The 72,089-nt window shown below is 34.8% G+C and overlaps 6 protein-coding genes and 2 pseudogenes across 8 annotated transcripts in view; all 8 read left to right on the top strand.

The window, feature by feature from the left end:
- The first annotated feature begins 9,269 nt into the window (after positions 1-9,269).
- Positions 9,270-12,573, top strand: LOC145074257 (glutamate receptor 1.2-like). Its single transcript, XM_079020665.1, has 5 exons — positions 9,270-9,624; positions 9,713-10,977; positions 11,085-11,388; positions 11,511-11,878; positions 12,080-12,573. The coding sequence occupies exons 1-5, from the start codon at positions 9,312-9,314 to the stop codon at positions 12,422-12,424; spliced, it is 2,595 nt and encodes an 864-aa protein (XP_078876791.1). The 5' UTR covers positions 9,270-9,311; the 3' UTR covers positions 12,425-12,573.
- A 3,185-nt stretch (positions 12,574-15,758) lies between these two features.
- On the top strand, positions 15,759-17,562 carry LOC145075377 (glutamate receptor 1.4-like; annotated as a pseudogene).
- Positions 17,563-26,552: 8,990 nt separating this feature from the next.
- Positions 26,553-27,298, top strand: LOC145075378 (uncharacterized). Its single transcript, XM_079021645.1, has 2 exons — positions 26,553-26,666; positions 26,789-27,298. The coding sequence occupies exons 1-2, from the start codon at positions 26,553-26,555 to the stop codon at positions 27,296-27,298; spliced, it is 624 nt and encodes a 207-aa protein (XP_078877771.1).
- A 354-nt stretch (positions 27,299-27,652) lies between these two features.
- Positions 27,653-28,191, top strand: LOC145075379 (uncharacterized). Its single transcript, XM_079021646.1, has 2 exons — positions 27,653-28,069; positions 28,186-28,191. The coding sequence occupies exons 1-2, from the start codon at positions 27,653-27,655 to the stop codon at positions 28,189-28,191; spliced, it is 423 nt and encodes a 140-aa protein (XP_078877772.1).
- Positions 28,192-29,917: 1,726 nt separating this feature from the next.
- Positions 29,918-33,239, top strand: LOC145076652 (glutamate receptor 1.2-like). 2 transcript variants are annotated; one of them, XM_079022462.1, is made up of 5 exons: positions 29,918-30,047; positions 30,219-30,298; positions 30,386-31,963; positions 32,078-32,445; positions 32,543-33,239. In XM_079022462.1, the coding sequence occupies exons 1-5, from the start codon at positions 30,034-30,036 to the stop codon at positions 32,885-32,887; spliced, it is 2,385 nt and encodes a 794-aa protein (XP_078878588.1). In that variant the 5' UTR covers positions 29,918-30,033; the 3' UTR covers positions 32,888-33,239. The 2 variants fall into 2 exon arrangements, with proteins under 2 accessions (XP_078878588.1, XP_078878587.1); XM_079022461.1 differs by having other exon boundaries at positions 29,954-30,298.
- Positions 33,240-49,265: 16,026 nt separating this feature from the next.
- On the top strand, positions 49,266-51,923 carry LOC145075380 (glutamate receptor 1.3-like). Its single transcript, XM_079021647.1, has 4 exons — positions 49,266-49,410; positions 49,514-51,088; positions 51,158-51,528; positions 51,615-51,923. Exons 1-4 carry the CDS (start codon positions 49,266-49,268, stop codon positions 51,921-51,923), a joined length of 2,400 nt encoding a protein of 799 aa, XP_078877773.1.
- Positions 51,924-59,935: 8,012 nt separating this feature from the next.
- LOC145075384 (glutamate receptor 1.3 pseudogene) lies at positions 59,936-61,718 on the top strand (annotated as a pseudogene). The gene is made up of 3 exons (XR_013692421.1): positions 59,936-60,689; positions 60,848-61,218; positions 61,314-61,718. The product of XR_013692421.1 is annotated as a glutamate receptor 1.3 pseudogene (transcript).
- Positions 61,719-70,735: 9,017 nt separating this feature from the next.
- LOC145075385 (uncharacterized) overlaps positions 70,736-72,089 on the top strand; it is a 5,992-nt gene continuing 4,638 nt past the window's right edge. The window contains exons 1-2 of the mRNA XM_079021649.1: positions 70,736-71,906; positions 72,002-72,089. The exon at positions 72,002-72,089 is cut by the window's right edge and continues 2,824 nt beyond it. Coding sequence (XP_078877775.1) covers positions 70,736-71,906; positions 72,002-72,089 — 1,259 coding nt within the window. The remainder of the gene's footprint in view (positions 71,907-72,001) is intronic.

Below are 72,089 nucleotides of genomic sequence, written 5' to 3' on the forward strand. Positions count from 1 at the left end.
CTTAAGGAGATTGATGAGACCACTGCAACTCCTCAGGAGATCGCTGACTTTCAGGCACATGAAAGGGATGCTACAAAAGTGGCTTGCATCATGATGGCCACGATGACAGCGGAACTCCAAAAGTCTTATGAGGATTTCTACCCTTATGAAATGCACCAAGATTTGATGGAAAGATACCATCAAAGAGCACGACAAGAGAGGTATGAAATCATCTGCTCCATGATAACAACCATGATGAAGGACGGGGAATCCGTCACGAGCCACATGCAGAAAATGCAAAGGTATGTGGATCGTTTGCTGAAGCTCAATGTGAACTTCCCTGAGGATCTTGCAATAGATATCATTTTGCACTCCTTACCATCGTGCTATGATCAATTCCGCATGACATATCACATGAATAAGGAAGAGGTCACACTCAGCAAACTTCAGGGACTTCTCAAGACCGCAGAAACAGGTCTTAAGGGGAAGTCGGTTGTTAACACTCCTGCTCAAAACTCTACTCCGGTTTTGGCAATCGGGAAAAGTCGAGGGAAGAAGAGAAAGAGCTCTTCTAAGGGTACCAAGGCTCGGACCCTTGATGGCTCTTCTTCAAGTGGAACCAAGAAAGGTTTCATCACTCCTTCTTCTGACCCAAAAGAGGTTGAATGCTTCTATTGCCATGAAAAATCACATTGGAAGCGGAACTGCCCAAAATACCAGCAAGATGTGAAGGATGGGAAAGTTAAACCCAACCATGCAGGTATTTACACTATCATTTCTAATAACTCACCCCATTCTAAATCTTGGGTCCTTGATACCGGTTGTGGTATTCATATTTGTTGTGACTTGCAGGGACTAAGAAGAAGTGAGAATGTGGAGCAAGGAAGAATAAACTTGATCATGGGGAATAGGAAAGCTTTACCTGTTACCAAGATTGGAGTTTAATTTAGATTTGAATAAATGTTGTTACTCGCCAGGAATGGCAAGAAATATTATTTCCTTTCATGCTTTGTACAAACAAGGGTTTACCTTTTCATTTAATAATGAAGTTGGTTCTATTGATGCTTTCTTTAATAATGTTCTTTATTTTAAAGCATTACCTTGTGATGGTGTGTATGAAGCTGTATCTGTTGTAGATAACTTAGGAAATAATGTTTTGTGTATTGATTCTATTAATAATAGTAAATTGGACAAAGCATCATTATGGCATTGTCGTCTTGGACATATAAGCAAGAAACGCATAGGCCAACTCCAAAAGGATGGAGTCTTGGAGTCATTTGACCTAAAGTCAGATGATAGTTGCGAATCATGCTTACTTGGAAAAATGACAAAGTCACCCTTCACAGGTTCGTGTGAGAGGGGTGAAGGTTTGTTGGACCTTGTACACACGGATGTGTGTAGACCATTCAAACATGCCACAAGGGATGCTAATCGTTATTATTTGACTTTTACTGATGATTATAGTAGATATGGATATGTCTACTTGATCAAGCATAAGTCAGAGACTTTCGAAAGGTTTAAGGAATTTAAACAGGAAGTCGAGAATCAATTGGGCAGGAACATTAAGATGCTTCGATCCGATCGTGGTGGTGAGTATCTTAGTTCAGAGTTCCTTGACTATCTAAGGGAATGTGGGATAGTCTCACAATTGACACCTCCCAGGACACCACAGTTGAATGGTGTGGCTGAGAGGCGTAATCGAACCTTGTTAGATATGGTTCGTTCCATGATGAGTCGAGCTTCTCTACCAATCTCATTCTGGGGGTATGCCTTAGAGACTGCCGCCCATATCCTTAATCTAGTCCCTACAAAGAAAGTTGCCAAAACTCCTCACGAGATGTGGACTGGTAAAGTACCCAAACTAGACCACATCAAGATTTGGGGTTGTGAGGCTTTCGTGAGACGCGAGACTCATGATAAGCTCGAACCCCGAAGCGAGAGGTGTATTTTCATCGGCTACCCACAACAGTCCTTTGGTTACCTCTTCTACAGACCTAGTGAAAATGTGGTCTTTGTAGCTAGGAGGGCTTTCTTTAGAGAAAGAGAGTTCATAAGCCAAGGAAACAGTGGGAGGCAAGTTGATCTTGAAGAAATTCAAGAGTCAAGCGGTGAAGGAACTTCAAACCCTAGCACTCAACTTACTGAGGAAACTCCTGTTGAGCCAATTGACAAGTTTGTACCTCTGAGGCGTTCCACAAGGGTTAGGAATGCTCCTGAGCATTACTATGGATTCCATATTACTGCAGAAGGAGATACACTTATCAGTGATGAGACACTGATAGGTCTGGATGAACCTAACAGTTACGCGGAAGCCATGGCAGGCCCTGAGTCAGCCAAGTGGAAAGAGGCAATGGACAGTGAAATACAGTCCATGTATGACAATCAAGTTTGGAACTTGGTTGAGAATGTACCAGGTCGTAAGACAGTAGGGTGCAAATGGGTCTTCAAGAAGAAGACCGACATGGATGGAAATGTACACACATATAACGCTAGACTGGTTGCAAAGGGTTTCTCTCAAATTCCTGGAGTGGACTATGATGAGACCTTTTCTCCAGTAGCCAAGATTAAGTCTATTCGGGTTCTGTTGGCCATAGCTGCATTTCATGACTATGAAATATGGCAAATGGATGTCAAAACCGCGTTCCTTAATGGAAAGTTGGCTGAAGATGTTTACATGAGTTAGCCAGAGGGTTTTGTCAGCAACGAGTACCCTAATAGAGTGTGTAAGCTTGAGAAATCCATTTATGGATTGAAGCAAGCACCTCGCAGATGGAATCTTTGCTTTGATGAAAAGGTCAAAGAATTTGGCTTTTCTAGGAGTGAAGATGAGTCTTGCGTGTATGTCAAGGCTAGTGGGAGTATAGTTAGCTTTTTGGTGTTGTATGTGGATGACATACTACTCATAGGAAATGACATCCCAACTCTGCAGGAAGTTAAGTCCTGGCTTGGGAAGTGTTTCTCTATGAAGGACCTAGGAGAAGCTACCTATATTCTAGGGATAAGGATCTTGAGAGATCGGAGTAAAAGACTAATTGGACTTAGTCAGAGTACCTACTTGGATAAGGTGCTGAAGAGATTCAGCATGCAGGAGTCCAAGAAAGGAGAGTTACCCATCCAGAGTAACACCAGATTGAGTAAGACACAAAGCCCTAGCACTGAGGCTGAGATAGCAGAAATGAGTCGAACACCTTATGCTTCGGCTGTAGGATCGATCATGTATGCTATGATGTGTACTCGACCCGATGTAGCTTTTGCCTTGAGCATGGTTAGCAGGTATCAGGCGAACCCTGGAAAGGCACACTGGACTGCGGTAAAGAATATCCTTAAGTACCTACGGAGGACTAAGGACTGGGTCCTTACCCTCGGTGGGAGTGATGACTTGAGAGTTGTAGGGTATAGTGATGCTAGCTTCCAGACTGATAGGGATAATTTCCGCTCTCAGTCGGGCTGGGTCTTTACCCTAAATGGAAGAGCAATTTCTTGGAAGAGTTCCAAGCTAGAGACAGTGGCTGATTCAACTTGTGAATCAGAGTATATTGCAGCTAGCGAGGTGGCAAAGGAGGCGATATGGCTGAAGAACTTCATTGGAGACCTTGGAGTTGTACCAGCTATCAAAGAGCCAATGGAGATTTTCTGTGATAGTGAAAGTGCTGATGCCTTAGCCAAGGAACCAAGGGATCACGGGAGATCCAGACACATCGACAAAAAATACCATTTTATCAGACATCGGATAGAAGAAGGACTCCTCGTGACGAAGAGGGTATCATCGGATGAGAACCCAGCAGATCCCCTCACGAAGGGACTGACTCGGGTTAAGCATCTCCAGCATGCTCAGAGCATAGGGCTGAAGGATGATATTAGATTTAGTAGTTAGATAACCCAGAAATTTGTAAAGTGTAATTGACATTAGCTGATGAATAAAAGGTGTTTTATTTATGAGTAAAGTGTTGCTATCTCTTGTCGATCGTTTACTATATTTCTTTTGCATGTTTTGACTTCCAGAATAATTTTGTTTGGTATAACATATTATTCAAACCTCCACAGTCGGTCATATGTCGGAAGTAGGTATGAATCAAGACTGTCATGATGGGTTGTAGAGGTCTAAGGTGTTGGACAAGGCTACAGCAATCATGAGTGCTCATAAGTTCTGAGTATTGGACTCAACCCACGCTCACTGGAATCACTTCATGGAATTCTATCTCGAGTGATCGTGAGACGGTAATATCATATAAGTCTTCAAACATAGAGATATGATTTGTTACTTACAAGTTGGTAATGCATTGATTGTACGAAAACGCATTGGTAACTCGATGTTATAAAACGTGCTTTTGTGTGTAATTCAATGAGTGGTAGAACAAACATATGAGTCGAAGTTTATCTGTTCCTTCTTGGATTAGAAGCTGATATCTGGGCCCCTCGATGATTTTGTTTTGACCTATGTACCGGGCTCGGTCAGAACTAAGTTGATATGTTCAATTAAGTTCTTTGTCAAAAAAATCGGAAATCGAGAAACAAACTGCTGGACAATAAGTAAGACATTGTTCCATGTATTTGTCCGGCTGATATCTAGAACGGAGGATTATATGATCCCTTATCTTAAATGGCGTACCATCATCTTCTCAGTTCCGAGAGACCTTGAAAGAGCTACGATTGCCGGTCGGTTCCTGAAGTACTAGAGATATAGTTATTAGACTTATCCAAGTGGGAGACTGTTGGATAAGGTGTCTAAGTCCATAACTATTTCGGGTGTGTACTTGACCCGACCCGGCATGGTCCATTTGGGTTGCATGGCACCATGCAATTGGATAGACTAAATGAGAGAAATAACACTTGGAGATTATTAATATATTATAAGTTCTAATATATTAATAATATTATTTGATTAGTTTAATCAAAGAATTAATTAAGTGATCAAAGGATAACTAATTAAATATATGGGTTGATTATGTAAATCATTCATATCTTGTATAGTGGGCTAAGAGGATCCATGGATTATCAAGTTGGGTTCTACCCATAGGATGCTCCATGGATGCTCCATGGGAGTTACAAACCCATGGGTCATGGAAATGAAGAGTCATGACACATTAGGGTTTACATGGTGTAACCCTAGATGTGTCAACACTATATAAGGATCCCATTCTCCACCAAAATCGGCTAGACATAAGAAACTAGAGGGCTTGGCCGATTTTAAGAAGTGTGTATTATCTTAAAGGTCTTTCCAAGAGCATTTGGTGTTGTGTGAAGCATTTGAGGCATCACACTTGGGGTGCTAGGCTCACAAGGTTTCAAGGAACATAAGCAACAACAAGGTAAGTTATTCTATCTTTCATTCAAGTTAAAATTGTTCCCCATGTATGCTAGATAGGAATATAACGTTGGAAATTCAACTTTGCATGATAATTAGACAAACATAGATCCAAGGTTATTAGGGTTGCATGTACACTTAGGAAGTGTTAGAATGCTCAAAACCCATCAGTTAAACCATCAAATTCTTTCCATAACGAATCAAGTTTATTATAGTAATCTGAAAGAGAAGAGCCATTTTGTTTTAAGTTGTTAATCTGCTGATGAATATTAAATATTATGGAACCATCAGCTTTGTTATAAGTTTCAAACAATTCATTCCAAATATCCTCAGCTTTATCAGAATAGCATAAATTGACTCAGATATTGACCCTAAAATCCAATTGCAAACAACGGCATTGACACGTTCCCATTTAGAGGACTTAGATGACTTAGTGTTATTAAGAATAAGTGTACCATCTACAAACCCTAGCTTATTTCGAACCTTAAGCCCTCTTGTCATAGCACTACGCCATAGGCGATAGTTCTCATTACCAGTATGTTTAATAGTAATGATAGAAGTTACAGCATTATCAGAGGGGTGAATATACAATGGATCATCGAAATCAATTGGGGTACCTGGGGTAGTAGAATCTTTTTCTTTGGTAGACCCACTACCCTCAGGTATATCAGCCATTATAGATCAAATGAAATAACAAGAACACACAAAAGAAATAACAAGAAAACACAAAGGAACAAGAGTGTTGACTTAATGTCCAGAAGGTCACCACAGTGTGTTGGGGCCCAAGACAGTCAATCACCAAGTTCAACCAAGATCAAGAACTAAAAACAGCACAAAAAAATAGAGACAAAACAATCAACTGATGTACACAAGACACCAGAATATCTCACAACCACAGTCAGGATTTAGATAAAAGAAAGGAACAAGAAACCTCACAGTGCACTAATCCGAATTGTTTACAAGATCGACTCCCTAAATCCGTTCTCTTCGAGGGTTTATCAGTGATGAAATCTGACCCCAAGAGAGTTATTTCAGATAAGGGATTAATCGATCTTGCTTCAACGTTTTGACACAGATCGTCGAAGAACTTCCAATCCAGACCGATCCTTACGAACCTGCACAATCGAAACAACAACTAGCAGTACCAGGATCTTGATGACCAGTTTCAACAATCAATCGGGTATTACGAAGAAACCCTTAACCAAATAGAACACAAAAAACGAGTTCAAAAAAGTGAGTAATGATGAATACCTTTTACTGATCGGTTGATAAGAGCTTCAAAAAGACGATCGGAATGACAAGATCAAAAACCTTCAACCTTACTCTCTGATACCATGTTAAAAAATGACAAACAAATCATTCCCAGCATCTTCATTCCTTATATCATTTTATGACAAAGAAACAGAAGGTTTTCATATACATACAACTGAAAACTCACTACAAATAACCTAATCTACTCTCAACTATGAACACTCAACCTAATCTATTCATCTTCTTTATACAATTTGTTTATTACAAACTGATTACACCGAGAACAAAAGAAAGAGAACTCGATTCGAATGAGAGAGACAAAACTTCTCCAAAACCCTAATGTTCAGATCTAAAATCAGATGAATGACTCTATCTCTCTCATCCAGAAATATCTCCTCTCTTTTATACTCCGGTTTTACCCGGATATAAGAAAGATCCAACAATAGGATCCGCGTGTGTACCTGTACACCATATTTCATACAACTCCCTGCAAGTTTCAACTTATAGCAAAATAATACCTTACATATAAATATTTGATTGACACACATTAATATTTCAACATTACTATAATAATTCAAATTATCTATTGATTGGTATTTTATTGATCATGTTTCCTATTTTTTGGTGTAAATAGTTAGGGTTAGAAATTGTGGATCAGTGGTTGTAGTAACTTGCTCTAAGTTGGCTTAATTTCATTTGTATGTAGCCATGAAGAATCATAGTAAAGTTGATTATCTCTCCAAATTCTTCTCAAAACCTTTATATGGGTAGTTTTTCATAGCTCAAACGCACTCATGATGGGTATTGGGTACAGTAGTTCTCAAGGTGCAACCGACAAAGATGATATTGCAGGAAGTCATACTCAATTTTCCAACATTAAATGAGAGGGAGAGGTTGAAGACAAGGATGTAGCAATTGACAGTGCCAAATGTTCTTACAAGTCATAACATGTTCATTATGCAAACAAATGCGTAAAAACGACAATGAGAAAATGCCTACTATGAGCAAAATATTAGATACTAATGAGTAATGATAATGAAGATACCAATCACTCGGGTCAAAAGTTTCACATAATCTTTCATAAATTGTGCCAAGTTTTTTAATCTAGTCCAAAGCTTATTAATTTTTAACTAGTTTATAACCCGTGAGAACCACGGTTATAAAATTAATTAAACTTTTATATTAAAAATCAAAATTATTAATCAATTATTTTAAATAAATTATTACTTAACATATATTTTTTAGTTATATAAAGTTATAATCGTTGATTTAAATAAATACATGAAGTTATATCATATGATAATCTGTATTAGTTTTATTTTATTTTTTATTCTAATGTTATTAATTCAATATAATTAAAGTGAAAAAAATTGAAATTTGAAATTTAAAATTTAATGTAATTAGGGTGGTAAATTTAAAATTTGAAATTTGAAATGGATAATTAATATGTTGACAAATCCTTATTCTAACAAATAAATAGTTTTAATCTTTTTTTGTCAAGTGTCACTCTAATACAACTCTTCATTAGACAACAACTCATTTCAAAATTTAATTTTACATTTACTAATTATATGTTAAATTCGAAGTTATAATAACTTTAAAATTTTGATATATCTTTTAATTAATAACTTATTTACAATGTTTTATTTAAAATAATTGATTAATAATTATAAATTTTTATTATGAAAGTTTAATTAATTTTATAACCCGTGGTTCCATGGGTTATAAACTAGCGGCAAAATAAGGGACATATAATTTTAATGAGGAGTTCTAATATAATGCCACTTGTCAATAGGATATTAAACTTATTCATTTATTAGAATAGAAAGATTTGAAATTAAAATTCTTAATTATTCAACATTTTTAATATTCAATCCAATTAACATAAAGAAAAGGATAAAAATAAATTTTAGCCTAGGAAAGGGTCTTATAAAGCCCGATAAAAGTTATGATAGGTCCAGTCCGGTTTAAGCAGATCGAAGGCCCTGTTCATAAAAATCATTTTTGTGTACCTACAGATTTGTGGGTTCATGGGAAAGCCACAATACATATAAGACCTTAAAAATCGATAATATTCTTTTTTCATTCAATAATTTATTATTGTTTTGTGCTTTTAGTTTGTGCGACTCCCTTTTTGGTCCCAGCAAATGATCTTGTCCCACGTCGGCACGAGTATCAAATGAAAGAAGTTTTATAAGAATATTCGACAGAACGAAAGTCATGACCTTACTTGAACTCTGTATTCTTGATTCTTAAGAAGTCAGAAACCCATGTGCTCTTAACAGAGCATGTAACCCGAGTGTGATTAACAGAGTTTCTCATAGTTCCGGATATTATCAACCGTAATGTTTGGTCAGTTTTGCATCTATACTTTATTTAATATACAATTAAAAAAAACGTTAGAAATTAATATACAATTAAAAAAAAAAAAAACGTTAGAAAGATCTATAATCTTTTTTTTTCATCCCTGCTTTGAATTAGCCATTTGACCCGTTCCCCAATCTATCCGTATCTGATCCATCCTTTTTGTATAGGTTTGCATTGATGCTGATAGCTCTGACCAGTCAATGGTTTAGACCAAACAACTCTGACCAGAAATTTGTTCCTGTAGACAATGTCAGTATTTTCATGGCGGCTAGCATAATTAAATGTCAACTAATTAATGACCTGTCATGCACTCATGCATGATTATGTATTCCTTATATTTGTTTAGGTTCTTGTTTTGACAAGACTCCCTCCATTATCTTTCTTCACTTGTAATAGTGTTACTTAATTAATGTGTCATCCTGATAAACCAAGAGCTGCAGGAAACTTAAACTTTGTGTTGCAAATGGCGGGTAGCAAGTTCTTTCCATTTCTGATCATGTTGCTTAGCTTTCAAAGCCTTTCAACAGCACATGAAGATCCAACTTACAAGGAAGTACAAGTGGGAGTGATTCTTGACATGGAATCATGGGCAGGGAAGGTCATTTATCGTTGCATCAGCATGGCTATTTCTGACTTTTACACAGCCAATCCTCACTACACAACAAGAATAGCTTTTACAACCAGGGATACCATAGGAGAACCACTGCGTGCCTTGTCTGCTGGTACTGTCTTTATTATTATTTTTTTTAAATACTCTTTTTTGGAAAACTTTTAATTTTGAATGTTAATATATCGATCATGGACATTCAGCTCTGGATCTTTTAGAAAACACTGAAGTGAAAGCGATAATAGGTCCAGAATCAAAGGCCGAAGCAAGATCCTTGGAGGTTTTGGAATTGGGAGACAAAGCTGACGTACCGATTCTTTCCTTTTCAACAACTCCCTTTTTGAATCAGAATCCTAATCTTCTTCGAATTGCACAAGATGAAACCACTCAGTTCAAAAGCATTGCTTCCATGGTAGAATCATCTAAGGCAAAGAATGTGGTAGTTATCTGCGAGGACACTGCAAACGGGAGAGAAATGGCTAATTATATGGTTAGTGCATTCCATGAGAAAAACATACACGTGACATATACAAGCCTAATTTCAACCTCTGCCAACCATGAAGAAATCATGGAAGAGCTTCTTAAGCTTCAAACTATGCAAGCCATGGTGTATGTAATGCATACAGCCCCTTCTTTAGCATCCAATCTTTTCTCCAGGGCAAAAGAGCTGGGCATGATGGGTGAAGGATACATGTGGATTGTAACAAGTAAGACTACCAACCACTTGGATTCCATGGATGCCGAAGCAATCGAATCGATGCAGGGGGCTGTGGGTTTCAGATCATATTTTCCTGCATCAAGGGAGCTTCATGAATTTGTTTCGAAATGGAGAAAGAAACATTATTCTTTGAACCCTTTTATGGAGTTTAAGGAGGTAGATCCTAATGGTATATGGGCATATGATGCAGTTTACGCACTAGCCATGGCTGTTGAGAATATACAGACAACCAATGGCATGTCACTAATCCGTACATCACTTTTGGATGAGATGTTAAGAGTCAAGTTCCATGGTTTAGGTGGTGAATTCAATCTTATGAATGGGAGAACCATCTCCAAAGCCATGGAAGTTGTAAATGTGATTGGTAAAGGTGGTCGGAAGGTTGGGTTCTGGATGATGGCTAATGGTGGTGAGTTTGTGAAAGAAATTGGAAAACCAAATTCTTCTTCAAATCACGACTTGGAAAGTATCATGTTGCCAGGTGGGACTTCAACCTTTGCAAAACGTAGGGTTCTACAAACAAATAGCAAGAAACTGAGAATTCTGGTTCCAGATTTCAGCACATTCCCGAATTTAGTACAACTTAATATTGACCCAAGAACAAATGATTCTGGTGTGAGTGGATTCTGTTGGGATGTTTTCAATGCTGCGTTTAATGCCTTAGACTATGGAGTAGGGATTGATATTGTTCCTTACCCTTATAAGGATGGTCGTAGTTACAATGATCTAATCGACAAAATCTCTTTTAAGGTTTGTGTCTTTCTTGAGCAAAAACTGTAGTAATGACACTTTGTCACATTATTAGTAGAACAGTTAGATTTTTCTTTTTTTGCTAATGTGATGTCGGATTGTATCAGGAATATGATGCTGCTGTTGGAGATATATCAATCACATCAAATAGATCTCTCTATGTCGATTTCACATTGCCCTTCACTGATCTAGGAATTGGCACAATAGCCCGCAACCCCAAGAAAAACATGTGGATCTTTTTAGATCCTCTTAGTGCAGATCTTTGGATCACAAGTGCTTGTTTCTTTCTCTTTATGGGATTTGTCATCTGGTTTATCGAACATCGTACAAACAAAGAATTTCAAGGTTCAACAAAACAGCAAATCGGTATAACCCTCTGGTTTGCCTTTTCGACCCTTGTTTATGCTCACAGTAAGCTTCATAACTCTTTTCTCTTATCTCAATTTACTAAAAGATTTGATCTTTTGAGCATTAATATCAATCTTCAGATTTCTAGCAAACACCCAGAAAAACTTGCTGATTTTATACTGCAGGGGAGAAGTTGCAAAGTAATCTTTCAAGATTTGTAGTCACGGTTTGGGTTTTCGTGGTGCTTGTGCTCACATCAAGTTACACTGCAACACTGAGTTCACTTTTAACTGTACAACAGATTGCAATGAAGGAGACGTCTGTCGGATTCTTGGGTCTTTCTTCAGTAGGAGTTGTCTTTAACAACTTGAACTTTGGGGGAACCAAAATAGAGAAACTATACACACCTGAGGCCTACGCGAAAGCATTAACAAGTGGAAGTGTTGATGCAATCGTTGATGAGATCCTTTACATCAAATCAGTCCTTTCAATGTATCCGGATTCTGATTTCTCCTTGATCTCAACAGCATCCACCACCAATGGTTTTGGCTTTGTAAGTGTCCTCTCTCTCTCTCTCTCTCTCTCTCTCTCTCTCTCTCTCTATATATATATATATATATATATATATATATATATATATATATATATATATATATATATATATATATATATATATAAGAGTCTTAATCTTTTTGTCTTCTTCCATAACTCTATTTGGATCCTCTTTACATGTCTGATATAGCTAAATTTGCAGGCATTCCAGAAAGGTTCACCCTTGGCCAGAGAGATGTCGACTGAGATAGCGAAGATGCGGGAACATGGGACATTGAAAGCATTAGAGAATAAATGGTTAAAACGTCAGTCTACAGTGATTTCAAAGGATTTTTCTTCCCCTTCACCAAAAATCTTGAATCTTTATGGGTTTCGGGGCCTCTTTCTTATCAGTGGTGTGACAATGGCATTTGCTCTTCTGGTGTCCATGGTTCTTATTATTCGTGAAAACTTACATGTCAAAATTAAGATGCAGATATGGAGGTGCATCTTAACAAGATCTTCCGAATTACATGCACAAGATAGCGACGCAGAATTAACCGTTTAACTTATTCTTATATAGTTAAATAGGATTCCACTGTACGTAACATCTTGTATAGATCAATATTTGTATCAAATATATGTATAGTTTTGACTTCTTTTCTGAACTTAGCTTGTTAGCTATTTTTTATTGAAAAACAGATCTCATAGTTACATAATTCCAAAGTTTAAAAGGATCCGGATAAATTCATACTGCACGACTCGGCTTCACTCGACCAAAACTATGTTTTACTAATGCAAATCTTGTGTATGGCTAAACGAGCAGAAGATCCTTCTTTTTGCATAAGTGAGCCAGAGAGAACATTGTTTTGTAGTTTTGTTCCCTTTCCAGGTGAGTGGATTTGTTGTCACCGTCATACGTAAAAATCCACCACGTTCTTCCCTTGTATGTAGAAGTCTTGCCAAATCATCTTCATTGGGCCTTCTAAGGTATTATTCACTAAAGCATAAAAGGAACCCTGTAGGAACTTTATGAGAGCATCCATTGTAACGGTTTCACTGAAGCACGACTATAACATCCCAAAAATCCTAAGGTAAAAATTTCATTTTCAGTTCAATCATAAACATCATTTAATCATTTCAATAATTTAAAAGTATATCAGAGTAAAATAATTATTATAGTACAATTCCCATAATCATAGAGTATGGAAACATAGGTGGATGCGTTGCGATTAAGCCGGGCCCTCCCCTCACGAACCAGAATTACCTAAAAAACATTTTAAACATAAACCGTAAGCAAAAAAAGCTTAGTGAGTTCCCCAAAATACCGCATACCATACATATTTGACAGCTTTAACTACTAGGTCTATTTCACCCCTCGGGTCTATTTCAAGGCTAATGCTATAACTCCTATAAGTACCCCTCCATTTCCAATTCCACCCCCTGATTTGATTTTTTTGTCTTCTGTTGTATTTTTCCCTATTTTTTTTTTTGTTGTTTTTTATTCTTTTTTATTTATTATTATTATTATTATTATTATTAAAGCTAAGGGAGCTTAGAACAATAAAGTTCCAACTCTTTACACTATTGCCACATAATTTTCTTCATTTGTCAACTATTGCCACAATTTTTTTTTGTCCCAAATATTTAGTGAATTTGATATTTTTGGTCTTTAAAATCAAAACTTTTATATTTTTACGTTTTGATTAAGTTTTTGTGCCTTTAGAATTTTGCCACAGATCTTTAGTGACTTTGACACTTTTAGTCCTTACAGTCAAAACTTTTATATTTTGGTATTTTTGCCACAAATCTTTAATGAGTTTGACACTTTTCTTCCTTAGAGCCAAAACTTTTACATTTTCACATAAAAAAGAACAAAAACATTTTTTTAAGTTTTCCCACCATATTTTCCAAACTTTGGCAACTTTCATATTATAGCCACAACATTTTTGGTTTTTCTCTATCAGTGTTTTTTTTTTTTTTTTTTTTTTTTTTTGTTGAACGCTTTCGACATCTAATTTTAGGGATTGTCGGCTTTTTCCCCTATTTGTGGCGATTTACACTTTCAACACATCTTTTAAAGTTTGTCGATTTTTAACTTCTATGACATAGTCCAAAAGCGGCGGAGCCGCGTGCCCTTTTCTAGTTATTATAAATTTCGATAACAATATAAAATTTGGACGACATTAAAAATTTGGACGAAATTATAAAATTCAAACGGCTATATAAAACGGAACAAAAGCAAAGTTTGTCTTTATTATCACGTATATTAATTAATTCGGTAATACATTTGTGTGATGTGTTATGTGGATTGAAAGCATTTAGTGGAACAATCGCATACCCATGCTGCCGAATATTCTGATTTGTATGTACAGAGAAGTTTGGACAAGACATCATACATTGGATATACTCCTTGTAATCAACCATTACATAATGGTTAGGGTGAATTATAATTTATCAATAGACGATAATGATATCGATTTGTTTCTAAAATAAAGACAAACTTTGCTTTTATTTCATTTTATATAGTTGTTCGAATTTTATAATGTTGTTCGAATTTATAATGTTGTCCGAATTTTAAAATGTCATCCGAATTTTAAAATGTTTTCCGAATTTATATGTTAATCAAAATTTATAATAATAATAATAATAATAATAATAATAATAATAATAACAACAACAACAACAACAACAACAACAACAATAATAATAACAAGATTAAAATATAAAATAAAAGAAATGAAAAAACAAAAAAAAACAAAAAGGAAAAGGGAAAGAAACAAAAAAAAAGATGTCAAATCAAAAGTAAATGAATGATTCGATTGATGTCAGGTAGGGTAAAAATGGTTAAGGGGGGTACTTATAACACAACCCCTATTTCAACTCATGTGTCAACCCAAGGCCATAACGGGTCTATTTCACTCCCGAGTCTATTTCACCCTGAGACTATTTCAACTTATATGACAGTACGAGCCTTTACCAGGTCTATTTCACACACGGGTCTATTTCACCCCACATACATATAGCAAACAGGAACACAGGCATACATACATACATACAGCAAGAGTCACAAAGATTACACGCACATATAATCCTAGTATCCTACAACATAGTGAGCAAACTCACCTCAGTCCGCTGATAACCCAACAGATGCTCGAGCTACTGGTCCTGAGAATCCCCATGCTAACAATCAAATACAATCATGAACAATAATCAGGTTATAACCATAATCAGAACTTAATTCACTAATCTTGACTCCTAGGATAAGAGACTATTTTACCCTTCCCCTCAAATGACCCAAAGACCAAGGCCTAAACTCAATGACACTAAAAGCCCAATAATCGTCCCAAATCCAAAAGACACCCAAGGCCCAATACAGCCCAATACAGTCCGAATTCCAAAAGACACGTAACCAAAAGCCAAAAATGTCAACCACCCATCCTCACGTCGTGACCAGTCCTTAGTCACGTCGTGAGATCTCGCTCGGTCCGATTCCAACTCATCCCGACTCAACCCAGTCAACACAGACATGAAAAGTTACTAGAGATGACCTTACTTTGTAAGAAGCCTCCTCTTACGTTGTGATCTCCAAGAAGCTAGCCAGAAACGGGGTCATTCAAACCTCATGTCATGATACCCAAGTCTCACGTCGTGAGAACAATCTGAAGCTAAAAGTCCAACGTTTAAGTCCTAAATCCATTGAGCCTTGAACCCTAACTTTCTATTGGGTCTTATAACTCCATTATACATCGAAAAGTCGATGCTTTTGAGACATATATGTCCAATACATGTCTAGATCTCATTTAGGTCAAAATTTAAAGAAAAGACATTTAACTTTATTGCAAGGTTCCAAAAACTCAACTATTCAGAATCTTCATCAAGTTTGCTAGCTTTAAGATGAGATGTTAAGAGTCAACTTCCATGGTTTAGGAGGTGAATTCAAGCTTATGAATAGGAGAACCATCTCCAAAGTCATGGAAGTTGTAAATGTGATTGGTAAAGGTGCTAGGAAGGTTGGGTTTTGGATGATGGCTAATGGTGGTGAGTTTGTTAAAGAAATTGGAAAAACAAATTCTTCTTCTTCTTTCAATCATGGTCTGGAAAGTATCATCTGGCCAGGTGGAGCTACAAGTGTTAATCAAAAGCGCAAGATGCTGCAAACGAATGGGAAAAAGCTGAAAATTCTGGTTCCAAATTTTGGCACAATATTCCCGAATTTGTTACAATTGACTGTTGATCCCAAAACAAATCTATCATCTGTCAGCGGCTACTGTGGGGATGTTTTCAATGCTGCTTTAATGCCTTAGACTATGAAGTAGGCGTTGAGATTTTTCCTCTCCCGTATAAGGATGGAATGACTTATAATTATCTAATCGACAAAATCGCTCTAAAGGTATGTGCCTCTTTTTAGCAAAACTGTATCATCAAAGATACTTTGTCACACTATTTGTAGAGCAGTTAGATTGTTTTTTAATCATAAGATATCGGATTGTATCAGGAATATGAGGCTGCTATTGGAGATATATCAATCACAACAAATAGATCTCTCTATGTCGACTTCACATTGCCCTTCATTGATCTAGGAACTGGGACAATAGCCCGAAACGCCAATAAAAGCATCTGGATCTTTTTAGATCCTCTTAGTACAGATCTTTGGATCACAAGCGGTTGTTTATTTCTCTTTTTGGGGTTTGTCATTTGGTTATTGAAAATCGCACAAATGAAGAATTTCAAGGTTCAGAAAAACAACAAGTTGGAACAACCATCTGGTTTGCCTTTTCGACCCTTGTTTATGCTCACAATAAGCTCTCTAACTCTTTACTGTAATCTCAATTTACTTAAAGATTTGATCTTTTGACCATTAATTTTAATCTTCAACTTTCTAACAAACACCCACAAAAACTTGGTGATTCAGGAGAGAAGCTCCAAAGTAATCTATCAAGATTTGTGGTTAATGTCTGGGTTTTCGTGGTGCTTGTGCTCACGTCAAGTTACACTGCAACTTTGAGTTCACTTTTAACTGTACAACAGATTGGAATGAAGGAGATGTCTATCGGATTCCTGGGTGTTTCTCCCTCAGTAGGAGTTATCTTTAACAACGTGAACTTATGAGGTGCCAAAATTGAAAACCTATACACACCTGAGGCCTACGTCAAAGCATTAACAAGTGGAGGTGTTGATGCAATCATCGATGATATCCTTTACATCAAAGCAGTCCTTGCAATGTATCCTGCTTCTGGCTTCTCCTTGATCTCAACAGCATCAACCACCAATGGTTTCGGCTTTGTAAGTGTTCTCTATATATAAGACTCTTATATCCTTTTGGCTTCTTCCATAACTCTAATGTAGCTATGTTTGCAGGCATTTCAAAAAGGTTCACCGTTGCCCGGAGAGATGTCGACTCAAATAACAAAGATGCGGGAAGACGGGACATTGAAAGCATTAGAGGATAAATGGTTAAAACGTCAATCTGCATTGATGTCAAAGGATTTTTCTTCTTCTTCACCAAAAATTTTGAGTCTTTATGGGTTGCGGGGTCTTTTTCTTATCAGTGGTGTGACAATGGCATTTGCCCTTTTGTTGTCCATGGTTCGTATTATTCGTGAAAAATTACATGTCAAGATTAAGATTCAGATATGGAGGTACATCTTAAGAAGATCTTCCGAAATACATGCACAAGATAGTGATGAAGAATCATCAGTCTAACTTATGTTTATAAAGTTAAATAGGATTCACTATACTTAACATCTTGTACATATATCAGATATATATAATATTGACGTCTTATATAAACTTAGCTTGATAGCTATTTTCACTGGAAAATAGATCTTGTTAAATGTGACTTGAGAATTGAAGACATGAAATGAGACTCGGAGCATTTGACGATACTATGGAGCATCTAGAAATTGATGGAGCATCTTGACTCATGATGCTCCATCAAATTCTAGATGCTCCATAGTATCGTCAAATGCTCCGACTCTCATTTCAGGTCTTTAATTCTCAAGTCACATTTAACGAGATCTATTTATACACTGAAAGTATTAAAGCACTAAGATATGACAAGAATTCGTCACTTTAGGTTCTTCCGATGAAGTGTGTGAAAAACCCTTTAAGCAACACACACACACAAACTATATATACACAAGGTCTGCTGAAGGAGCATGCCACACCATTTCAAAAGACGCGTCATGTCTATGCGTGTATCGACCAAAACTTGCTACGTGTTGACTCCTTCCGTCATGTGTCTTGATGTCTCAACACGTGTCCACCACCTGGACACCTTGACGTGTCGTTGTACTCAATACACACGTCGCGACCTACCCATTGACTTCCGTTGACCTCGACTTGACCCCATGCATCGCGCCTATATAAGGACGTAGGATGCCTTTCCTGAGATAGCAATCTACTTTAAAATTTATGATATACTCCTTACATTTCACAATGATACGCCATGACACCTTTAATTCACACCTTCAAGCAAGAATAATGCTTCAGTTTCTTCTTCTTGTTTTATAAACAAGTTATATCCCTTCAAACTATACATGTTATGAAGAGCGAGTATTACACTTGTGTTTCATGTTATACATCCTCTCCATGATATATAACCTAAGCTCCTCTAGCATGGGGATTATAGGTTTCTTTCTAGCATCCACTATGATAGCATTGAAACTCTCCGAAGTTCCATTCTCTACTACTTCAAAACACATGCTAGTCTCATAATATGTTCTTGACCATATGTCTTTGAATCCTTGTCCATCAAGTATTTATGAGCCTTTAGACTTAGTGTTTCTATATCCTTCATAAAAACTATGAAGGCCTATTTAGTTGCAGCATTGCATGCCTTTCAGAAAAGTTTTTCAAAATGTGCCCTCTAAACCTTTTCTTAAAGTTTGCAACAATGTGTCTTGCACATTGTCTATGCTCAGCCTAGGGTAACACATCTTTTACAGCGTCCAAAATTCTTTGTCATAGTAATTAATGAAAATGTTAAATATGATAAAATATAAAGTAAAATACAAAAAAGATCCCTATGGTTATATGAAATATATGGATCATGCCCTGAAAGATATTTTTTGCATTTTTGATCCCTATGGTTTCAACTTGTTTTGAATCAAGTCCTTCTCACTAACATCATCAAAATAAATGTATTAAATATGTTTAAAATTATGATGTTTCTCTTTCTTTAATGTGGGGCCCACCAACCCTACATCATCATTGTCTTCTTCCCCATCCCAACTATTACACCCGACGATATTCCCAACCCTCTTTGCCGCTTGTTTTATTCATTCCTCAATTTTTGTGTATATGTAAACCATCAAAATTACCACCCATTTCCCTGTCAATTTTGTTGCTTTCCCTCCTAATAATCACACACAACCATAATTGCAAAATCAAAAACATAATATATCAAGAAAAACCACCATCAAAATAAAAAATGGGAGAACATTTGGTTAAAGTTTGAACTTTGATTTGAATTTATGATAGCTAATTCCATGGTCCAATTAACATCCACCACTGAATTTATGAAATAGGAGAGAATTCAGTTTGAATATTCAACTAAAATAATATCGTTACCTATCTAAATATGTGCTCTCAAGTCGCAAACACTAAGATCATGAAATAGAAGAACATAACTCATATCGATTTTGTTGGAAATGGGTGTTTAATGACATAACTAATTAGTATAAGTTTGAGAATAATAACAAAGTCCTTTTTGGGTTGCCCTCAAGATCTAAAATAGATAGAATTAGTTAGAGAGATTAAGATTAATAGGTGATTAATTCATTACATATTAATAGAGTAATTAAAAACTAGTTAAAATTAATTAGAATTAATTTGGAATTAATTATATTTAATCAAAAGGTATAGGGGCTGAATGGTAGTTGTTCAATAGTTAAGAAACATGAATATTCTGGATGGTCCATAGAGAGGAAAGTTTTATGGAGGTTCCAGAAACCTTCCAAAATCTATCCATGTAACAGATAAGGGAAAGATTTGAATCAGGATTAAACCTGATTATTTAATTAATTCAAATCATTGTTATTTGAGAAATATCACAATTATATAAAGACTCCTCTAGGCCTTATAGAAATCGTCCATACTCTCTATAAGGTTGAGAAAAATGATTTTCCAACCTCTCACCTCTCTCTCTCTCTCTCTCTCTCTCTCTTTCTCTCCCTCTCTCTCTCTCTCTCTTAAAGTTCCAAGGTTTTTTTTTAGTCTTTTGGGTGTGAGCCATTAGAGGCATTCTACTTTGGGTGTTAGACTTTCCAAGAGCAACAAGGAGATCGAATTCATCAAGTAAACAAGTGACGAATTCGAGTTTCTCAAAAGGTTACTAAACCACTCCCTTCTTTAGTTTATAATGCTAGTTTTGAAAGTATGTTATCATAATAGTAAAACCTAGATCTTATAGTGCATGTACACTTAGGGTTTGTTAAGAATGCTTCCGTTGCATAAAATTTGTGTATAGATGCGTAGTAACTTTTGTGTGTGTGTGTATATATATATACACACACACACATACACACAACCCTGATTAACGAGTTTCCACATGGTATCAAACCAGACATATGACATTCTCCAAGCATCCTACCGGATCTAGACAAACTTCACTGGAATTCATCTTTTTTTTTCGGCGTTTTTCCTGTTGTTGTCGGTTGTTCATCCTGTCGCCGCCCACTATAACATCCTATTTCAAGAAGTTTCTTATTTTAGGATTATGGACAATAAATAGATCAAGTAAAGGCCTTGGGATTCAAGGGAATATGTTTTATACCCTGTTGGATGTAGATAATACTGATTATATGATCCAAGCTCTTGGTTTGTGTTTTGGAGTTAATGGGGAAAATGGGAAAGATGATGTTTCAGACTTCTTTCATGAATTAAGGATTTTAGTCTGGTATGTTTTAATTCAAAAGTAATTAAATAGGATTGTGGAGCTCTTCAATACTTTTCCGTGCATATAAAGAACGCTGAAAATAGAGTTGAAACGAAGAAGTTATGACTGTTTAAAGTTGAAGTGGAAATTAGGGATTTTTGGATTACGCAGGGCGTAACGGGGTTTAACTAATTATGTAGGTCATAATTAACAACTATGTAGTGTAATCTGGGCAGATCAAAACCGTAAATCTCCGGTTTTGAGCCCTATTTAAGCGTTCTAACTTATGGGAAACCCTCTCATTACCATCCTCCATTGCCTAAGATCATTCCTTGAGAAACCTTAGCCTTCTCTCTCTCTTTCTCTCTCTTCTTTTTGAGCCTTGGCATCATTTATGAGCTTATTTCTCCATTGGAAGGTTGATTCTTGAAGAGCAAGGTGGTGGAAAAGTGTATAGAAGAGAAGTTAAAGTATAGATCCATCAAGATTACATCCTTCATGGGCCATTGTGAGTAAAGAGCTTCTAACTAGCTCATTGGTTTCATAGATCTAACTATTTGTCATATTTGCCACTTTTTCATCATTTTAGTGCATAAAGTTTGGATCTAGAAAGTTTGTGACCTTATTATGGATAAATTTGGAAGCTTTATCCATCTAAACATCATAATGATTCAGATATGAAGGTTGGAGACCTGGACTTAATGGATTAAGATGAGAAAGATGCATTTTTGGTTCTTTTGAGAATTAAAGACTAGATCTTGGTTGTTTCGACCATCCTAATCGATAAAGTTGGAAACTTTATCCATTATGGAGCTATTAGGAATCAGGTCCGAGCTTTGAGTGAAATGTCTTAATGAAATAAGTGCTTAACGTGAGGATTAGAGCCTGAGGCAACACACCATGCGTAATCCAGGCTATGCTCCGCGTAGCCTGTTGGAGGCCTGTTTTTCATAATTAAGGCTCTATGCCCAACATAGAGTTAGAGTACGCAACGCGTAAATCAACAAAACGTTAGACGTTGACTTTTTGACCAGTTTGACTTTTGGCCAACTGTGAGGGGTTTAAGACTTGAGCAAAATGGTGTTTTTGCCCAAATAAGGGTTAGCCTTGATATTTTTGACTTGGTAAGTTGGAAAAATTACCTTAAATGTTAATTGGTGTTGTTTTAGATATGTTTAATGTGAGGAGCTTTTGGTAGCAGTAACTCAAGTGTGAGTATTGTACGGGTAATGATCGAGGCGAGCCTCCTCACAGTATTTGTGGGTCGAAGGCACCAATGTCGGTCCGTTGATTTATGTTTATAGGATGTTAGCTGTCTATGTGACTCTTGCTTGTATTGTATGTGTTTGTATGTATACCAGGCGGGACTCGATGCCAGGAGGGGCCCACCACATGTTACTGACAGATCTATAACGGGCAGGACCCGATGAAAGCCGAGCGGGGCCCGATGTATGTATGGTATGTGGTATTTTTGGGAACTGACTAAGCTTTGTGCTTACGGTTTATGTTTAAAATGTTTTCGGGTACCGCTGGTTTCAAAAGGAAGGGTCTGGCTTGATCGCACTGCATCCCCTGGAGATTTATTCTGCACTGAATATTTACGAATTACTCTGATGTTTTAAATACTTTTATTTTGATCGTATTTGAGATAATGAATAAATGGTTTTGACTTATTTAAAAATGAAAATTTTACTCGATATTTTCTGGACGTTACACCCACCGTCGCTACGTGTCCCCGATCATAGCAATCCACTGATCAAGGTTTGCACTGACGTTGTTCTCCTGCTTCCGCTTGTTGTTGCTACTTCTTTGATTCTACCTTACCAGGTCTTCTACTTGTTATGCTACTTCTTCTACTTGTTCTCGTGCCTCCAGCCTTTAATTAGGCTACGGTACATGACAATCCTTCTTCCTGCAGTTAAGCTTTTTACTTATTATTTTATGCCATTTATTTTATTTATTTGTTTGATTTTCCTAGTTTCGATGTCCACATCGGCTTCCTCAAGCACCCACACGGCTCCTATAGCTAGCCAACTCGTATTTGCACTTACAAATGTCTATTCACAATTTAGTTTTAAAATATATGTTGATGGGTCCAAATATAAACTATGGAAACGAATCTTTCAAGACATGTGCAAGGGTGCTAAAGTTCATCGTCATATTACGGGAAAATTCAAACCTTTAGGTGATGATGATGAGGATTGGGAAGCTATTAATTCCCAAATCAAGTCTTGGTTTTATTCTACATGTGGTGCTAACTACCGAAGATCATCTGCAGTGACGATTGTAAAGCCAAAGTCTTATGGGACAAAGTGGAGGATTTTTTTCTCAACAACAAAATGTCACGTATACTGATATGTGTGTGTGTGTGTGTGTGTATATATATATATATATATATATATATTACATCATATCTTAATACTTTTAGCTATAATTATGCTTATTATCGAACAAAAGGTACTTATTATGTTTAATATTTGTTATTTAGCATAAAAGACATTCTCGGGAACAATGTGGAAGTTGGAAGCAAGAAAATACGAGCTTAGACAAGAAGAAGACACAAGAAGGATGTTGTTAGACAGCTTGACCACTCGTCAGTATTTTGACCATATCTAATGACTTATAACTCCGATTAAGGTGATTTAAAATGATTTGAAAACTAGACACAATTTCGGACAACTTTCATGTTTTGAGAAAAGTCAGATTTCCAACCACCACGACGTGGTGCATGGAATCTTCGCGATTCTTGACGTTGGCTTGGGAAATACAGGATAAAAACGAGGATCCCGACGTGGTGCCTTTACCACGTCATGGTGTCCATATTTTAGGCAAGTATATATATCCGAACATTATGACGAATTGGGGGACTTGGAGGTGACTTTCTGGAGAAGTATTGCGACAAAAACCCTTCTAAGAACCCTCTGTGGCTGATTTTTGAAACTAGGAAGTCGATTGGAGCAAGGATTCGCATCTACACATTCGGTTTGCTTAGTTTAATCATGATTAGTCTAGTTTTTCTTATGTTTATGTTTTTACCAACTGTGATTATGGGCTAAAAACCCTTGCTTTCGTTTAGTTGGATGAAACCTAAAACTATGAGTTAGTTTCTTACTTTTTGGATTATATGAATTTGGTTTATGCATGTGTTTGATTATCATTACCTAGCATGTTAAAGTTTCTAACTTTGTTGCTTAATTTCAAGTGTAGTGTAGCTTAGTGACCATTAAATTACATGAACTTGATTACCTAGTGATTTAGTAACCATTAAATTGCTAGAGCTAGGATTGACCATATCTTAGTTAAGTGATAAAAGTAACAATTTAACTGTGTTAGAGAACATAATTGTGGCCATAATTGTGTTTAACAAATCTTACATAGCCTAATTATAATTAATAACTAATCTTGTGTTTCCTTGTGTAGGACCTTACAAAGTAGTACATGAATTGGTGAAAATATTAGTAGATTTGACCAAATTTCTAATTACATATAAATTGGTAACCAACTTTATTAATCTATAAATAAGAACTAACCATAGGAAAAGGTGGATTCGAAACTAAACGAAAGTGTTTTTAATATATTGATTACAGTCATTTTTAGTTGAGTGCTTAAGTTTTTTTGAACTTGTAAAATCAGATAAAACCCCCATTTTAGTTGTTTTTCTTAGTTTAGCTTTTAGTAGTTATTTTATTAATTAAATACCGTTCCCGGTGATCGACACCCGACTTACCTAAACTATTCTATAATTCGACTAGGTACACTGCCTAGGTGCATTCTAGCTAGTTAAGTTTGTTAGGTTATAAATTCAAAACTTGATAGGTATAATTTGTGCACATCATATACTTCATCTTTAGGAGCAATTTTGCAATACAAAAAAAGGACCATCTTCTATTAATGAGTTTTGTTATGCCTTGAAGAACCTATCTGAGGCTCTTACAGACTGTGATTCCAAAGTTGATGAAATTGAACTTGATATGCAAATTCTGAGACAATTGTCTCCCCCCTAACATAATATTGTGGATGTGATCACAAATACAAATCCATTCCCATCTTTCCTTGAAACAAAGAACATGCTCAGGGACGGTTTTGACTAGGTGCCCGGTGTGGCACTGGCAACATCTAGTTTCCATATATGTAGTGTAAAATTTTAATTTTTTTTTTATATATTGGCAACTACGTAAAAATAATTGGCAACTACGTAAAAGAAATTGGCAACTACGTAAAAAAAAATTGCCACCCAATTGGATCAGCCAAGCCCAAAAATATATTTATAACTTAGAATTATCAATTAGTAGACCAAAAAGCCTATTAATTTTAGCCCCCAAAAAAAAACTAATATAGCCCAAAGCCCATTTGGATAATTGGAACTTTTGATCCAATTGGAGAATGGCAAAAAAACGTGCGGCAATAATCAATCGAGTAATCGATGATAGCTGCAATTAGCAAAACATAAAGCAAAAAAAAAGGCATCGAACACAGGAGTTCGACTTCGAGACTTCGACTGACGCATCACGCACGACGCCTCACGCCTACACTCACGAATCCGACTTTTGCTTGGTGCTTGATGCTTCCATTGCTAATTCCTTCTAATTTCTTGAGTATCTTGTTGATTGAGTAGCAAAAATCGATTCCCAATTGTTGAATTCAACTCCAAGCCCTAGCTAATAATGAAACAAGTAATTGTTTGAAAATTGAAAATTTATCAATTTGTTTACTATTTAGGTTGAAATTGCTATGTTTTTATCTTGAATTGGTGAAATTGCTATGTTTTCATTGATGTTATTGACTTATTGATTGATTTGGTGAAATAAAATTGCTATGTCTTATTGTTTTTATTGAAGTTCAATTTTGATTTGGTGTAATTTTTATGTTTTTATTGAAGCTATTGGACGATTTGGTGAAATTATTAGTTATTTAGCTTAATGTTGAATTGTAGGTTACCCTTGGTGGTTTTCTTAACAAAAGACGAAGACTTAATCTTAATGAAAGTGGTGAAGGATCTTCCCAAACACCAATCACCAACCAATCGACTCCTTCGGTCTCTAATGCAATTACATAAACACCATGCTCTAATGAAACTAATGATGGTGTTGATTTGAAAGATCTTCAAAAGGACCCGACGGATAGGCCAATGATTACAAGTTATGCCTCAAATATAAGAGATGATGTAAGAAGGGCGTATTTGCTTCAAGGACCTTGTTAAATAAGGCTACACAAGTTTCCAAAAAAGAAAATAGGTGATAGATTAAGAAGCTTCGTTCCTTCATGGTTTGACGATTTTGATTGGTTGGAATATAGTGTGAAAAATAAAAAAGCATATTGTTTATATTGTTATGCATGTGGAGACCTCAGGGGAAAAAATTTGTTTCTCAAGGTTTTGATACTTGGAATAAAAAAATGCATTTCGGACTAGTGTGACTTTTTATTGAGAGAAAAACAAGCTATTAATGTAGTCTTGAGGAGGCAAACCGAAGCGGAGGACCATAAATATAAAGCTCGATTATGTGTTTCTATTATTGTTGTTAGACTTTTATTGAAAACCGGTTTACCGTTTCGTGGTAATGACGAGTCGGTTAACTCGGAAAATAGAGGGCTTTACATTGAAGTGTTAAAAGCCATTCGAGAGACTAGTGAAAGATATTTTCAACAATACTTTAGAAAATGCTCCTAAAAACAATCAACTTATTTGCCCTAAAATTCAAAAAGAACTTGTGCAATGTTTTGTACAAGAAGTACTTTTGATTATTCGTCAAGAGATTGGTCAAGATGTATTCGCTTTATTGGTTGATGAATCTGGCGATGTCTCAAAAAGGAACAAATGACTATTGTTTTGCGATATGTTGATAATCTTGGCTTTGTGAAGGAAATATTCATTGGAGTTGTGCACGTGAAGGATACATCATCTTTGACACTCAAAAACGCCTTAAATGAAGTACTTACAAGTAATAAGTTGAGTTTTAGTTAGGTAATTTATTCTTTACTTTTTTGTTACTTCAATTTTATTTAATTAGTTTTGTGTTATATTATTTATATATTTTTCAATTTTTTTAATAGATAAGAGGACAAGGTTATGATGGGGCTAGCAATATGCGAGGGGAATTCTATGGTTTGAAAGTTTTGATATTACAAGAGAATGACACAAATTTTTATGTACATTGCTTTGCACACCAACTTCAATTAGTGGTTGTAGCTGTAGCAAAGAAGCATGATGATGTTAGTGAATTTTTTGAGCAAATTTCGTTGGTGGTTAATGTTGTTTGTGCCTCGTGTAAAAGAAAAGACTTGCTATGGGAACAAGCAAGACAAAGGGTGCAAAAAGGCTTGTGTAGTGGTGAATTTGAAACAGGAAGATGGTTAAATCAAGAGACTACACTTGTTCGGGCGGGGGATACAAGATGGGGTTCACATTTCAACACACTCACAAGTCTTATGAAGTTGTTTGCAGATGTTCTTGTGGTTTTAGAATTTGTGAAAGTGGATGGAGGGTCATTGGCAAACCGCCAACAAGCATCAGGAATCTTAGCATATTTTAAATCTTATGAGTTCGTGTTTACTTATATATGATGTATGACAATTTACACCTTACGGATACATTATCAAAGCAACTTCAAAAAAAAAAAAAAAAAGATTTAGACATTTTAGAAGCGGCTTCGATGGTTAGAGGGAGAATGGACACATTGCAATCTTTAAGAGACATGGGGTTTGCTAGCATTTTGCCAAAGGTATCCTCTTTTTGTCAAACACACAATATTGCTACTCTGGAAATGCAGGATTTTTATATTGATGCGAGAAACCGTACGACCACAAAGACCAATAGATTTCACTTTGAGGTTGAAATCTTCAACACGGTGGTGGATATGCAACTAACAGGAATACCGGGATCGATTTAGTGAAACAAGTACTTAGTTACTAGAATACATGGGTGCTTTGAGCCCTTGTGATTCATTTTCACAATTTGACAAATCAAAGTTGTTGAAGTTGGCTAAGTTGTACAAGTATGACTTTGATGATTCGGATTTGATAGATCTTGAAGGACAACTTGAGATATTTTACCACTCTTCCATCAAAGATGAGCGTTTTACCACTTTGAAAGGAATTTCTGAGCTTTCTTGTTTGATGGTTAATACGGGGAAACATCGGTTTTATCCTTTGGTTTATAAGCTTTTAAAGTTGGCTTTGATATTACCCGTAGCAACCGCTAGTGTAGAAAGATGTTTTTTGAAGATGAAGCTCTTGAAGACCGACTTGTGCAACAAGATTGGCGATGAGTTTTTGAACGATGCGTTGCTTTGCTATGTTGAGACCGAAGCCCTTGTGAAAGTTGAAAATGAAAAGGTAATGAAATGGTTTCAAAAGATGTCCGCACGAAGAGGACAAATTTAAATTGTAATAGATGATAAATTGTTGTTATGTTTTTAACTTTTATGTAATGGATCGCTTATTTGTATTAGACGTAATGAATTAATTTTTGGTTTTATATTATGTTTGACCGGAAAAAAAATCGGCAACACCTCCTGTCAATTCCTGCGTGCGTCCGTCCTTGAACATGCTCCTCGTTCATGAGTCTCGTGAATAATCAATTAATCCCACTGGGGATGCCTCCCCATGTCCTATGCTACACTGTACTCATCCGCATCCACCATTGGAAAATCGAAAATACATTTAATAGAGTCAAAAATAATGGGCGATTTGCTTTCAGAGAGTAATTCTAATGTTTCCACTAGCTCTAATTCTTTTGCATGTTCTTAACGTGCTCAAGGACAAAATCAAACATTTTGTGGTGGTGTTTCTGCCCTCGGTCCAGCTTTGGCTCAACAACCGAGGTTTCTCGGACCTCTGCCAGCGTCAACTGCCAGCCACGCATATCTGAGGCCTTCTTCTGCTACTAGCGGTTTTCAGCAGCCCTCGGTTGCTACCTTCGGTCTCCATCAGCAGCAACACTCTGCTGCTAGTGGTTTTATGAGACATGAACTTGATTTGGATTTGAAAAAGAAAAACTGAGAGTTTTCATAGTGTTGTGAGAACTTGATAAATGTTGAGTCTCCAATATTCAGATACATTTTGGGTACTAAGTATCCATGGTGGAAAATACGAAATCAAAAGAGATTAGAAATAGATAATCAAGATTAGATATTAAAGTATATCAATATTATATTCTATTTATAGAGAAAAGATTAAGAATTTTTACATTTTTTGAAATAAGATAATTATAGATTTCTTTAGATAATAATTTTTATCCAAAAAAAAAAATCTAACCATATAACTGTGTGTGTGACACGCGTATTAGACGATTAAAAAGATGGTCAACTCTCAAGTTGGTGTGTCAAACCCGTCGGTGGAGTTTCATGATTTTGTTATAACTTTGTAGCCAACCGACTTCACATTTATTTGCCAACGGGAATGGTCTAAGTAGCTCCCTTAAATACTTAATTCCAAGGTCTGTTTGTTGATTTTAAAGGCTCCGAGTGATTGTGCGAGGAGTAAAAATGAGAACTTAAATTGACCTCATATATATATAAAAATAATTTAAGTGATGAATTGTCACGAGGGAAAACTAAAAACTAAATTCAATTAATAAAAGATTCAAATGCAAATTTATAAAAGTCAAGGGCTAAGTATGTGTAACTTATGGATAAAAAAAAATTGGGAGGTGGGATAGATCGCAAAACATGGAACATAAATAAACTTGAAGTATAGCAATCTATTTAAAAAATCACCCCTTTAACCAGATGAACGAGTTGGTTTTATGTTTAAGTTAACTGATAATTTGGTTAAAACTTAAAACTCAGTCCCTATTTTTTGAAGGCCTGGTTAGCTAGTGGACTTCTCAGGCCTCTTTTCATGCCAGGTCGGCCTGAAGAACCGGATCGTTGCCAGCTCATCTGATGGGTCTTGGCATGGTTGTATGACAGATAACTTATCTTTTTTATCAACCCGTTACCCAATCTATTCGATCCATCCTTTTTGTACTATAGATGCACTAGAAGTGTTGGACGAATTAATGTTTGAATAAAAATCAATGCTCATAGCTCTGACCAGTCAACGGTTTAGAGTTCAAACTAAATTAAAGTGCTCTGACCAGGAATTTATTTCTCTAGTCAATGTCAATATCTTCCTGGCGGCTAGGCTCAAAATCAAATGTCAACTAACGATCGAGCTGTCAAATGTTATCAGATATTTCTCTTATTTGTTTATCTTCGTATTTTGATAGGACTCCATTATCTTTCTGTCACTTGCAATAGTGTTAGTCATCCTGATGTACCAAGAGAACTGCAGGAAACTTAAACTTTGTGTCGCCAATGGCGTATTGCAGGTCATTACCATTTCTGATATTATTGATGTTGCTTAGCTTTCAAAGCCTTCTAACAGCACATGAAGATCCATCTTACAAGGACATACAGGTGGGAGTGATTCTTGACATGGATTCATGGGTTGGGAAGGTCGTTTATAGTTGCATCACCATGGCTGTTTCTGACTTTTACAGAATCAATCCTCACTACACAACAAGGATAACTTTTACAACCAGGGATACCAAAGGAGAACCCCTGCTTGTGTTGTCCACTGGTGCAGTCTTTTCTCTTATTAATTTTTAGTTCTTTGTTTTTTGTAACCTTTATTTTTTAAACTAATATACTGTTCATCGACATTCAGCTCTTGATCTTTTGGAGAACACTGAAGTGCAAGCGATAATAGGTCCAGAATCAACAGCTGAAGCAAGATTCTTGGAGGTTTTGGGAGACAAAGCTAACATACCGATTCTTTCGTTTTCAACAACCCCATTTTCAAATCAGAATCATAATCTTCTTCGAATGGCAGATGATGAAACCATTCAGTTCAAAGGCGTTGCTGCCATGGTTGAATTGTTTAAAGCAAAGAATGTGATTGTTATCTGCGAGGACACTGAAAACGGGAGAGAAATGGCTACTTATATGGCTAGTGAGTTTCAAGAGAAAAATATACACGTTACATATACTAGCCTAATTTCAACCTCTGCTAGCAAAGAACAAGTAAGTGAAGAGCTTCAAAAACTTCAAACTATGCAAGCCATGGTTTTTGTCATGCATACACCGCCTTCTCTGGCAACTGGTATTTTCTCCAAAGCAAAAGAGTTGGGCATGATGGATGAAGGATACATGTGGATCATAACAAGTAAGACTACCAACTTGTTGGATTCCATGGATGCTGAAGCAATCAAATCAATGCAGGGGGCTGTGGGTTTCAGATCGTATTTTCCAGCATCAAGGAAGCTTCATAACTTTGTTTCGAAATGGAGAAAGGAACATTATGCCTTGGAGCCGTTTATGGAGTACAAGGAGGTAGATTCTAATGGTATATGGGCATATGATGCAGTTTATGCACTCGCCATGGCTATTGAGAAGGTACATACAACCCTAATTGGCATGTCTTCATCAATACATGCATCACTTTTGGATGAGATGTTAAGAGTCAAGTTCCATGGTTTAGGTGGTGAATTCAATCTTATGAATGGGAGAACCATCTCCAAAGCCATGGAAGTTGTAAATGTGATTGGTAAAGGTGGTAGGAGAGTAGGGTTCTGGATGATGATGTCTAGGAATGGTGAGTTTGTGAAAGAAATAGGAAAACAGAATTCCACTTCCAATCATGGCCTGGAAAGTATGATTTGGCCAGGAGGGAGTAGTGCAACATTTCCAAAGCGTAGGATTCTAGAAACAAATGGCAATAAGAAGCTGAGGATTCTGGTTCCAGATTTCGGCACATTCCCTAATTTACTACAACTTACTGTTGATCCGAAAACAAATATATCGGGTGTGAGTGGGTTTTGTGGGGATGTTTTCAATGCTGCGTTCAGTGCCTTGGATTATGGAGTAGGCGTTGAGATTATTCCATACCCTTATAAGGATGGAATGAATTACAACGATCTAATCGACAAAATCTATCTTAAGGAATATGATGCTGTTATTGGGGATATCACAATCACAGCAAATAGATCTGTCTATGTGGACTTCACATTGCCCTTCAGTGATCTGGGAACTGGCACAATAGCCCGAAATGCCAAGAAAAACATGTGGATTTTTCTAGATCCTCTTAGTGCAGATCTTTGGATCACAAGTGGTTGTTTCTTTCTTTTTTTAGGGTTTGTCATTTGGTTTATCGAACATCGTATAAACGAAGAATTTCAAGGTTCTACATGTCAGCAAATCGGAACAACTCTCTGGTTTGCCTTTTCGACCCTTGTTTATGCTCACAGTAAGCTCTCCAACTCTTTACTCCAATCTCATTTTACTTAAAGTTTTGATCTGTTGAACATTAATGTCAATCATCACCTTTCTAACAAATACCCACAAAAACCATATGATTCAGGGGAGAAGTTGCAAAGTAATCTATCAAGATTCGTGGTTACTGTCTGGGTTTTCGTGGTGCTTGTTCTCACGTCAAGTTACACTGCAACTTTGAGTTCAGTTTTAACAGTACAACAGATTGGAATGAAGGAGACATCTACTGGATTCTTGGGTGTTTCATTCGGAGGAGCTGCCTTTAACAACATGAACTTTGGGGGTGCCAAAATTGAAAACTTATATACACCTGAGGCCTACGTGAAAGCATTAACAAGTGGAGGTGTTGATGCAATCATCGATGAGATCCTTTACGTCAAATCAGTCCTTGCAATGTATCCAACTTCTGACTTCTCCTTGATCTCAACAGCATCCACCACCAATGGTTTCGGCTTTGTAAGTGTTCTCTATATATCAGAGTCTTAATCTTTTAGTCTTCTTCCGTAACTCTATTTGGATCCTCTTTACATGTCTGATGTAGCTAAGTGTGCAGGCATTCCAGAAAGGTTCACCATTGGCAGGAGAGATGTCGACTGAGATAGCAAAGATGCGGGAAGACGGGACATTGAAAGCATTAGAGGATAAATGGTTAAAACGTCAATCTGCATTGATGTCAAAGGATTTTTCTTCTCCTTCACCGAAAATCTTGAATCTGTATGGGTTTCGTGGTCTCTTCCTTATCAGTGGTGTGACGATGGCATTTGCCCTTTTGGTGTCCATGGTTCGTATTGTTCGTGAAAAGTTACATGTCAAAATTAAGATGCAGGTATGGAGGCACATCTTAAGAAGATCTTCCGAAATACATGCACAAGATAGTGATGCGGAATCAACCGTTTGACTTATTCTTATAAAGTTAAATAGGATTCACCACACATGACATCTTGTATAGATTAGTATTTGGCCATGTTCCGTACTTCTAGTTTCTAGCGTTTGACAAAACGCTTCGTTTTGAACAAAAGTCTTGTTTGACACTAGAAATTTTTAGCGATTAGTTTAAACAAAACACTCCAAATCCAAAAGCTACCTCACGTAGGGTTTAACATAAACGCTACCAACTATCAGCTATCCGCTACCAGCTAGTTTTGCCGAACACTCCCTTTCCTTTGTATCATGTATATATATAGTTTTTACTTTTTCTGAACTTAGCTTGTAGCTATTTTTATTGAAAAACAGATCTCATAATTGCATAATTCCAAAGTTTAAAAGGACCGGATTTGATTCATATGGAAAGATTCAGCTTCACTTGACCAAAACTACGTTTTACTGATGCAAAGATTGTGTATGGATCAATGCAGATCTACTTATTAGAAATGTATCAAACCGTTGACTGTAAATCAGAGCTGTCGACATAGTAATTACTGTTAATTTATATTATTTTTGTATGTTCTTGTATAGAGTAGGGACCTCTTTGTAACTTTTGTATATATAAATATATTTGCATATGCCTCTGAACTTTTGTATATATAAATATATTATGCGTATGCCTCTGATCTACACCTCTAATCATTGAGGCTTTTCCCAGAATCATGGTATCAAAGCTAGGGTTTCCAACCCATCATTCTCACGTACGGCTTATAATTGACAATTCCTAACTGCTGATATTTTTTTCCTCGTCATCACGCGCGATCGCTGCCTCACAGAACGCCTCATATGTGCCTCCCCACCATCGGACTTTTGCTCTCTAATTAGCCCTGTACATCCCAGTCGATTGGATGAAGCAGCGCCACCATTATTGATCCTTTGCTGGCGGGGTATCTGTTTCTGATCTCGTGGCTTGATTTTGTCCCATTGTTGCTGTTAGGTTGCTGCCCAACTACTGTTGTTTTCTCCTTTTGACATTGTGTGTGTTTTCTCAATATCAATACCGGATTCTTCATACACCACTACTCCATCCAAGTTAAGTCTCGTATGTACTCTCACAAACGTACACAATCAATTTAGCTTTAAGTTGAATGTTGATGGTTCCAAGTATAAACTTTGGCGTCAGATTTTCTCGAACATGTGTAGAGGTACCTTGACATATGGGCATATTTCTGGGAAATCTCTTCCATCTGGTGATGATGATGAGGATTGGTATTTGGTACACTACAAGAAAAATTCTAAATAGCTACGGAAAGTTGCTACGGAATCAAAATTTGTTGCTACTTTACTATGAAATATGCTACAGAACGACTTGTTGTAGCTATTTTGCTACAAAATTTGTTACGGAATTGCATTATGTAGCTAAATCTTAAATAGCTACCTAAAATTGTTACGGAATCAAAATTCATAGTTATTTTGCTACGAAATATGCTACAAAACGGTTGGTTGTAACTAATTTGCTACGGAAATGGCTACGGAATTGCATTCCGTAGCTAAATCTTGAATAGTTGCTACGCAATTAAAATCTGTAGCTAGTTTACTACAAATAGTGCTACAAATTTTTTGGTTGTAGCTGGTTCTCTACGGAATTTGTTACAAAATCCATGTATGTAGCTAGTTGGCTACATACTTGGCTACGAAATAAAAATGCGTAGCTAGTTAGCTATGGAATTGAGATCCGTAGCTATTTTGCTAGGAAAATTTGCTACAGAATAAAAATTTGTAGCTAATTTGCTATGTACCTTGTTACGATAAGGTGAATTTCAAAATAGCTACAAAGTCAAACTCCGTAGGTATTTGGCAACGAAAAATTCCGTAGCCAAGTTAGTAGTTACAAAATATGTTTTCGTAGCAAAATATAGAAGATTGTTGAAAAAAATAATATTAAAAATAAACAATTACCTTTGAAAACTCAACAACAAAAATAAAATATTATTTTTAATTGTTTTGAAATTTTATTTATTTTAACTGCAATTTTTGGATTTTGATGACATATATTTGCTAATTTTATAATAATAACATTATCCCCATGTTTTGAGGCTATGGATATTATTACTCTTAAATCAAAAAAAATTTACCCTTAGCTTTGTATCACCTGTTTCTAAAACTACTCGCCAAATTACCTTCTCGCCCTTCCTTTATATCTACAAAAAAGACATACATTAACTTAATATATAAACACCTTCTGCTGTTTTGTATTTAATAGACAAAGGCATGATGAGAGATTAAAACAAATGGGTGAATAGAAATCAGTGGTGATCTTATAAAAATTAATCTGGTCTTGCTTAAATCTCAAATTAATTTGGTTATGATCACATTTCATTTGTTTTCTATGAGAACTATCATATACCTTGCAACACAGAGGGGCATAAAGAGTTCAATGGGTATTTGTTCAAAGTAATTGATTACATGCAACATATTAGTCACTGGGAAAGGTCAACATTGACCTTTAAAGAATTATGGATTTTGTACAATTATCTAAAGAAGTCAAAATTTTGACTTTAAAGAAGACACAAATTTATATTGAGCAGCATATTATTTAGTATGGAAATTATATATTCCATACGAAGGAAAGCTCTTTATTTCTTATTTTAATTCCATTAAGAAAGCATATATTTCCATACATTGATTTGAGCATATTATGATAAAATAATTGGTGAAACAATATATATATATATATATATATATATATATATATATATATATTTGCAATTATTCTTATTGTTTTAGCTCTGTTCATTTATATTAACAAAATAAGAAGGGGCAAAAAGGCCAATACATAATAGCTTAACAATTTTGTCATTTGGAACAATTTTTCTTCATCTTGTTCATTTTAGCTCTTCCTTTTCTCCGACTCACCCACAAGCCACTCTCAATCACTCCCTCCACTCGATGACTAAGTGGGTGTTTGGCTTAGCTTTTAAAAGCTCAAAAGTTCTTTTCCAAAAAGTTACAAAAAGTCAAGAAATCCTGACTTTTCCAAAAAGTTGTTTTTCCTTGTATTAAAACTCCAAAAGTTACTAGTTTGCCAAACATCTTTTTGTTTTTTTTTTCTTTTACAAAAAGGACTTTTGGTTGTGAAAAGCTAAGCCAAACACCCCCTAATTTGTTCTCTTCATATCTCTGTGACTGCGTTAACGACTGATTCGCGGCAAAGATCAATCAACGGCGAACGACTCAGTTGATATCTTCATCTCTCTACGACTGCGAAGATCATTGAACATCTAATTCCCGGTGAAGATCAACTAATGGAAAATGATAAATGATCTCTTCATCTCTCTGCGACTGTACGAAGATAACTGAACATCTCAATCTATATGCCAGCTTATAGCTTATAGGTATGTGCTTCCCTTATTTGTGTGTAACTTGTAACTGTGCCCTAACATTTAGTTGTAATGTCATTGCAAACATCACCACCACAACCGATGGAAGGTTAATTTGGATATGTTGTTGATTGTGTGCTTTGATGGTGAAACTTTAATTTATAACGAGATTTACAAATTCATGAACCCTAATTTGAAGATGCGGAATGATTGAGTGAACGAAGGAATGACATTTGATGGATAACAATGAGTTTACTTATTACCTTGGAGGCATTGGACAACAGTACTGATCAAATTTTCAATATCAAGATGTTTGCCAATTGAATGATGCTGTAAACTGTGGTGAGTCCATGTTGTGTTGATACTATCCTTTCCATTGTTGTTTGTTCACACGTTGTACACATTACAAATTTGGTTTTCTTGCTAAAATTGTGTATTGATTGCATATGGAGTTGGAGTTGCTTGTATATAGAGTTTTTAACGTGTTTAGCTTTTCTCTAATTCATGTGTTTGTGAGCTATCATTACAAAAGTTTACACAAATAACTTGTAGTTCACAATTTTCCATGTTCTTAGCTTTTTTCTTCTTACTGTTTTGAATGTTAATAGCTCCAAAGTTATTAAATTGATTCAAATTGATAGAAATTTGGTTCCTGTCATCTGATATGCATTCATCTTTGTCATTAATTTGATTTATATAATATTCTACAATATTATATGGGATTTTATTGGTAACCGTTAAACGTTCTACTTTCTAAAATATGATTTTCCTAATCCTAATCCTAACCCAAACCCCAACCCCAACCCTAACCCAACCACATCTTAGACTCTGTGTTTCTAGATTTGATTAACTTGTAACTATTCATTACTTTCACATCTGTGATTAGATTAAATTTGTGTGATTTTTCTTTCAGTTCATTGTTAGTGATCTTCAAGTTATTTAATCATAAAACTTGCTTTTCTTCGGTTCTCATAAATGTTCACTAACTGTCAACAATGTTTTCATTTTCCTTTATGTTTTGCAGATGGTTATCCCTTTACGGCTCATGTAATGAGGTTATTACTAAAGTTGGGTAAGAACAATAAAACATATTTGGTTTTCACTGTACTAGCAATGTACTTACAGTTTTCAACAAATTATAACATCTTTTAACCTGAAACAATGACATGGCATAGTTATTAAATATTATTTATGTTATTGTAAAACGATGACATGGCAGCCCATGGTTCCAAATTTGTAGGTTTGTGCTCTCTTAAAGTTTTTTTGTTTGTAACAGATAAAGAAGAAAACCAAGAAAAATGTTGAGAAGTACTAGGAGTGGGATGTCACTAACAAGACACAACCAATATGGGTAATTTTTAAATCTTTGAATTTAAAGTTTATGTTGTTAAAATAATATTCAAGTTTTGTAGATATGTGTATTGTTTATCATCTTAGGAACCCTAAGGAAGTTTGATGAGTACTTAGAATATTTAGAGTCTTCACACTTCACAAAAGAGGTGAATATTGCAATCTTTTGTTGTCCATTTGTATATAAGCATCAATTTTTTTATATTATATGTAAATAATATTTTACAAATTAAAGAGAGAGGTTAAGTTCATATCCATTTTGTATGTGTGCAGTTGTGATTCCTATGGTGAAAGAAGACATTGCCAATCCAAAAAACCAAGAGTATAAGAATGTCAAACGTGTCTTCATTCCATATGACTTCGATGGAAAATTGGTAAGATTAATAGCAATGTACTTTCATGGAACAAAAATGATTTTTTTAAATATACTTTTAATCTTTTTCTTTTTCTTTTTATATATTCTTTAACTTCCATGATACCTAAGTTTTGTGACACGTGTTCTCGACAGTACACTCCAATGATCTTCCCTTGAATGTATCACGTGAAATCCCCCAAGAAAGTTGTATGTGTTGTAAGTGCATTTATATTTTCATTTATTTGTTAAAATTATCAAGTATAATTACAAAAATGGTCATTGTATTTATAACATTTACGGTTTTTAGTCCAAAATTAGAGTGCTTTCAGTTTTGGTCATTATTAACATACAACCAATTAATTTTTAATCAAGTTGATTGTAAATTTGGTTTTTCTATGTTTTACATTTTGGTTGAGCATTTGTGGCTGTTTATGTGTTCGTGGTGGTTCAAATCTGAAGTGTGTGACTTTATTTGTAATTTCAGTTTTGATGGTAGGTAACCTTGTAGAATATTTTTTTTATGATGTAATATATGTATAAAAATTGATGTTAGTTTAAATTTATATTTATTATATTTTTATATATTTTTATGAAAATTATATTTGGAAAATTTGATTTTATTGAATATTTTTACGATGTTGATTTGCTCTGGTACCTATTGTTGTGGAATAAATGGCTACGGAAATAATAGCTACAAAATATTCTATGAAACAAATACCTACGGAATTTTTTACGTAACAATTAGCTACGAAACAAACAACTATGGAATTTGCTACGCAACATATAGCTACAAAATTTGCTACATGACAAACAACTACGAAATTTGTTACGGAACAAGTAGCTACAAAATTTGCTATGGAATAATTAGCTACAAAATTTGCTACAAAACAAACAGCTACGGAGTTTGTTACGAAACTTTTAGCTACAGAATTTGTTACGAAACAAACAACTACGGAATTTGCTACAGAACAAACAGTTACGGAATTTACTATGGAACAAACGGCTACGAAATTCACTACGAAACCCATTGTTACGAAATTATTATGGAAGTGTGTTGTAGTTAACTTTCTACAAAATAATTAATGTAGCAAGAGTCGTAACAAAATTGCTACGGAACTATGATTCCGTAGCTAAACGTTTTGTTACAAGAAATATACCTACGGAATATTCTTGACAAATTTCGTAGCCACTTCCGTAGTTATTCATGTTTAGCTACGGAATTGCAGTTGTTTGCTACGGAATTTTTCCGTAGCTAAATTAAAATTTTCTTATAGTGGTAGATGCACGTATCAAATCGTGGTTTTATAGCACTTATGATCTCGGGTTGTTTCAAATCATCTCTACTGATGATTGTACCGCCAATGATCTTTGGGATAAGTTAGATGAAATTTTACATAATAATAAAATGTCTCGAATGTTGAAACTCCAAGATCAATTCCATAACACGAAGAAAGGTTCAAGCTCCATTATCGAGTTTTGTCACACACTCAAAAACCTATCCGATGACCTTAAAGATGTGGATTCTACAATCACTGAACTGAGCTTGTTATGCAAATTTTAAGGCAACTTCCACCATCCTATCATAGCATTGTGGATGTTATTACTAATACGAAGCCTTTCCTTCATTTCTTGAGGCCAAAAACATGCTTCTCTTGCATGGGTCTCGTGAAGCGACTTCCGGTTCTTTTATTGAATCACCTATGTCTCAAAGTGCAACTCTCTTCTCGTCTTCCAACAACTCGGGTAAACAAGAAAACCGGTGGTCCAAAAACTGAAACAGCTCTCGGAAACACCTCGTGAAGCTCTCTTCTGTTATTGCCTTCAGACCAACTCCTCATGCCTCCGGATTCACTACTGGACACGTTGCTCAGCACCTTCAGCAAGGTCCGAACATGTTGCCTCCTGCTCCTGTTCCGCATCACTTGTATCATCCGCAGCAGTAGCCCTCGCAAGCTTTGCCATCACCTGCCTTCGCAGTATCTGACACCACTTCAGCAGACCTATGCTATTGCCCCCTTTTGCCAAGCTTCTCCCTTGCAGATTCAGTCTCCTCCTGTATAGTTTTATGTGCAACCTCTTGGCTCTTATGTGAGGCCTCGATCACTCAGCGGTGTCTCTTTTGGTGGCCACGTATAGTCCCCCCTCCACCTAACGCCAACATTGTTGGTTTTCGATGGCTCTATCGAAATAAGTGTGAAACTCACAGAAATCTTAAACGCTATAAAGGTCGTCTTGTTGCTTAGGGATTCTCTCAACTTTAGTCCTGTTGTCAAACCTGATACGATTTGTACGGTTCTGAGCATTGCCACATCCCTGGCCTATACATCAGCTGGATGTGAAGAATGCATTCCTTCATGGCGACCTCTCCGAGGAAGGTTACATGAAATAAACCCCAATATACATTCACCACTCTCTCCCTAATAATGTTTGTCGTCTTCGCATGGCTCTATATGGCCTTAAACAAGCCCTTAGATCCTGGTACCAATGATTTGCTTTCTTTATCACTTATCTTGGCTTTATGAGCAGCCAGTCTGACTCCTCTGCTCCTCTGCTCTTAGCTTTATCACTTTTCTATGTTGATGATATAATCCTTACTGCATCCTCTGCTCTTGTCTCGCGTATCATCTATCGTCTCTCGTTTGAGTTCCAAATGTCTGATTTAGGTCCTCTCTTATTCTTTCTTGGCATTTCTACGTCTCACTCTGATAAAGGTTTATTTCTTTCTCAAACTTCATTTGCTAAGGAAATTCTCTCTCGTGCCGACATGTCCTCCTACTGACACAAAATCTAAACTCTCTCCTCATGGATCTCTAATCCATGATCCCGCTCTCCATCAGAGTCTCGTTGGTACCTTGCAGTATCTCACCTTTACTCGCCTTGATATTACCTATGTTGTTCAGCAGATATGCCTCTTTATACATGATCCACGTGAACCTCATCTTCTAGCTCTCAAACATATCCTTTGCTATCTTCAGGGTACTCTCTCTCATGGTCTTCTTATTCATTCATCCTCTACTGATCCCTTTGTTGCCTACTTTGATGTTGATTGGGCCGACTGTCCTCACACTTGTCGGTCCACTTCTGGGTTTTGTGTTTATCTTGGCAATAATCTCATCTCTTGGTCTTCCAAATGACAACATGTTGTTTCTCATTCCTAAGCTGAGGCTGAGTACCACGGGGGGGCCAATGTGGCTGCTAAAACTTCATGGCATCGTAATCTTCTTCTTGAGTTATCTTGTCCATAATCTAAAGCTACGATTGTGTTTTGCGATAATGTAAGTGTCATGTATTTATCTTCTAACCCTATACAACATCAGCGTACCAAGCATGTGGAAATAGACTTATATTTTGTTATGGAACGTGTTTCCATTGGACATGTGCGTATTTTAGATGTTCCTTCAGCTCACCAGTTTGTAGATATATTTATTAAAGGTCTTCCTACTTGGTTATTTTTAGACTTTCGGGACAGTTTGAACATTTGTAAACCCCATGCTCAATCTGGTAGTGGTTGTGATTCAAGGATCACAAATAAAAAGTTAAAAGGGGTTTAACACATTGGAGATTGATTATTCCAAAACAATAATTTTAATCATGCACAACACAACGGAAGCAAATTAACAGTCCAAAATTTTAATCATCCCTAATAGCCATGGATTCCATTAGAATACAAAAAATTAACTTATAAACAATCATAAGAGTTCAGTTAACAAGAGTAAGTAACCTCTACAATATCCACATAAAGAAGGAACATAACTATTAGATAAACCAACAGATCAAGACTAGTCTTTTTGGATCTTTCTCGAGTTCAACAAACAAAAAGAGCCTTTTACTGAATTATTGTAAAGAAGGGAGAAACTAGGGTTTTAACTGAATTTTCTAGTTATATAATTATGATCCTAAGTAGCAAGTTGAGGATTTAATATATATATATATATATATATATATATATATATATATAATAAAAAAATTTGGGCCACCCTCTATGCCCCTCCCTCAACGCCCCTCCATGCTAAGTAGCCTCTGAGTTCATTTGTAATCAAATATAATTTAGAGTAAATTATGTGAATCATCCATCACCTATTTCATTTTCCCCTATTTGCTTTCGTCCCCCAACTCTCTTCACATAGAAAAGGCGGACTACTCTACCTCTCACTCTGCTCCAACATCGATTCACTTCCGGCTCTCACTACTTTTCCGGCAAGAAAACCATCCGTCAACCTTGAAACTCTTGATTCATCGTCTACTATGTAAAAAATAACCTTGTCAACTATCCCTTCTCGATCTATAATTGGATTCCAGCGAGAGAACCTAATAGTGATGAAGTCGTGGTTAACAATTATAAATAGGGGAGAACGGAGTCGCACATTGAGATCTAAAACCCCAAAATATTTTGCTAGACGATGATGGAAGTATGAAAATCTCTAATTTCAGACTCTCGGCGTCGCCGGAGTCAAAAAAGGACAAAACTTTTGCACCATAAATTGTTCACCAGAAAGGCTATCATGGATCAAAGGCGGACAATGTGGAACATCGACATTCACTTTGGAAAAAACTCAGTCATACACTGCAAATGGAATTCCGCCATTCACACTCCCTGATCGACGATAATAACTTAGCAAACATTTTATCTTCACCATCCAACACAACTACATCCATCTCTGTAACACTTCCTACGATGAGTTATTTGGCTTGACCTCGAAATTATCATTGATATAACTCTCTATCACTACTACCACAATGAAACCAATGTTTCGTTTTCCAAAATGACATCAGATTTAGATTCAGAAAAGAAAAACACAACAACATGCGATTTTTGCATTAGGGATTTTGGTTTTGGATTTGAGTTTAAATTGTAGATCTGATTTTGGGGTTGCATTTGAATTTCATGTTTGATTTTGGTTTTGGAGTTGAGTTGTAGATTGGATTTTTGTTTTGGATTTGAATTGCAGGTTCGAGTTTATATGTATTTTGTTAGGTAACTTTGTGTTGAGTGTGGGGTGATTTTTGTGGTACTGGTCGGAGATGGTGACCGTTGCTCGACACTAAATCATTGACGGAGATGGTGCCGGGAACCAGATTTATGAACGAAGATGTTGATCAGTGGTGGTGTCGGGAACCAAATTTGTGAACGAAGATGGTGATCGGGATCTTGAAGAAGATTAAATTGTCTGGAAAAGAAATAGAGAGATGAAGTGGGGTCATAATTTCTTATCTTTTCTTTAAATTAATAATAAGAAGAATAGTAAATTAATTAGAAAAGAAATACAAAATGGCATAATAGTCATTTCATGTATCGCAATAGATGAAGTGTGCAAATTTAAATTAACAAGGGATGAAACATGTAACTTTTAACCAGACGGCCCGAGTTAATTTTTTAAAATAGGAACTGAACGTGCCTTTTGGCACCGGTGCGAAGGATGATTCGTGTAATTTACACTATAACTTAATCTAGGAAATTATTTGTTTTAAAAGTGGCTCTGATACAATTGTTGGGGATCAATGATTTTAAAACAATTATGGAATCATGCACAACAGAAGCAAGTTAACAATTTAAAATTTTAACTATCCCCAATACCCATGGATCTAGTTTGGCGGTCCCTAACTATGCAACCAATCAACAATATGCAATAAAGAACAATGAATTAGAGATACTCAGAAACTAAACTTTAACTGTGAATAGTTCCATAAACACGAGAGTTAATCAAAAACAAGTTGTGAGTAAGAACACACACTCAAAAGATAACTATTAACTTACAACTTACACAGAGAAAGTTATGCGAACTTGGAAGACTTATGAATCAAAACCCTAATGTTACATAAACTCTAGGGATTGCCACCAATGCAATCCATGAAGATTGAAGATCAGGTAGTCTTCTATAACTATGAAAGCTTTATCTAGACATGAATAGATCTAATACGTATCACGAAGCTTTAGGGAATGGATATTGGGAAATCTTCAATAAAGTCCTAATATCTTGGGCTAGTTTATGATTTTAATCCCAAATTAAATTTTGTTTACAAAAAGACAGATTAGTGGCTAAAAATTCGGAATAACCTTTTGTTGCCGGTTTCACAGATTTAGTTAGTATCTCATATTTTTTCTTTAATTGATCAAAATTTTTGTGCCTTTTCATTATATTTTACTAATAACCAAAATATTGATATTTTTCTGAAGATTACCTTTAAACTGATGTATATTATATGATCTAAGTTAATATGTACCATGCATCGTCTTCTTTCTTGCTCTCTTTCTAGGCTCACCGTGTGTTTTCGTCGTCGTCGTCGAACCCAACAACAAAAAACTCTGTCATAAGCATCGTTCACTCCATCGACTTTCCAAAATAATCCATTCATAACTCTAAGATCATCTTTTAATATCCAAATGAAGAAAGGAGAGATGTTATTTTTTTTACGCATGCTGAGTTTTTTAAGCTCAATGGTTCATTCTTCATGGTTTTCTATCCCTTTGAAGGGCAACGAGGGTCAAGCAACATTTGAGCCATGGTTTCAGTGGTTAAACAATATGGGATTCGTCTTCTGTTGTTAATAACACTATGACCAAATCCATTAGTGTATGGGTTCGAACCATGGTTCGAGTCATGGTTAGGTAATAGGAACATTCGAGTGTTGGAACTATGGTTTGAGTCATGGTTAGTCATCGTTAGGTGATAGGAAAATCCACATGATCAACAAGGATTTTCTCCTTTCTTTATTTGGAGATTAAAAGATGATCTTATAGTTGTGAATGGGGGATTTTGGAAAATCGATGGAGTTAATGATACCTGTGAGTGAGCTTTTTGTTGTTGGGTTCGACGATGATGACGAAAACACACGGTGAGCCTAGAAAGAGTGCAAGAATGAAGACGGGGAATGGTACATATTAACTTAGATCATATAATATACACTAGTTTAAAGGTAATCTTTAGAAAAATCCCAATATTTTGGTTATTGGTAAAAATAATGAAAACGCCCCACATATCTATGAAACTGACAACGAAGGGTTATTCCGAAGTTTTAGTCGGTAATCTATCGTTTTTTGTAAACAAAATTTAATTTGGGATTCAACCGTAAATTGGCCTAAAGTATTGGGACTTTATTGAAGATTTTCCTTGGATATTTGATGCTTAAGTTTCCTAAGCCATACCATAGATCTTTGAATTCATGTTGATGCAACATGGATGCCATCGACTTCATTATGTTTCAGGTGGATGATAATATCTATGGCTAATCAAATCATTGGGCTTGACCCAACACAATTAGAACACAATAAATCAAATAATAAATAGTCATAAGGGGTTCAAGAATTACTACCTTGATTGTTGGTTTCCTTCGATGTCAGAGAACAATTACCATGAGTAGGTAACCTCTATAGATTTCCACACATAGTAGGAATTGTTGCTGCTAGACAAACCTACAAATCAAGACTTGTCTTTCTTGCCTACTGCTCAAGTTCGAAGAACGAAGAACAAAAGGAGAGGGGAGAGATCAGGTGGTGATGTCTCTCATAGTTATGAAATTATGACCTACGCAACTCTCTTAAATACTTAGTTTGAAGGCGTCTCATGTCTCTTTTCTTACCTTCCAAGTAAAAATGCAAAAACCCATGATTTATTAGTTTCATAATTAACTAATTTGGATTTTTAAATAAATAAACTCTAAATGACCAAAGGATGAAATGGTTAAACACCATTGATGACAATTCAATCTCAAATCTCACCTAAATGACCAAATGTTATGGGTTTTCTTCACTTGAATGAAAATAAGGTACTAAAATACGTGTCTCAATACCATTGTATCATAAACTAGATCATCAATTATGATTTGATGAACCAAATGGTGATTCTCCCTTGGGTGGAATTAGTGATGAAACTCCAAAAAAAGAATCGATCTGAACACCTTAAATTTATGATTCCCTCTATGAATGAAAGCTTTATTCTCCTTTCCAAAAATGTATGATGAATTAAAAACTATGTGGGCTTAAGCAGTGGATGTACCCATTATTCCCAACTAGTCCCTCAACTTTGGTATTCTCCTAAATTGATCTAAGTTGGACATTTTACCATTTTTGATGGCTGTAATTTACACTTTCATCCTTAAGTTCCCAGAATCATAAACTAAAGGTCCATAATAAGTAAAATCCACAATCCTTAAGTTCAACTCTTGGAAAAATTCTAACACCATTATTCTTATTTAATTCATCGATTAAGCTCAACTTTTAGATAAGATCAACACTGGATAAAGGCTCAAAAACTAAAATTAACAATATTCGTGAATTTTACATCAGCTTTTCCTTGGAAAATTTCCATCATAGTTAAACATCTGATTAATTTCTCATCATCTTTCAATTAATAACACCCAATGACGCAATTTAAAGTTGCAAAAGTGCTTCATTTATATTTCATCCTCAAACTTATGGGTAAAAATATCTAGCCCTAAAATAACAAGAAATTACCTTCTTAAGGATGATTTAGGTGATGTTTGTTTTTTTTTTTTTTTGTAAAAAACCTCTTCAGATCTCTTATTGTTGCGCGGCACAACATACGCGAAACACTTTTCATCGTCCAACCATTTGTTTTTAGAAGTCTTCGGAGTAAAAAACTTCTATGTGTGTGTTTTGTTTGGGGCAGCACTTGTATTGCCTCTTCCAACCTTTTTTTTTTTCCTTGTTGAAATCTTGATGAATCTTTGATTATATGTTGTTGAATTCTTATTTCACTTTTTTTTTTCATTTTTTTTGTTTATTCTTGCTGAATTATTTTTTTTGTTTTTTTATATTGAATAATGATAATTTCTTGCTGAAATATCATTATTTTTGCTCAAATATCAATATTATTATTATTTTTTTTTGCTAAAATATCATAAAATATTGCTAAAATGTCAAACATTATTAAAATTCCGGTATTAAAAAACTATTTTCGATATATAAAATCAGTTTATTTTAATTTTTTAATATTTGTAGCAGCATCCAGATATTAAAAACCAAACACGCTTCTTATTACAGTCTACAGCCGTTTGGTCCACATCTTTTGATGTAGAGGGTTGCATAGGTGGTCCGCAGACTTCATGAATTTTTGCTTCAAAAAAAACAAAAAACACCTTAGTCCCAATAATCGCACGATAAAAATATTGCACCGATGGTCATCGCCGCCTCCTACCTCTTCTGCCCCACCTCTTATTTTCCAATTTCAACCTCCTCCGGTAACTCCATCGCTCATCTCCTTTATCCCTTCTTGGTTGAACACCATCGACCTCTTTCTCCTGCGTTATTCCCGTTTCCTCTCTACGTTAAAGCCTAATCGGCTTGGCTGGTGATCGTTCGACGGTGGAAGGCAAACGTCAAGCGTTGCACTAGTTTATTGCAGCTGCATGTTCATTTGTTTACTTGTGGGAAAATACAACAACAAAGACCTCAATTGGGAATTCAACTCATGTGGTGTTTCGATGGAGTGTGCGGGAATTCAACTAATTGAGCAAAGTTGATGTTGGCTCAAGCTTAGGAGCGTGCATCTGAGAACACAAATGCTAAAGGAGCACTCATGGGGTCTGTGCCAAGATTGCAAGAATGGATAGTGTTGGTTTTCTTGTCGTTAATAGAATGTATCATTGACCTTAATCCTACTTCTTGTCGCCAACTCAAGCTTCTACACCGAATATTTGATCCAAATATGTATGGATGCTGATCCAACAATAAGGAACTTATCCCGACATTGGGGATCGAGCATTCATGAAAACGAGGAGGACTCTAGAACTCTATTTTCAATGGCCATTAACATAGAACTCTACTTACCCGCAACAGTTTTGTGGTCCTAGAAGGAGATTAACTTGATCAGTTTATCCCCACACATAGACTTAATATTTACGGTGGGTAACCCAAATGTGTCTCACAGCAATTCATTTCGTTCAAATTTGATCAACCGAGAAGAAGCATCGACCTAACGTGCATGTTGTCGTTGAGGTCATTGGGGTGGGGGTAGTAGTGGGTGTGGGGTATATGGGGTCTATGGTGGTTGGTTGGTGTGGTGGCGACAATGGTGCACTGATGATTGTGGTTTGTTGGAGACAAAGTAACTATGGGGGTTGTAGTGGTGATATAAGGTGGTTGTCGTGATAGTGATGGAATATAAGGATGAGCAGTTACCGAGCCGAGAATACCGAATACCGAAATGGGTGAAAAGCAATATCGAGTACTAAATTGAATAATTGTATCAATATCGGGTATGGTACCGGTTTTTGGCATTAACGGTACCGACCGTACCGAATCCCGAATTTCATGATTTTAAAGTACATAGTATTGTCCCAGATTGGTTTGATATAGATAATGGTTCGGGTCGAGAATTTCGGTAGTCTTTCTCACCTCTAGTGGAATAGAGCGGTTCTTATCACATTCTTATGAAATTAGGCAAAACTCAAGTTTAGAAATGACAATAATAAGAAAAATGGACGAAATCAGAAAAAAGGACAAAAGTAAGTGCATTTTCATCATTTCTTATGTAGTGAACAATTGGAAATTAAGGGAATTAATACCAACCAGTGCAAGTTTTTGAAACTATAGGGATTAGCCATGTTAAAAATCAAAAGTTAAATTAAAAATGTAGATTGGAACAAGCTATATGGACCAAAACTTAGATTTGATTTATATGTAGTTGTGAAGAATCGTCATGGAGTTGATTATATCTCCAATTTCTTATCCAGCCCATTATTTATGTAGTCTTTCAATCACTTAATCTAGAAGATTCACGAGCAAAGTTCGATTATCTTTTTCAAACTAACCCAAAAAAACGTCTTTAATCACTTTAATCAAAACTTCCGAGGTTTGGTCAAATGATGATGCTAGCATACAATTAGCCGACCGTTAGGTACAAGGTTGATGAATCACGACCATGTAACCAGAGCGTAACGAGACCTAACCCATTTTTTGATCCATGCTTACAATTAGCCAATCATTAGGGGTTGGCATAGATGCTGATAGCTCGCAAGAGCTCTGACCAGGATTTATTTCTCCAGTCAATGTTGATCTTCCATGGTGGCATAATTAAAATAATCAAATGTCAACAACGAGCTATCATGAGACCATATACTAAACTCCTATATATTTGTTTATGTTCTTTTGTCTGGCAGGACTCTATTTTCTTTCTTCACTTGTAAAAAGGTACCTGTGTCAACTTGATGCACCAAGAGCTGCAGGAAACTTAAACTTCCGGTTGCCAATGGCGAATCGCAGGTTATTTTTATTCCTGATATTGATGTTGCTTAGCTTTCAAACCCTTTTAACTACAGCACATGAAGATCCATCTTACAAGGAAGTACAAGTGGGAGTGCTTCTTGACATGGAATCATGGGTAGGGAAGATCGTTTATGGTTGCATTACCCAGGCTATCTCTGACTTTTACACCGAAAATCCTCACTGTAGAACAAGGATAGTTTTTACGAAGAGGGATACTCAAGGAGAAACACTGCGTGCGTTATCTGCTGGTATTGTCTTTTTTCGTATATTTGATTCTTTGTTTTTACTTTTTACTTTTTTATTAAACTTTAGTTTTGAATACTAAGTAATACATTGATCATGCGTATTCAGCTCTGGATCTTTTGGAAAATAGTAAAGTGAAAGCGATAATAGGTCCAGAATCAACAGCCCAAGCAAGATTCTTGGAGGTTTTGGGAGACAAAGCCAATGTGCCCATTCTTTCATTTTCAACAACTCCCTTTTCGAATCAGAATCCTTACTTTCTTCGAATTGCAGAAGATGAAACCACTCAGTTCAAAGGCATTGCTGCCATGGTTGAATCATTTGAGGCCAAGAACGTGATTGTTATCTGTGAGGACACTACAGATGGAAGAGAAATGGCTGCTTATATGTTTAGTGCATTTCAAGAGAAAGGCATACAAGTTAAGCATACTAGCCTAATTTCGACCTCTGCCAGCAAAGAGCAAGTCGGGGAAGACCTTCACAAGCTTCAAACCATGCAAACCATGGTGTTTGTCGTCCACACACAGCCTTCTCTAACAGCCCATCTTTTTTCCAGGGCAAAAGAGTTGGGCATGATGGGTGAAGGATACATGTGGATCATAACAAGTAAGACTACCAACTTGTTGAATTCCATGGATGCTGAAGCAATCAAATCGATGCAGGGGGCTGTGGGTTTCAGATCGTATTTTCCAGCATCAAGAAAGCTTCACAACTTTGCTTCAAAATGGAGGGAGGAACATTATGCTTTAAACCCTTTTAAGGAGTTTAAGGAGGTAGATTCTTATGGGATATGGGCATATGATGCAGTTTACGCGCTAGCCACTGCTGTCGAGTGGGTAAAAACTAAAGAATTTGTTTCGAAAGAATTGGATATCGTTGGCACATCACTTTTGGATGAGATGTTAAGACTCAACTTCCAAAGTTTAGGTGGTGAATTCAGGCTTCTGAATGGGAGAACCATCTCCAAAGCCATGGAAGTTGTAAATGTGATTGGTAAGGGTGATAGGAGGGTTGGATTCTGGATGATGGCTAATGGTGGTGAGTTTGTGAAGGAAATTGGAAAACCAAATTCTTCTTCACATCATGGCCTGGAAAGTATCATATGGCCGGGCGGGTCTGAAACTTCACCAAAGCGTAGGATGTTACAAACCAATGACAAGAAGCTGAGGATTCTGGTTCCAGATTTTGCCACATTCCCAAATTTGTTACAACTGACTGTTGATCCCATAACAAATCTATCGGGTGTCAGTGGCTTTTGTGGGGATGTTTTCAATGCTGCATTTAATGCCTTGGATTATAGCGTAGGCGTTGAGATTATTCCGCTCCCTTATAAGGATGGAATGAGTTATGATGATGTTATCGAAAAAATCTCTCTTAAAGAATATGATGCTGCGGTTGGGGATATAACGATCACAGCAAATAGGTCTCTCTATGTCGACTTCACATTGCCCTTCACTGATCTGGGAATCGGGACACTAGTCCACAACTCCAAGAAAAGCACATGGATCTTCTTGGATCCTCTTAGTGCAGATCTTTGGATCACAAGTGCTTGTTTCTTTCTCTTTTTAGGGTTTGTCATTTGGTTTATCGAACATCGTACAAACGAAGAATTTCAAGGTTCAGCAAGACAGCAATTTGGAACAACCCTCTGGTTTTCCTTTTCAACCCTTGTTTATGCTCACAGTAAGCTCTCTTAATCTTTCCTTTACTTAAAGATTTGATCTTTTTGGGCATTAATATCTAAAACTTCAGGGGAGAAACTGCAAAGTAATCTATCAAGATTCGTGGTCACGGTTTGGGTTTTCGTAGTGCTTGTGCTCACATCAAGTTACACTGCAACTTTGAGTTCACTTTTAACTGTACAACAGATTGGAATGAATCAGATATCTATCGGATTCCTGGGTGTTTCCCCATTAGGAGGACTTGTCTTTAACAAACTGAACTTTGGTGGCCCAAAAATTGAGAAACTATATTCACCTGAGGCCTATGCTAAAGCATTAACAAGTGAAAGTGTTGATGCAATCATCAATGAGATCCTTTACCTCAAAACAGTCATTGCAATGTATCCTTCTTCTGATCTCTCCTTGATCGCAACAGCATCCACTACTAATGGTTTTGGCTTTGTGAGTGTTCTCCAATCCTTTTGGTTTCTTTCATAAGTCTACCTCCATTACGTTTACATGTCTGATGTAGCTAGCTATGTTTTCAGGTGTTCCAAAAAGGTTCACCTTTGGCCGGAGAGATGTCGACTGAGATAGCGAAGATGCGTCAAGATGGGACTTTGAAAACTTTAGAGGATAAATGGTTAAAACGTGATTCTGGGCATGCAGTGATCCCAAAGGATTTTTCTTCCCCTTCGCCAAAAATCTTGAATCTTTATGGGTTTAGGGGTCTCTTTCTTATAAGTGGTGGGACGATGGCATTTTCCCTTTTGGTGTCCATGGTTCGTCTTTTTCGTGAAAACTTACATGTCAAAATTATGATGCAGATATTGAGGTGCATCTTAAGATCCACATAGCAGAACTTATTTGTTGAGCTTGTTAGTGGCACATAAGCATAACTCATCAATTCAATAAGCCCATAAATTTTTTACATGTGAACCATCAATTTAATTTCTATCATTTTATTATTGTTTGCATGTATATGTTATCCACTCACATGAATTGTTTTTAAAAAAACTTTGAATTGAACTTCCACAACAGTTTTCTTGACTTTCAAAGAGTTTATTACACCCAATAACTCTTGAAACAGGTCATATTGTAAATGCTGTAAGAATATCTTCTTGAATAGATACACAAGATAGTGATGTGAAATCAACAGCTTGACTTTATTTTAGAAAGTTAACTAGGAATCACTCTACTTAAGATCTTGACAAAGTAAAAAATATATATGGAATATATGTACTTTTGATTTTTTTTTCTAGAACTTTGTTTGTTACCTATTTTCATAGAAAAACATATCTCATAGTTCCGTAATTCAAAAGTTAAAACAAAAACTATAAATTTTTGGGCCGGTCCTTTAATTTTGAAGGTCCTATGTGAACAGTAAAAATAAACCCCTAAAATTTCTGATTAGCAATGGATAGCAACCTATTGAGACCAATTTTTTTTTTTTAAATGACAAACTAACTAATCTACTCCTAAATAACCACCTATGTCTTCACCGAGACTTGAACCCTTGACCTCTCATATGAGATGGTCACTCCATACCGCTAGGCCATTGACCCTTTGGTTGCGACCAATTAATTAGCATGGATATCGACATATTAGAGATGGTAGCAATAGATTAACAACGGATAACGGCGATGGTTGGCAACGGATTAGTTACGGATTAAAAATTCAAGCCCTTCACGACATGTTCATGTGAAGTGGTACATCTCACACCTCCTCATGGCATAGGTTGTAATTTTGATATGTAATACATCTACACACGATACATACGACCAAACTTGAAAATCACCTTAGACAAGGATCTCGGCTCGCTTGCTCACCAAGTGCCAAGTGGTCTTGATCTTGGATTTTGTTTCTATTTCCAATCTAGAAGTAAATCGACACTTCAAGTGGCTATTTTCAACTTATAAGGCTACGTAGCCTTGGGGCCCCCTACGTTTTACTAAAAAACCTTTCAAGGGTTTGTGTGTAATTCGATACATTAGGGAGCGTTTTGCCTTGGTGGCCCACTTGTGAACACAGAAGTCAACGAGATAGCATCTAGATATTCAAATATATAAGTTGTTGTATAGATAAGGTCTAGTTATTCAAAAGCATTGTAATCCTTATCTGTGTATGTTACTCATATATATTTGATAATGGAACCCTACGGGATATTCACCTTTTTCTCAATCGTCCTCATTGCACCTCCTTTCATTAATACCTTCTCTGGAAGGTGCAGGTCATTCCCATTCTTCGGGGTGTCCAACTTTACGGATATCAACAATTGTTCTCGCTGCCAAAATAGCTGTGGGAACCGGTGCAGAAGCAAAAGAGGTTGACAATCCTAATTATCAGAATTGGGTTATTTAAGATCAAACCATCCTCAGTGGTTTATTGTCTTCTATGACAAAAGATGTACTATCACAACTTACTCGTTGTACTGAATGTTCTCTGCTCAACATGCTCAACTTAGAGGGAATTCAATATAGATCCATACACAACTCTCAACCACAAGGAAGGGTGACATGTGTGCATCAGAGTACTATCAGAAAATGATTGGACTTGTCGATACTATGCTTGATGAGAAAGTTATTGGCTACATTCTAGATGGTCTAGGTCCAAGTGATGGGGACATGTTTACTACCATCACCGTTCTCACCAAAGAAGTGAACCTACCTGAGTTTTAATCATATCTGATTGTTGATGAGACCCAAACTACAGCGATGCATGGAATTACAGACTTCACCTCTTTTTCCAACAATGTTACACGACAGGAGACAAGTGGGTCTAGGCGCAACTACAACAGTAATTGGAACAACACGTTCAAAAATAATCTTCGAAGCAACTATCGCAAATTCGCAATGGCGGTGGTAGTCGTGGACGGGGACATGGTCGGGGAAGGCACAATGGTAGTGGTCCACGCTGCCAAGTTTGTGGTATTCCAGGACATACTGCATTGAACTGCAAGAACCAATCCGACCATGCTTATCAGGCGGAGGAGTATCGTGGAGGAAATAGTACTACCACGCATAGTTACAACAATGATACAAACTTATATTGATACCAGAGAAACAGATCATCTCACAAGTGATATGGATCGCTTGTCCATTCATGAGTGATATCATAGTAGAGTTTTAAGGAATTTCTTTACTAGTTTGGGTTCTTCTATCGTTTCGCTTACTGTTATTGCTTTTGATGTTATTCCGGACAACTTTTCAACATATTCATCAATCGAATCAGTCTCCATCATCATAAGACTGTCGAAATTGGGCATGAGAGTTTGCAAGTGGGCTTCCTGAAACACGTGCTGCTCCAACATGACTTGCCTTGATTGCATCCCAAAGTTGCTTGGTCGTATCTGGATTGCCTTTTTGAATGATCACGTTCTCCAGAATCGATTGTTATAGCAATCCCATTGTCAAGTTGTTTTTCTCTATGTTTGTGGTGGTTCCTGGGTCAATCACCTCCCAGGCTTTGTGAATCCTTAGCACAACCTTTACCCTCATCGCCCAAACTATGTAGCAGTCAACATAAGGCAATGAACGGAGGTAGCTCCGCCTTCCTTTGCTAACAACAGATTTGAGGTGTCACCCGACATGGTGAACACTGATCAGTAAAAGAAAAAGAAATATGCATAGAAAAATCCGCAAAGGTTCTCAACACACGCACCTCAATTAACAGGAGGTCTTCTTCTTCTCCAAAGTTGCCGCAGGTTCCTCTCTCCTGCACCACCATAACTATCGCAGGTTCCTTCACAGCTCTGATGTCAATTCAAGTTTAAAACACAATAGATAAATGGAATAAATCCCTAATTTATCGAGAAACTTAAACTCAAAACTCAATTTATTACATCATAGATCAATAACTCATATTCTATACATGTATTTATAAGCCTAGACTACCAATCTTATAGAATAAGACTAGGAAACAGACTTTCCTTGTATATGACCAAACCACCTTGCTTGTTCCCTACTCAAATGGAGTCCCTTGTGTCCTACTTGACTTAGGAATTCCAACATGCAAATGTGTGTTGCCTTAGGCTGTGGCCCAGGTGAAGAAGTGAAGAACAACTAGTGGTGAAAAGCCAATTTATTGGAGCAAAAAGTAATAGCGGTCGTGGAGATAGACAATCTGGTGGAAACCGGTCCAGGGGACGAGGAAATGACGTGGGAGTGGGTTATGAAAAGAAAACTTCAGTTGCTGATAAGTTTGTATCAGATAACGATAACGTTTTATCAGATGATGATAATGAACCAAATTTGCGCATGAAAGAATTAGAACATCAAAATTTATTTGAGTTTGGAGAAGTACCTTATTTTGATGATCAATTATTAGATGAAAAATAAAATGAAGGTTGGTCGGAAGATGAGTACACGCAATGGAAAATTGCTTTTAATACCTGGTATTGTATTTCTCCTATTTCGGATTGTCCATAACCTATTCATGAACCTGGATCATTTCATAGTTTAGGTGATGAATGATAAAATATTTGTGAATCAAACCTATAACACCGAAAAACACCTAACAGCTTCTGTTAAATTCAAATCAGTTAAAAAAAAGTTTCAGATTAAGGTTCAAAAATCAAGCAAATCTCGATACGAGGCTGTTTGTTTGCAAGAATAAAGGTGTGAGTTTATTGAAGAATAAATGATCACTTAAATAAGAAAAATGACTTTTAGTTGGCTCTGCGGAATAAGAAACAACTTTGAGGACTAAAAAACAGTTCTGCAGAATGAGAAACAGCTCTGCAGACTGACAACAAGCTCTGAAGACTGAGAAACTGCTATGCGGACTGACAAACAGCTAAGCGAAATCACAAACACCTCTCCCGAATGAAAAACAGCTATGCGGATTCCCAAGAAGTTAAGCGGACTGACAAACAACTTTGTGGATTCCCAAACAGCTCTGCGAATTCGTAAATAGTTTTGTGGAATAATGCATACAAATTCCGTTTAAATTGGACAACCATTTTAACTTTTACATGTTGTGAAAAGTCGTGAAAATGAGTTCATTCAATGAGGTGTTAAAAAAAAGTTTCTCCAACCTACCGATTTTCTTTAATAATCTACAAAGAACCAATCCTAACACCTTAACGTGCATTAAGAAAGATTCGTATGATCGTTTCCAATTTTGTTTTGTGGCATTGGGATGCGTGGTATGTAATCATTTATACTAATTTTTTTTATTTAAAGTTGTTAAATGGATATTATTCTTATCTTTTCTTGCAGATTCGTATTTTTCTCATGTCTATGATACCAATAATATGCGTTGGTCACATACCTCTAATTGGAACTTACATAACATCCATGTGCATTGCGGTTGTTTTAGATGGAAATCATGAACCCCTACTCTTAGCATTTGCTTTGGGAACCATAAACTATGACGAGTCATGGGTATGGTTCATGAGGAGGCTGAAATAATGTTTTGGTGACAATGTGGAACTTGGTTTCATAAGTCATATATTTGACTCCATAGACTTTGCAGTCCAAAGAGTCTACCCTGATTCATATCATGGTTATTGCTGTAAAAATATAGCTAAGAAAATACGGGCTTCCACTGGAAACAATACAGTTGTGGAGCAGTTGTTCTGGAAGACATGCAAAACGTATAACGTGTCTGATTTTTATGCAAGTTTGAATAGCTTACAAAATGAGGTGAATGAGAATGATCTTCACTGGCTTGATAATATTGCCGTTGCAAAATGGGTACATGCTTTTTTTCCCTAAAGTACATTTCAATGTGAAATTCATTGACATTCTCGATGTCGTTAATTGGATAAGAACAAACAGGCATGAGTTATCAATAACAACAATCATTCAAATGGTCCATGACTCCATGGAAGGAGTGTATGTTTAAAGTGTTGCATTCATAGGTGATAATGAAATGTTATTATACATTATCACATCATAATTTTTATTTGATGATTCAGTTAATTTTACAGGGGAATTTCATGGTCTTCTGACCCCTTATGAACTTAAGGTGCTTAAAAAAAATTTATTAACTCCGATGGTTGTAGGGTTAGGCATATTGTTGGTGACAAATATGAAGTGAGTAACTATTTAACCACCGACTCCGTGCAATTAGAACATGGGATTTTTACTTGCAGGAAATGGCAAAAATGTTGTATACCTTGTGACCATTCTATAACATCACTATAAAGGCTTGAAATTGAAGAAATCCAGCTTGTGGTAAATTTAAAGTTAACTACTGTTGTGTATTGAAAGGCTTATCAAACTGAGACGGTGAATCCTATTCCAGTCCTTATGCATTGGGAAATACCAGTTGAAAGTGTTGTCGTCTTACCTCCATGGCAATTTACTTGAATTGTAATGTATAGATCACAACTAATATTAGTTTGTATTTAGTTTTATGTTAACCTTAATTTTGGTCCGTTGTTGTTATATTTTAATAAATAAAGTGTACCTTTTTATTAATAATATTTATCTTATAATAAAGAATTTAAACCTAAGTTCCTGACTCACAACTCTACGGACTGACGCACAACTCTGCAGACTGACAAACAGCTCTGCGGACTACCAAACAGCTCTCTGCGGACTTGAAGGATGTATGAATTGTCATAGATGATCTTTGAATTTTGGGTAAAGAGTTACAATTTATTTCAAATTTTAATATGCGTTTGTCTTCAAATTTCTATATTTGCTCGTGCAACGAAGTTGATTGTTACTATTGTGATCCGATAGACCCTTTTCTTGCACCGTCACCAAACATTAGATGGTCATATATGTCTGATGATACTTTGCAACAATTGCAGTGGGCTGAAGAACAACAAAAAATAGATAAACAGTCATTTCAGGTTCTCACTAAACGTCGTGACATCATTGTGGCAGAGTGCAAAGAGGTTGAGAAACGGATGCAGATTAATAAAAATGAAATCAAAGAGCAAGAAAAATGGATAAAAAATACTAAGAAGACTATCAAAATGACTGAAAAATGGCTTGCTAAGAAGGATGCACAAATCTTCGGCGGAAAAAAGAATCGTTTTGAAGATAAACTAAGAATTAGGGACGACTATATAACAATGGAGAAAAATAAGTATCCATTACAGTTCCCTTAAGTTAATTACGGTTGTTGTACGTTTATTTTGTGTTTTTAGTTTGTTATATGTATTATCTTCGAGTTTAAGTTATTTTCTTAAATTAACTCTACTAGTCTTGAATGTTGGCCCATTTATGTAGTCTTCAATATCTTTCAGCCATAAATCTTCGTCTCTCAAATTTGGGAACAACCGACTTCGTAATGCAGATTTTGTTTTGTGTGTTGTATTGATTACATTAACATAAGGTCCAAATCTCAAACCGCTAATCAAACAAAATTCGGTATCACCATATTCCACCATCCTATCTTGTAACTCGAACCGAAACCTCCTAGCCCTGGCTACCAGCACATCACGAACCCCATGCAACATCATCAAATTACAGAGCATCGGGTCACCATTTGGGTTGGGCATACCAATGAAGATCCCAAACGGTGTCTCTCGAAATAATTTGAGTCGCCTACTATTTAGTTTTGGAATGAACTTCCTCAATATAGTGCCCATCACCACTTTAAAAATTAACTCTCCAGGCCATCCTCGCATACTAAGTTGCAAAAGATAACACACACACACACACACACACATATATATATATATATATATAGAAAAGTTTATTATAAAAATTACAAGAGAAATTTCGTAGAATGACCACAAGATCGGCAGAGGGTGCTTTGCGGATCAATTAAAGCTTATGAGAATCGATTCATACCTCTGCGGAAATGAGGTGACGTCGTTTTTTTGGGGGGATTTTAAGGATCCGCAGAGGTGTCTTTGCGGATCTTCTATTTGCACTGCATATATATATATATATATATATATATATATATATATATATATATATATATATATATATATATATATATATATATATATATATATATTCAGGTTCATTTGAAACCATTCTAATTGTGTGAGACCGTGAGACCAAATCTAACAATAATTTTAAAATGCAAAATAAATGGAAAAATCCAAAAATTCTTTTTTTTTTAAATATTATTTTCGGAACTTGAATTAACTAAAAAAAACATAAAAAAATAAAAAATAAATAAAAATAAATCCTGTTTTTTTTTTTTTTTTGAAAAATACGTGAAATATTCTAATAGAATATTACACTAACATATTCTAAAAAATAATTTTAAAATACAAAATAAATAGAAAAATCTAAAAATTCTTTTTTTAAATATTATTTTCGAAACTTGAATTAACTAAAAATAAAAAAAAATCCAGTTTTTTTTGAAAAATATGTGAAATATTTTAATAGAATACTACACTGTACATATTTAAAAAATAATTTTAAAATGCAAAATAAATGGAAAAATCCAAAAATTCTTTTTTTAAATATTATTTTCGGGATTTGAATTAACTAAAAAAAACAAAAAATAAATAAATAAATACGTCTCACGGTCTCACAAAATTAGGCCGTCTCACATGAACCTAACCCTATATATATATATATATATATATATATATATATATATATATATATATATATATATATATATATATATATATATATATATATATATATATATATATATATATATATATATAATAAATATGCTAAAAAGATCCAAATCCATTTTGATCCTTGCTTAGAATTAGCCTTTATTTGACCCGTTAGCCAATCTATCCTTTTTCTAAGGGTTCGCATTGATGCTGATAGCTCTGACAAAATTAATAGACTTATGTTCCCAATTTAAAGGACGAGGATTTTTCTCTTTAGTCAATGCCAATATTTTCATGCATGGCGGCATAACACGATCAAAATCCAATGTCAACAACTGAGCTTTCATGAGTTCGTATGCGTTTCCTATTTGTTTAATTATGTACTTGTTTCGACAGGACTCCGTTTCTATATGCACTCTTGTAAAAGTTTTACTGTGTCTTGCTGATGAACCCAGGGCTGCAGGAAACTTAAGCACTGTGTTGCCAATGTCGAATTATTGCAGGTTATTTGGAATTCTAATATTGATGTTGCTTAGCTTTCAAAGCCTTTTAACAGCACATGCGACTTCAATCTTTTTAAAAAGTTTGAAGCTACAATCGAATGGCAAGAAGCTGAGAATTCTCGTTCCAGATTTCGGCACATTCCCGAATTTGGTACAACTTACTATTGATCCAAGAACAAATGAATCGAGTGCGAGTGGATTCTGTTGGGATGTTTTCAATGCTGCATTCAAGGCCATAGACTATGGAGTAGGGGTTGAGATTATTCCATACCCTTATAAGGATGGACGTAGTTACAATGATTTAATCGACAAAGTCTCTCTTATGGAATATGATGCTGCTATTGGGGATATAACCATCACAGCAAATAGATCTCTTTATGTTGACTTCACATTGCCCTTTACTGATCTGGGAATAGGCACACTAGCCCAAAACTCCAAGAAAAACATCTGGATCTTCTTAGATCCTCTTAGTGCAGATCTTTGGACCATAAGTGCTTGTTTCTTTCTCTTTTTGGGATTTGTTATTTGGTTTATTGAACATCGTACCAACGAAGAATTTCAAGGTTCACCAACGCAGCAAATCGGAACAACTCTCTGGTTTGCGTTTTCGACCCTTGTTTATGCTCACAGTAAGCTCTCTAACTCTTTTCTCTTATCTCATTTTACTTAAAGATTTTATATTCTTGAACATTAGTATATATCAATCTTCACCTTTGTAATTAACAAATACTCACAAAGCATGTACCATAGATCTGTTGGAAATTGAGTTGGTGATTGGAAACTGCAGGGGAGAAGCTGCAAAGTAATCTATCAAGATTCGTGGTTACTGTTTGGGTTTTCGTAGTGCTTGTTCTCACGTCAAGTTACACTGCAACATTGAGTTCACTTTTAACAGTACAACAGATTGAACTGAATGAGAGGTCTATCGGATTCCAGGGTCTTTCGAACATAGGAGGAGTTGTCTATAACAATTTGAACTTAGCAGACACCAAATTTGAGACGCTATATACACCCGAGGCCTACGTCAATGCATTAACAAGTGGAAGCGTTGATGCAATCGTTGACGAGATCCTTTATCTCAAATCAGTCCTTGCAATTTATCCGGCTGCTGACTTCTCCTTGATCGCTACAGCATCCACCACTAACGGTTTTGGCTTTGTCAGTGTTCTCTAGCTAATCCTTTTGGCTTCTTCCAGTTCCATAACTCCACACCGATGATCTCGTTTCCATGTCTAATATAGTTACTTTTGCAGGTGTTCCAGAAAGGTTCACCCATGGCTGGAGAGATGTCGATTGAGATAACAAAGATGCGAGAAGAGGGGACATTGAAAGCATTAGAGGATAAATGGTTAAATCGTGAATCTGCAGTGACGTTAAAGGATTTTTCTTCCCCTTCACCAAAAATCTTGAATCTTTACGGGCTTCGAGGCCTTTTTCTTATAAGCGGTGTATCAATGGCGCTAGCGCTTTTGGTTTCGACGGTTGGTCCTGTTAGTAAAAAATGGAATATCAAAAATAAGATGAAGATACTATGGTGTATCTTAATAAGATCTCCCGAAATACACGCAGACAGTGACGTGGAATCAACAGTTTGATTTTATTTGATTTGATTTTATTTTTGTATCAAATATATATATTTTTGATTACTTTTTTGGATCTCCTTTGTTATATATTAGGTGTGAGACTCATATATTACATTAGTTTATTTAAAAAAATTAAATATTAAATTTTAACAATTTGAAAACTTCGAATTTATAAGAAGAATGAAAAAATTTTGAATTATTAAAATTAAGGAAGCTTTAATGTATTGAATACATTGCATATATAAACTCTTTCTAATAAATACCTTACATATATATTACCTTACATATTAAATGTGAAATTTTAATTTAATAAAATGAAAAATACAATAAAATGACAAGTGGAAAATAGAAAATTTAAAAAATCTAGAAAATGTCATGTGTCCAAATAAATGAGAATATGACATGTGGCAAAAAAAACCTCATTTATTATAGTAGATTTTCATTAATAATCATAGTTTCATAATTTGAAAGTTTAAAGGACATTATTAAATTCACATGGCAAGATTCCGACCAATATCATCATTAATAAATAAAGAACTTTTTCCAACATATCACTACTAGAAACAGGGGTTTTAGAGACGGACGAATCCGTCGCTATTCCGTCGCTAAAGGACATTTGCGACGGATCAGCAACAAACATACTATGTAGCCATTTAAGGTGTGGCTAATAAGTTAGCGATAGATTTAGCGACAAATTACTTTTTCCTTGCGACGAACTTAGCGACGGATCATCCATTGCAAATTCGTCACTTAATACAAATTTTTAGGACTTCAGCGACAAAACTCAATACAATTAATCCGTCGCTGATCCGTCGCAAAACTCTATTCCATGTTTTTTTTATATTCCGTTGCTGATCCCTCGCAATTTAATATATGATTTTTTTTTTCTTTTCCGTCGTTGATTCCTTGCAAATGAGTAATATCAATTTTTTTTTTTAATTTTTATTTGTATTACAAATCTAAAACAAAAAATAATTATACAATCCCAAATCAAATATTAACATTTAAATACTAAAAACATCAAATAAATGTAGAATCCAAAACCAAACATTAACATTGAAATACCAAAGTTAAACATTGATTGCTATATGACTTCAAAGTATAATATATAACAATTCTTAATTTCCTCTCATATTTTGCATTTCCAGATACATCTTTTCCATTGTTTCATATCTTCCATCCAAAAGAAGGATTGGAATGGAATTGAATTCCGATTCCTATTAACTCATTGAATTAGGCGAACGTGTTGTCCTCCTAGTTTTTGGTACATCAGGGTCTTTGCTGGAAGCATTTGTTGAAAGCAGACTTTTTCTAGTTTATGGAAAGGAGATTACTGTCTACTCATTTGAAACCAAATGTTGGACTGGAATGGAATTGAATTCCCATTCCGACCAAAAAGTAAATGGTAATATATGTTAGTAAAAGAAAATACCGTCTTCGCATACAAGATTCTTTGGAAAATGTCTTCTCTCCTGGCATTTGATTCTTTGAACATTTTTGTTGATCATTACAGAACATCTATTACACCAAATTAATAGCATTTTAGTATTTATAAAATTGAATACAACATTTTTTTTAATTAGGAAGGAAATTATAGAAATGCCCTTCTTTATCAGCACAATTGCACATATTATCTAAAGTTTATTTCATAAAACAATAAAAGTACCAGGCATCGATCATTTCGAGGAGCGAGTCTTGATATTTTCTGACCAAAATCTACATGTAAATAGAGTCATTGACTAGTCAAGTAAACGATCTTTTACAAAAAAAAAAAAAAAAAAACAAAAAAAAAAAAACGGAGTTCTCTTTTATGCCAAAAAAATGAGAAAGAACTTACATGAAATTTGGCAGTAGACTTTGGATCAAAGAAGGATTTGACTGTGTTGGGTCCAATGGATGCAGCACAAATGATGCACAAGCCTTATGGATTGCTCATAAAAAAGAACTTGATAAAACTGCCCTTCATTGACACCATCCATGTATCATCAATAAACCAATCAAAATATTTCTTTATAAACATAATCTACTCATGAATAACAAGTTCAAATGTTCCATACCTATCGAAGATGTTACACTGTGGTTTTAATCAATTGCTCTTCTAAATGATATCAGAAGCTCCCTGTTTTTTTTCAATCACAACTAAATATCAGCGACTACTAAGTAATAAACAAGATGAAAAACAAAAAACAAAATGAAAGAGGTATTACTTACTTGATCATGCCACCAAAGACATTGCCTCTATTAGGATCCTACCATTCCTTTAACAAATCTTGAATGAGTTCTTGGAGATGTTTAAAAGTTCATAATTCTAGTCCTAAAAGTTCTATGAGGTTGTATATAGGGAGTCACCAACAAACCCTGCATTGTTTAAAAGTTCATAATGCTAGTCCAATTCTCATAACAACCATATGATTGTTGGTATAACTGCAAATCTTGAAGAGTAAATTTATTTTAGAAAAAGATATATACTTACTTGAAGGTGAGTGTTGGTATAACTACAAAATTATCATACAAAACAAAACTGCTCTGGATGTAGGGATTTATGGATTCAATAATTCAATAATAATAAACATGAAAAAGGACTTCTTCAGGTAATAAGTATTCAATGTTGGTTTTTCCTAAACATGTTCAAAAAAAATTATAACTGTATTTCCAAAAATTTCAGCAATAAGCCATTGAAAATTCAAAATTTTGTGAAGGAATATTGATAAATTATGAACATGTATCACAATGCCCATCTTATAGCACTTGTTCATATGTGTGTTATGTGTTTCTGACTCGATAGCTATATTCTTGACCTAAAAGTCAAACATGGATCCTACAAAGAAGATAGGAATATAGAAGATAAGAGTATTGGAAAGAAAATACATACAAGCAATAGCAATAGGTTCGAGACATTCTGAAACTCATGATTGTTTCCGTTCAAAATTGAGCCTCTTGTTAAGTGCCTACACTCGGTACCAATTTCATATCGGTTCAAATCTAGAAAAAAAAATTGTATGCTAATTTATATAATCTAGAAAACAGAAATTGGAGTTAAGATGATAATCAACTCGAAAGCCCTACGAAAACCAAAATTAAAGAGTTGAGGAAGGTAGGGCTTAGAAAAACGAGTGGTGATATGAGCCAGAAATAAAAGAAAAGTAAGAGAGCTCTATGTAAATGCAACTTATATGATACTAGAAACCAGAATTGCAAGCTAATGAAGACTAATTTAGATTTGCTTGAGTTTACGATCCGAAGCAACAGAGGATGAACAACCATAATGAACGTCATTGGCAGGAAAACGACGAGTCATAGAGGAAGGGAGATAGACCGAGAGGAAATCCAATAAGGATGTGATCTATGAGGTTTTCTTTTGAGAGGCTTAAGTATACTTCAAAGAGGCGCATTGCAGGTGGATGGTGGTGGAGGTGATTTCTTGGGCGGAGGAGGGATTTGAGTAGACAGAGGGTCGATTAGGTCTTTGTGAGGAAATCGTTTAGGGCTTTGGGAAAAATTCAGTGGGAATGAAAAGAAAAGCGGGAATGAAAATAAAACGAGGGAAGGAAAAAACAAAGAAAGGCAGGAAATAAAAAAATGAGGCTTCTGAATTCTACGAGTGATTGGCGAGGGCCAAGAAAAAAAGGCCATTGATTTTCAACGATCCGCCGTTGTTCCCTAGCTAAAAAGTTTTAATTTGCGACGGATTAGCGAATAACTATTTTTTGTCGATAAATGTTCACCATTTTGTTGTTGATCCATCAGTAATACTTCTCTAAAATTCAATAAGTATTTTGGTCAATATATTTATACTTTCCGTCGCTGATCTCTCGATGAGCCATCAGTAATTAGCTATGGAATGAATCCGTAGCTGATTCGGTCGCTGAAGGTCATGTTTTTAGTAGTGTGTCATACTCTCATTGATTTGGCTACATGTCATTTTATGGTTATTTTCAATTAATTTTTCCACATGACATTTTGTGGTTATTTTCATTTTATTAATTTCCACATAGTATTTAAATATAATAATTACAATAAATGTAATAATAAATGCATATCAATTTCATTAATTGACTTCTTTCTAATTTCAAAATTTTCTAAATTAAAGTTTCATTAGTTTCATTTGTTTATTTATCTAAATTATTTGTTTAATTTAAAATAAAAAAAACAAAGAATTTAATTTTAATAATTCAATATTTTTCTATTTTTTTATTATAAATTCAAACTTCTCAAATGTTTAGAATTTCATATTTTTTTTCTTTAAAAGAAACATATGTAATACATAGGCTTTACACCTAGTTTTAATAATAAATTAAAACTTCCTGTGTGGCTAAATCTAGTTTCAATTTTCAGGCTGCTATATAACTTCAGGGATTAAGATACTAAGTTTATGGGAAAACTAATAGAAAAAAAAAATACAAAAATACATCTTCAACCCATATCAAATTTTTAACTCCAAATGGAGTAAAATAAATAGGATAATAGTGTTTAATCTTCAAACCTATTTCATTTTTTACCCTAAAAAATATATATTCATAATATCATTCTGGTAATTTACATAGATTGTCAAAGACACCATTTCTAGTAATTAGCTTTTAACAAATATAGATTTTATATTTTCATTAAAATAATATTCTAAATTATGTTACACATATTTATAAGAAAACATATTGTTGGTATATAATTAATTTGAATTAATTACGAATTGATTGTAGCAAAATTTATTAAATAAGATTACGCTTCGAAATCTATATTATACATATGCAATTACAGAAATATTACCCATAAATAAAAAAACTTTTTGCCACATTTTATACTCTCGTTGATTTGGTTACATGTCATTTATGGTTATTTTCAATTAATTTTTTCCACACGGCATTTTGTGGTTATTTTCATTTTATTAATTTCCACATAATATTTAAATATAATAATAACAATAAATTTAATAATAAATGCATATCAATTTCATTAATTTACTTCTTTTTAATTTCAGATTTTCTAAATTAACGTTTCATTTGTTTATTTATCTAAATTATTTGTTTAATTTAAAAAAAAAACAAACAATTTAATTTTAATAATTCAATATTTTTCTATTTTTTTCTTATAAATTCAAACTTATCAAATGTTTAGAATTTCATATTTTTTTTTTTAAAATGAACCTATGTAATACATAAGCCTTACACCTAGTTTTAGTAATAAATTAAAACCTTCTGTGTGGCTAAATCTAGTTTCAATTTTCAGGATGCTATATAACTTCAAGGATTAAGATAATAAGTTTTGGGAAAACTAATAGAAAAAAAAATACAAAAATACATCTTCAACCCGCATCTATTTTTTAACTCCAAATGGACTAAAATAAATAGGATAATAGTGTTTAATCTTCAAAACTATTTCATTTTTTTACCCTTAATATATATATATATATATATATATATATATATATATATATATATATATATATATATATATATATATATATTCAAATTATCATTCTTGTAATTTACATAGATTGTCAAAGACACCATTGCTATTAATTAGCTTTTAACAAATATAGATTTTATATTTTCATTAAAATAATATTCTAAATTATGTTAACACATATTTATAAAAAAACATATTGTTGGTATATAATTAATTTGAATTAATTACGAATTGATTGTAGCAAAATTTATTAAATAAGATTACGCTTCGAAATCTATTTTATACATATGCATTTAAAGAAATATTACCCATAAATAAAGAACTTTTTGCCACATTTCATACTATCATTGGTTTGGCTACATGTCATTTTGTGGTTATTTTCAATTAATTTTTTTCCACATGGCATTTTGTGGTTATTTTCATTTTATTAATTTCCACATAATATTTAAATATAATAATAACAATAAATTTAATAATAAATACATACCAATTTCATTAATTGACTTCCTTTTAATTTCAGATTTTCTAAATTAAAGTTTCGTTAGTTTCATTTGTTTATTTATCTAAATTATTTGTTTAATTTAAAAAAACAAACAATTTAATTTTAATAGTTCAATATTTTCTATTTTTCTCATATAAATTCAAACTTCTCAAATGCTTAGAATTTCATATTTTTTTTCTTTAAAAGGAACCTATGTAATAGATGGGTCTTACACCTAGTTTTAGTAATAAATTAAGACCTTGTGTGGCTAAATCTAGTTTCAATTTTCAGGCAGTTATTTAACTTTAGGGATTAAGATACTAATTTTTTTTGGGAAAACTAATAGAAAAAAAAATAGAATACACAAATACAACTTCAACCCATATCTATTTTTTAACTCCAAATGGAGTAAAAAAATAGGATATTAGTGTTTAATCTTCAAACCTTTTTTATTTTTTACCCTAAAAAAATATATATTCATAATATCATTCTTGTAATTTACATAGATTGTCAAAGACACCGTTTCTATGAATTAGCTTTTAACAAATATAGATTTTATATTTTCATTAAAATAATATTCTAAATTACGTTAACAAATATTTATAAGAAAACATATTGTTGGTATATAATTAATTTGAATTAATTATGAATTGATTGTAGCAAAATTTATTAAATAAGATTACGCTTCGAAATCTATTTTATACATATGCATTTAAAGAAATATTGCCCATAAATAAAGAACTTTTTGCCACATTTCATACTCTCATTGATTTGGCTACAAGTCATTTTATGGTTATTTTCAATTAATATTTTTCCGCATGACATTTTGTGGTTATTTTCATTTTATTAATTTCCACATAATATTTAAATATAATAATAACAATAAATGTAATAATAAATACATATCAATTTCATTAATTGACTTCCTTTTAATTTCAGATTTTCTAAATTAAAGTTTCATTAGTTTCATTTGTTTATTTATCTAAATTATTTGTTTAATTTAAAAAAAAACAAACAATTTAATTTTAATAATTCAATATTTTTCTATTTTTTTCTTATAAATTCAAACTTCTCAAATGTTTAGAATTTCATATATTTTTTCTTTAAAATGAACCTATGTAATACATAGGCCTTACACCTAGTTTTAGTAATAAATTAACACCTTGTGTGGCTAAATCTAGTTTCAATTTTCAGGCAGCTATATAACTTCAGGGATTAAGATACTAATTTTTTTGGGAAAACTAATAGAAAAAAAGAATACACAAATACATCTTCAACCCATATCTATTTTTTAACTCCAAATGGAGTAAAAAAAATATGATACTAGTGTTTAATCTTCAAACCTATTTCATTTTTTACCCTAAAAATATATATATTCATAATATCATTCTTGTAATTTACATAGATTGTCAAAGTCATCATTTCTATGAAATAACTTTTAACAAATATAGATTTTATATTTTCATTAAAATAATATTCTAAATTACGTTAACACATATTTATAAGAAAACATATTGTTGGTATATAACTAATTTGAATTAATTACGAATTGATTGTAGCAAAATTTATTAAATAAGATTACGCTTCGAAATCTATGTTATACATATGCATTTAAAGAAATATTGCCTATAAATAAAGAACTTTTTGCCACATTTCATACTCTCATTGATTTGGCTACATGTCATTTTATGGTTATTTTCAATTAATTTTTTTCCACATGGCATTTTTTGGTTATTTTCATTTTATTAATTTCCACATAATATTTAAATATAATAATAACAATAAATGTGATAATAAATGCATATCAATTTTATTAATTGACTTCATTTTTAATTTCAGATTTTCTAAATTAAAGTTTCATTTGTTTATTTATCTAAATTATTTATTTAATTAAAAAAAACAAACAATTAAATTTTAATAATTCAATATTTTTCTATTTTTTTCCTATAAATTCAAACTTCTCAAATATTTATAAGTTCATATTTCTTTTCTTTAAAATGAACCTATGTAATACATAGGCCTTACACCTAGTTTTAGTAATAAATTAAAACCTTGTGTGTGACTAAATCTAGTTTCAATTTTCAGGCTGCTATATAACTTCAGGGATTAAGATACTAATTTTTCGGGAAAACTAATAGAAAAAAAAAAGAATACACAAATACATCTTCAACCCATATCTATTTTTTAACTCCAAATGGAGTAAAAAAAAATAGGATAATAGTGTTTAATCTTCAAACTTATTTCATTTTTTACCCTAAAAAATATATATTCATAATATCATTCTTGTAATTTACATAGATTGTCAAAGACACCATTTCTATGAATTAGCTTTTAACAAATATAGATTTTATATTTTCATTAAAATAATATTCGAAATTACGTTAACACATATTTATAAGAAAACATATTGTTGGTATATAATTAATTATATATATATATATAATAAATTGAGCGGACGCTTATGTACAGTCACTTTTTGCTTTTCCCATTTTGGCCACACGTCGCTGCCTTTTCTCTATGTTTCCTCCCACAATTTTTGTTTTTCCGAATTCTACCACATGACCTTCACAATTGTAAGTTTTCGATATTTTGGTATTTTCTGGATACTTTTTTGTTTTGGGTATACTTTTCTTATGTTATCTCCATATCCTTTTATATATATCTATATAATATATAATTCCGCCGCACGTGTTATTATTTTGTGGATTTGATTTAATTTTCTTGCCTACGTGGTTTTTTCGTGTCGTCTACCGGATGCTCCTTGGTTTTCTTGCCTCCGCTTTCTTTCTTCTCCGGTTATCTATCTGCTCTAGGTATTTTTCTTCTGCTGCTTCTTCATCATCTGTCGATTAGGGCTTTTGTGACTGCGTCTTTAATTTTTGTTTTCTTCTTGCTTATGGTAAATTTTTTCAGCTTTTAATTTCCTTGATTTCTGATTATGAATAACTGTCGAAAACGTAAGCTTAGTGACTGTGGGTCTCCCTCTTTTGCTTCTGTTGCTCCTCTTTTGCGCAGGAGTCGACGATCTCGATTTTTTACTTCTGTTGCGCTTCCTACGTATTATGACTGTGGGGATTGTATATGTGTTTGTGAATTTTGTGGAGCTTTGTTTTGGTATATTGAAAGGCTTGGAAATCGTCGTCAAACTAATCGTCCTAAGTATAATCACTGTTGTAAAGGAGCTTTTGTTGTGTTACCTCTTCCGCGAATGCCTCCTCCTGAACTTTATAACCTTTATACAGATGCTAATTTTTTGAATGACATTAGAGGTTATAATAGTATGTTTTCCATGACGTCTTTTGGGTCTATTGTTGACGAGGATATTAACAACGGTCATGGTCCATATGTTTTTAAGGTTTCTGGTCAGGTTTGTCATTGGATAGGGTCTTTGTGTCCTGATGAGTCTAAAGGTCCAAGGTTCTTGCAGTTGTATGTTGTCGATACTGCTAATGAGGTTTCTAATCGGTTGAAAGCCTTTCACACCTCTACTAAAAAAGGTTTAGATGGTGCTGTTGTAAAAATTCTAATGGAATCCCTTTCAGTTCATAATGAATATGTTAGGACATTCAAAACAGCTAAAGAAATGGCTGAAGCTATGAAATTAGATTCCTATGCAGTTCGTTTGTTCAGTGACGTCCCTGATCGTAGGTATGGTTGCCCAGCTGCTGGTAGTTTAGGTTGTATTGTTACTGGGGATGACAGTAATTGTAGCAAGTATGACATCATTGTTCACTCGAAATCTGGTATTCCTCAACGAGTAAGTAAACTTCACCCAAGTTATATGCCACTACAATATCCTTTGCTTTTCCCATTTGGTGAGGAGGGTTGGTCTCCACGTTTGAAATTACGTAATGAGACGGGGAACAGTGTTAGGAACCTCACGGTAAACATGTATTATAGTTATCAAATCCATGCACGTCGAGGTATGTATTCTCTTATACTCAATTCCGGTCGGCTTTTCCAACAGTACCTTGTCGACGCTTATACTTGTATTGAAGCTGGTCGGTTAGATTATGTTTTAAACAATCAGGACCATTTACGATCCGAATTTTTGTCCGGTCTTTATGATGCCCTCTCTAAAGGGGATAGAGAGAACCGTTTCGTGGGTAAACGTGTTTTCTTACCTGCATCATTTGTTGGTGGTCCCCGATATATGTACAGTCATTATCAAGACGCCTTATCGATTTGTAGAGTGTATGGGAATCCACAATACTTTATTACATTTACATGCAATGTCAAGTGGCCAGAGATAAGACGACACATGGAAAGTTATGGTCAGCGTGATGCTCACAATAGACTTGACATCATAACTAGGGTTTTCGAGATGAAAGTGGTTGCCTTTATTAACTTTCTAAAAGAAGATAAAAACTTTTGGCGAAGTTCAAGCACGTAAGTATTGTTAGTTTTTGTTTCCTATTACTTATATCTTCTGTTTACGGTTTCTAAAGTTTTCTCTCATTTTTCTATTCTCCAGATTTGTACACTATTGAGTTCCAAAAGCGAGGATTACCGCATTGTCACACACTTCTGTGGGTGTCGAAATCAGATTCTATCCAAGAACC

This window comes from Lactuca serriola, chromosome 9, assembly GCF_051521515.1.
Source record: "Lactuca serriola cultivar US96UC23 chromosome 9, Lser_US96UC23_V15, whole genome shotgun sequence".
Taxonomy (NCBI): domain Eukaryota; kingdom Viridiplantae; phylum Streptophyta; class Magnoliopsida; order Asterales; family Asteraceae; genus Lactuca; species Lactuca serriola.

Bases quoted from the DNA above. Each gene is read 5' to 3' on its own strand.
- LOC145074257 (XM_079020665.1), top strand. From the start codon at position 9,312: ATGTGTCATCCTGATAAACCAAGAGCTGCAGGAAACTTAAACTTTGTG. The intron at 11,389-11,510 runs GTAAGCTTCATA...TTTATACTGCAG, and splicing joins GACCCTTGTTTATGCTCACA to GGGAGAAGTTGCAAAGTAAT. The intron at 11,879-12,079 runs GTAAGTGTCCTC...CTAAATTTGCAG, and splicing joins CCACCAATGGTTTTGGCTTT to GCATTCCAGAAAGGTTCACC.
- LOC145075378 (XM_079021645.1), top strand. From the start codon at position 26,553: ATGACTATTGTTTTGCGATATGTTGATAATCTTGGCTTTGTGAAGGAA. The intron at 26,667-26,788 runs GTACTTACAAGT...TTTTTTTAATAG, and splicing joins TCAAAAACGCCTTAAATGAA to ATAAGAGGACAAGGTTATGA.
- LOC145075379 (XM_079021646.1), top strand. From the start codon at position 27,653: ATGGGTGCTTTGAGCCCTTGTGATTCATTTTCACAATTTGACAAATCA.
- LOC145076652 (XM_079022461.1), top strand. From the start codon at position 30,034: ATGGCGTATTGCAGGTCATTACCATTTCTGATATTATTGATGTTGCTT. The intron at 30,299-30,385 runs GTGCAGTCTTTT...ATCGACATTCAG, and splicing joins CCTGCTTGTGTTGTCCACTG to CTCTTGATCTTTTGGAGAAC. The intron at 31,964-32,077 runs GTAAGCTCTCCA...CATATGATTCAG, and splicing joins GACCCTTGTTTATGCTCACA to GGGAGAAGTTGCAAAGTAAT.
- LOC145075380 (XM_079021647.1), top strand. From the start codon at position 49,266: ATGGAATCATGGGTAGGGAAGATCGTTTATGGTTGCATTACCCAGGCT. The intron at 51,089-51,157 runs GTAAGCTCTCTT...CTAAAACTTCAG, and splicing joins AACCCTTGTTTATGCTCACA to GGGAGAAACTGCAAAGTAAT. The intron at 51,529-51,614 runs GTGAGTGTTCTC...CTATGTTTTCAG, and splicing joins CTACTAATGGTTTTGGCTTT to GTGTTCCAAAAAGGTTCACC.